At 42.9% G+C, this 72,089-nt stretch overlaps 1 protein-coding gene across 1 annotated transcript; it reads right to left on the bottom strand.

The window, feature by feature from the left end:
• Window positions 1-59,082: 59,082 nt before the first annotated feature.
• On the bottom strand, window positions 59,083-71,391 carry LOC110529066 (tripartite motif-containing protein 54). Its single transcript, XM_021611208.3, has 4 exons — window positions 70,420-71,391; window positions 70,016-70,174; window positions 68,491-68,661; window positions 59,083-60,234 (listed from the first exon to the last, which is right to left on the bottom strand). Exons 1-4 carry the CDS (start codon window positions 70,594-70,596, stop codon window positions 59,884-59,886), a joined length of 858 nt encoding a protein of 285 aa, XP_021466883.2. The 5' UTR covers window positions 70,597-71,391; the 3' UTR covers window positions 59,083-59,883.
• Window positions 71,392-72,089: the final 698 nt, after the last annotated feature.

Genomic DNA, 72,089 nt, shown 5'->3' with positions numbered 1-72,089 from the left:
GCACCTTCCTACTGGATACACTGTCTAGTTAGCAACTTCCTTCCTATTGGATACACTGTCTAGTTAGCACCTTCCTTCCTACTGGATACACTGTCTAGTTAGCAACTTCCTTCCTACTGGATACACTGTCTAGTTTGCAACTTCCCTCCTGTTGGATACACTGTCTAGTTCCTTCCTATTGGATACACTGTCTAGTTAGCACCTTCCTTCCTACTGGATACACTGTCTAGTTAGCAACTTCCTTCCTACTGGATACACTGTCTAGTTCCTTCCTATTGGATACACTGTCTAGTTCCTTCCTATTGGATACACTGTCTAGTTAGCACCTTCCTTCCTACTGGATACACTGTCTTGTTAGCAACTTCCTTCCTACTGGATACACTGTCTAGTTAGCAACTTCCTTCCTATTGGATACACTGTCTAGTTAGCACCTTCCTTCCTACTGGATACACTGTCTAGTTAGCAACTTCCTTCCTACTGGATCCACTGTCTAGTTAGCACCTTCCTTCCTACTGGATACACTGTCTAGTTAGCAACTTCCTTCCTATTGGATACACTGTCTAGTTAGCAACTTCCTTCCTATTGGATACACTGTCTAGTTAGCAACTTCCTTCCTACTGGATACACTGTCTAGTTAGCAACTTCCTTCCTACTGGATACACTGTCTAGTTAGCAACTTCCTTCCTACTGGATCCACTGTCTAGTTAGCAACTTCCTTCCTACTGGATACACTGTCTAGTTAGCAACTTCCTTCCTACAGGATACACTGTCTAGTTCCTTCCTATTGGATACACTGTCTAGTTCCTTCCTATTGGATACACTGTCTAGTTAGCACCTTCCTTCCTATTGGATACACTGTCTAGTTAGCACCTTCCTTCCTACTGGATACACTGTCTAGTTAGCAACTTCCTTCCTACAGGATACACTGTCTAGTTCCTTCCTATTGGATACACTGTCTAGTTCCTTCCTATTGGATACACTGTCTAGTTAGCACCTTCCTTCCTACTGGATACACTGTCTAGTTAGCACCTTCCTTCCTACTGGATACACTGTCTAGTTAGCAACTTCCTTCCTACTGGATACACTGTCTAGTTAGCAACTTCCCTCCTGTTGGATACACTGTCTAGTTCCTTCCTATTGGATACACTGTCTAGTTAGCACCTTCCTTCCTACTGGATACACTGTCTAGTTAGCAACTTCCTTCCTACTGGATACACTGTCTAGTTCCTTCCTATTGGATACACTGTCTAGTTCCTTCCTATTGGATACACTGTCTAGTTAGCACCTTCCTTCCTACTGGATACACTGTCTAGTTAGCAACTTCCTTCCTACTGGATACACTGTCTAGTTAGCAACTTCCTTCCTATTGGATACACTGTCTAGTTAGCAACTTCCTTCCTATTGGATACACTGTCTAGTTAGCAACTTCCTTCCTACTGGATACACTGTCTAGTTAGCAACTTCCTTCCTACTGGATACACTGTCTAGTTAGCACCTTCCTTCCTACTGGATACACTGTCTAGTTCCTTCCTATTGGATACACTGTCTAGTTAGCACCTTCCTTCCTACTGGATACACTGTCTAGTTAGCACCTTCCTTCCTATTGGATACACTGTCTAGTTAGCAACTTCCTTCCTACTGGATACACTGTCTAGTTAGCAACTTCCTTCCTATTGGATACACTGTCTAGTTAGCAACTTCCTTCCTACTGGATCCACTGTCTAGTTAGCACCTTCCTTCCTACTGGATACACTGTCTAGTTAGCAACTTCCTTCCTACTGGATACACTGTCTAGTTAGCACCTTCCTACCTATTGTATACACTGTCTAGTTAGCAACTTCCTTCCTACTGGATACACTGTCTAGTTCCTTCCTATTGGATACACTGTCTAGTTAGCACCTTCCTTCCTACTGGATACACTGTCTAGTTAGCAACTTCCTTCCTACTGGATACACTGTCTAGTTAGCAACTTCCTTCCTATTGGATACACTGTCTAGTTAGCACCTTCCTTCCTACTGGATACACTGTCTAGTTAGCAACTTCCTTCCTACTGGATACACTGTCTAGTTAGCACCTTCCTTCCTACTGGATACACTGTCTAGTTAGCAACTTCCTTCCTATTGGATACACTGTCTAGTTAGCAACTTCCTTCCTATTGGATACACTGTCTAGTTAGCAACTTCCTTCCTACTGGAAACACTGTCTAGTTAGCAACTTCCTTCCTACTGGAAACACTGTCTAGTTAGCAACTTCCTTCTTACTTGAAACACTGTCTAGTTAGCAACTTCCTTCCTACAGGATGCACTGTCTAGTTCCTTCCTAATCGATACACTGTCTAGTTAGCAACTTCCTTCCTACTGGATAAACTGTCTAGGTAGCAACTTCCTTCCTACTGGATACAGTGTCTAGTTAGCAAATTCCTTCCTACTGGATAAACTGTCTAGTTAGCAACTTCCTTCCTGTTGGATACACTGTCTAGTTCCTTCCTATTGGATACACTGTCTAGTTCCTTACTATTGGATACACTGTCTAGTTCCTTCCTATTGGATACACTGTCTTGTTCCTTCCTATTGGATACACTGTCTAGTTCATTCCTATTGGATACACTGTCTAGTTCCTTCCTATTGGATACACTGTCTAGTTCCTTCCTATTGGATACACTGTCTTGTTCCTTCCTATTGGATACACTGTCTAGTTCCTTCCTATTGGATACACTGTCTAGTTAGCAAGTTCCTTCCTACTGGATACACTGTTTAGTTAGCACCTTCCTTCCTATTGTATACACTGTCTAGTTAGCAACTTCCTTCCTACTGGATACACTGTCTAGTTCCTTCCTATTGGATACACTGTCTAGTTAGCACCTTCCTTCCTACTGGATACACTGTCTAGTTAGCAACTTCCTTCCTACTGGATACACTGTCTAGTTAGCAACTTCCTTCCTATTGGATACACTGTCTAGTTAGCAACTTCCTTCCTATTGGATACACTGTCTAGTTAGCAACTTCCTTCCTACTGGATACACTGTCTAGTTAGCAACTTCCTTCCTACTTGACTCAGAGACATAACAATGGTGTCCACAAGTTCATCTGACTAGGGAAGTAGATAAAGGGCCTCAGTGCCAAAATCCCGAAGTATCCCTTTAAGTTCACTCCATAGTGGACAGCTGTGTCAAATTTAGGCTTTATATTCCAAAAGTACTGTATTTTTTTTACTGATAAAATTAGGAATAAGCAGAGGTACGCAGGAAATGTCCCTTCTCTCTCTCTCTGTGTGTGTGTGTGTGTGTGTGTGCGTGTGTGCGTGTGTGCGTGTGTGCGTGTGTGCGTGTGTGTGTGTGTGTGTATAAAGGAGAGCCCCACAAATAATAAAAGCCTGAAAAAAGGTCCCCAAGAGTTATGACCCAGCCAGGATGAGGACAAAGCTTCTTTATTGTGTTAATTTCAAGTGATATTTGTGCTTAAATTGCTTTTGATCAGATTCTTTTCAGGAACGACCTGCGGAAAGGCTGCTCCTCACAATTCATGTTCCACACTTTTGTCCCACAACGTCATAAAAACAAGGCTGTGTGTGTGCGTGTGTGTGTTTTCCAGCGACAGTCAACTGTAGAAGCAGGCCGTACTGTCATCTGATTGGCTGAAAGATCAGTTCATCGTGAGGGCAGAGGGTCGTGGCAATGTCCTTTCAGATAAACACAGCTGCCATGATGACGATGGTGAGCATGTCACAGTGGAACACTGATGAGGGTAATTAAATAACTAATCCTACCAGTGAAGAGAGAGAAGCCCCATGTATACCTGGTGCTAACATGGGTCCTTTGTCCTGACCTTGTCTACATTCTGATTGTCCCCACATTTCCAGAAATGTGTCTACACATGGTACTAAATTGTGTCTGTCCACTGTGTCTGCATTATGACCAGATTTCCTGGTCTCTTCCTTTATGCAGTGGTGTGTATCCATGGATGATAAGGGAAGCCAGGCTTCCCCCAAAAAATGTATGAATCATTTATTTTTCCTTCAGTTTGCAAGACGTTGAATGTATCTCACCAGAGAAAGCATTCGAACGAGCTAAACAGTGCCCCTCAGTATGTGTAGCCCATCTATCTGATGCTGTCTGGTCAAAAATAGTATTTTTTATTTGACCTTTATTTAACTAGGCAAGTCCGTTAAGAACAAATTCTTATTTTCAATGACGGCCTAGGAACAGTGGGTTAACTGCCTGTTCAGGGGCAGAATGACAGATTTGTACCTTGTCAGCTCGGGGATTTGAACTTCCAACCTTTCGGTTACTAGTCCAACGCTCTAACCACTAGGCTACTCTGCCGCCTGTAATATTGAATGAATGGGAAGCCAGTGAGCATTTGGCCTCCCTTGATTAAAAAAGTATAAAACAATAGCCAATAAGCGATGAGCTAAACTGATCAAGCTCAACTGTGAATGGTCCTGGTGTACCAAAAAATACGTTTCAAGGGAAGGCAGTTTGGATTGGCTTCCCACCAATCACATCAAAAGCTAGATCAATTGACAGAAAAAAAACTTTAATTGTTACATCTCATTGTGTTGTCTAAAATCGACCCTTTCCTAAATTAGCCATGGATGGAGATAGGGATTTGTGGTTTTGCCTAATTCTTTGTACTGGCAAGTGATTATAACAGCGATTCTGATCCAACCATAAATTCATACTTCATACATTCTGCCCCTGGCCTGAGAGTATGGCAGTTCAGTATGTTGCTAGATGTACTTGGCTGGAGTTAACTAGCTAATGTTGCCCATGAAAGAAAGTTAGGCTAGCAAGCAAGCATTTTAGTCAGGTAGCCTAGGACAACAAAAATTAAAAGTGTGTACTGTATGACGGAGTGATAGACTGTTTCCTCAACATGAACAAGAGGATTGGCGTTTTTCTACAAGAGTAACATGTTTATTCTACTTGCACGCACGCACACACACACACAACCAAAATCACTGATACGTCTCTAAGGCACTATACCAAACACTTATAAGACTAGGCAGTGAATACCAACCAAAGCACATCACAATTAGCATTAACCCATCATAATGCAAAAAAAAGACTACACGCCAACATGTCTAGAAACCAAATTCATAATCCCAATGAGCCAAATATTACAGGTAGAGGACATTTGGTTTATAGTTACAGCTAAGACAATATAACAACAAGAGGATATGTGCTTTATAGTTACAGCTAAGACAATATAACAACAAGAGGATATGTGCTTTATAGTTACAGCTAAGACAATATAACAACAAGAGGATATGTGCTTTATAGTTACAGCTAAGACAATATAACAACAAGAGGATATGTGCTTTATAGTTACAGCTAAGACAATATAGCAACAAGAGGATGTGCTTTATAGTTACAGCTAAGACAATATAGCAACAAGAGGATATGTGCTTTATAGTTACAGCTAAGACAATATAACAACAAGAGGATATGTGCTTTATAGTTAAGTGTCTTCGAAAGGTATTCAGACCACTTGACCCACATTTTGTTACGTTACAGCCTTATTCTAAAATGGATTAAATTGTTTCTTTCCCCCTCATAAATCTACACAAAATACCCAATAATGACAAAGCAAAAACAGATTAGAAATGTTTGGTAATTTATTAAAAATGTGAAACTAAAATATTACATTTACATAAGTATTCAGACACTTTACTTAATACTTTGTTGAAGCACCTTTGGCAGAGATTACAGCCTTGAGTCTTCTTGGGTATGACACTAAGTTTGGCACTCCTGTATTTGGGTAGATTCTCCCATTCTTCTCTGCAGATCCTCTCAAGCTCTGTCAGGTTGGATGGGGAGCATTGCTGCACAGCTATTTTCAGGTCTCTACAGAGATGTTCGATCAGGTTTAAATCCGGGCTCTGGCTGGGCCACTCAAGGACATTCGGAGACTTGTCCCGAAGCCACTCCTGCGTTGTCTTGGCTGTGTGCTTAGGGTCATTGTCCTGTTGGAAGGTGAACAGTTGCCCCAGTCTGATGTCCTGAGCGCTCTGGAGCAGGTCTTCATTAAGGATCTCTGTACTTTGCTCTATTCATCTTTGACTCGATCCTGACTAGTCTCCCAGTCCCTGCCGCTGAAAAACATCTCTACAGCATGATGCTGTCACCACTATGCTTCAACGTAGGGATGGTGCTAGGTTTCCTCCAGACGTGACGCTTGGCATTCAGGCCAGAGAGTTCAATCTTGGTTTCATCAGACCAGAGAATCTTGTTTCTCGTGGTCTGAGTGTCTTTAGGTGCCTTTTGGCAAACTCCAAGCGAGCTGTCATGTGCCTTTCACTTAGGAGTGGCTTCCATCTGGCCACTCTAACATAAAGGCCTGATTGAGATGGTTGTCCTTCTGGAAGGTTCTCCCATCTCCACAGAGGCACTCTAGAGCTCTGTCAGAGTGACCATCGGGTTCTTGGTCACCTCCCCGAGCAAGGCCCTTCTCCCCCAATTGCTCAGTTTGGCCAGGCGGCCAGACTTTCAAGTCTTGGTGGTTCCAAACTTCCATTTAAGAATGATGGAGGCCACTGTGTTCTTGTGGACCTTCAATGTTGCAGAAATGATTTGGTACCCTTCCCCAGATCTGTGCCTCGACACAATCCTGTCTCGGCGCTCTATAGAGAATTCCTTCGACCTCATGGTTTGGTCTGCCATGCACTGTCAACTGTGGGATCTTATATAGACAGGTGTGCCTTTCCAAATCATGTCCAATCAATTGAAATAACACAGGTGGACCAATCAAGTTGTAGAAACATCTCAAGGATGATGGAATGGAAACAGGATTCACCTGACCTCAATTTGGAGTTTCATAGTTAAGGGTATAATTAATTTTGTCATTATAGGGTATTGTGGGCTGATTTCTGATGATTAATTTTATTATTATTATTTTTTAAATATTTTTAAATGTAATCCATTTTAGAATAAGGCTGTAAAGTAACAAAATGTGGAAAATGTCAAGGGGTCTGAATACTTTCCAAAGGCATTGTATAGTGAAAACAATATTACTGCTAGAGGATATGTGGTTTATGGTTAGAACAAAGACAATATTACTGCTAGAGGATATGTGGTTTATGGTTAGAACAAAGAAAATATTACTGCTAGAAGATATGTGGTTTATGGTTAGAACAAAGACAATATTACTGCTAGAAGATATGTGGTTTATGGTTAGAACAAAGAAAATATTACTGCTAGAAGATATGTGGTTTATGGTTAGAACAAAGAAAATATTACTGCTAGAGGATAACAGACAACACAATGTGATTGAAATTAATCAGCTCTAGTGACTGGTAAGTCTGTGGATATTGTTGTGTCTATTATTAGACTAATTAAACTGAGTTGATTGTTCTATAAATACTTATCATAGATGAGCTGTATCTGTTATCAGAGATCTCGTAACCGGAATCAAGGCAAGCAATCTCAGAATATTCTGTTGTCTATATGTTTTACTAAATGTTGAGAATATGTTTCATTTTTAAAATACTTGCAAGTGGGAAGCTTCAAGTTCCTTGGTGTCCACATCACCTACAAATTATCATGGTCCAAACTCACCAAGACAGTCGTGAAGAGGGCACGACACAACCTTTTCCCCATCAGGAGACTGAAAAGATTTGGCATGGGTTCCCAGATCCTCAAAAAGATCTACAGCTGCACCATCAAGAGCATCCTGACCGGTTGCATCACCACCTGGTATGGCAACTGCTCGGCATCTGACCTTATGTTCCTCTGGTGATGTAGAGGGTAACCCAGGCGCTGCTGCCCTGAGCATCACTCCCATTCCCCAGGCGCTCTCATTTGTTGACGTCTGTAACTGAAAGCATTGGTTTCATGAAGGTTAACATTAGTAGCTCCATAAGTTTGTTTTATTCACTGCTTTTGCACACTCTGCCAACCCGGATGTCCTAGCCGTGTCTGAAAATCCTGAAATTTCCATCCCTAGCTATAACATTTTCCGACAAGATAGAACTGCCAAAGCTGGTGGTTGCAATCTACTGCAGAGATAGCCTGCAGAGTTCTGACATGCTATCCAGGTCTGTGCCCAAACAATTCAAGCTTCTACTTTTAAAAATCCACCTTTCCAGAAACAAGTCTCTCACCGTTGCCGCTTGTTATAGACCCCCATCAGCCCCCAGCTGTGCCCTGGACACAATATGTGAATTGATCGCCCCCCATCTATCTTCAGAGTTCGTACTGTTAGGTGACCTAAACTGGGACATGCTTAATAACACCTCGGCTGCCCTATAATCTAAGCTACTGTAGATGCCCTCAATCTCACACAAATTATCAAGGAACCTACCAGGTACAACCCTAAATCCGTAACCATAGGCACCCTCTTAGATATCATCCTGACCAACTTTCCCTCTAAATACACCTATGCTGTCTTCAACCAGGATCTCAGCGATCACTGCCTCATTGCCTGCGTGCGTACTGGGTCCGCGGTCAAACAACCACCCCTCAGCACTGTCAAACGCTCCCTAAAACACTTCAGCGTGCAGGCCTTACTAATCGACCTGGCAGTTGACCCGTCAGTAGAGGATGGTTGGTTGCTCTTCAAAAGTGTTTTCCTCTCCATCTTAAATATGCCCCTTTAAAAAAATGTACATCTAAGAACAGATATAGCCCTTGGTTCAACCCCAACTTGACTGCACTTGACCAGCAAAAACAACCTATGGCGTTCTGCAATAGCATCGAATAGCCCCCACGATATGCAACTTTTCAGGGAAGTCAGGAACCAATTTACTCAGTCAGTTAGGAAAGCTAAGGCTAGCTTTTTCAAACAGAAATTTGTTTCCTGTAGCACTAATTCCGAAAAGTTTTGTGACACTGTAAAGTCCATGGAGAATACGTGTAACAGTAAACCGTCCCCTCGCCCATACCCGGGCGCGAACCAGGGACCTTCTGCACACATCAACAACTGACGCCTACGAAGCGTCGTTACCCATCGCTCCACAAAAGCCGCGGCCCTTGCAGAGCAAGGGGAACTACTACTTCAAGGTCTCAGAGCAAGTGACGTCACTGATTGAAACGCTATTTAGCGCCCACGCTAACTAAGCTAGCCGTTTCACATCCGTTACACTCACCCCCCTTTTGACCTTCCTCCTTTTTTCCGCAGCAACCAGTAATCCGGGTCAACAGCATCAATGTAACAGTAAACCGTCCCCTCGCCCATACCCGGGCGCGAACCAGGGACCTTCTGCACACATCAACAACTGACGCCTACGAAGCGTCGTTACCCATCGCTCCACAAAAGCCGCGGCTTGCAGAGCAAGGGGAACTACTACTTCAAGGTCTCAGAGCAAGTGACGTCACTGATTGAAACGCTATTTAGCGCCCACGCTAACTAAGCCAGCCGTTTCACATCCGTTACATACGGGCACCTCCTCCCAGCTGCCCACTGCACTGAGGATAGGAAACACTCACCACCGAAAAATCTACGATAATCTATCATTTAAATAAGCGTTTTTCCACTGCTGGCCATGCTCTCCACCTGGCTACCCCTACCCCAGCCAAAATCTCAGCAACCCCTTCAGCTACTCGCCCAAGCCCCCGCTTCTACTTCACCCAAATCCAGACAGCAGATGTTCTGAAAGAGCTGCAAAATCTGGATCCCTACAAATCAGCTGGGCTAAACAATCTGGACCCTCTCTTTCTAAAATTATCAGCCGAAATTGTTGCAACCCCTATTACTAGCCTGTTCAAGCTCTCTTTCGTGTCGTCTGAGATCCTCAAAGATTGGAAAGCAGCCGCGGTCATCCCCCTCTTCAAAGGGGGAGACACTCTAGACCCAAACTGTTATAGACCTATATCCATCCTGACTTGCCTTTCTAAATGATTCGAAAGCCAAGTTAACAAACAGATCACCGACCATTTCGAATCCCACGATACCTACTCCACTGTGCAATCTGGTTTCCGAGCTGGTCATGGGTGCACATCAACATTGCTCAAGGTCGTAAACGATATCATAACCGCTATCGACCTTCATCGACCTTGAAAAAGCTTTTGACTCTGTCAATCACCGCATTGTTATCAGCAAACTCAACAGCCTTGTGTTCTCAGATGACTGCCTCGCTGGTTCACTAACTTCTTCTCAGATAGAGGTCAGACAGACAGACAGACAGACAGACAGACAGACAGACAGACAGACAGACAGACAGACAGACAGACAGACAGACAGACAGACAGACAGACAGACAGACAGACAGACAGACAGACACACGTAAGAATTTCATGGTAAGGTCTACCTGTTGGTTAAGGGCTTGTCAGTCAGCATTTCACGGTAAGGTTAAGGGCTTGTCAGTCAGCATTTCACGGTAAGGTTAAGGGCTTGTCAGTCAGTATTTCACGGTAAGGTTAAGGGCTCGTCAGTCAGCATTTCACGGTAAGGTTAAGGGCTTGTCAGTCAGCATTTCAAGGTAAGGTTAAGGGCTTGTTTTATTCAGCGCATGTGACAAATAATGGTTGATTTAATTTGATTTTGAAATGCATGTGGGTTGTCTTGTTTCAAACTATCTAGAAGTGAATTTCATAATTAATTTTCCCATTTGATTGTTCTTCCAAAAGGATTATGGCTGAGTATTGTTTCCATAGTGACAGACATGGTCTTCAGGACTCAATACTGAACCTCACTCACATCTGGACTAATTAACTGTTAATTAACCAACCACATAATGACATCATAACTCAACAGGTCTTTGGCAGACCAACACATAATATGTGTCCCAAATGGGAGCCTTTTCCCTATGTAGTGTTTGACCGGGCCCATAGGGCTCTCTGTAGGGAATAGGGTACCATTTGGTCCAGAGCCACATACTTCTCCAGCCAGTCATTCCCTCAATAGCAAGCTGATGCTTTCCTTTCTAATGGTGAAACTATTGATGTCAGTGGAACAATCCAGCATACTGACCAGTACACTGACCAGCACACTGACCTCACATGAGAAGAGAGCTAGCTATCTCTCCACTGTAGATGGCAGAGGAGTTGTCCACGGTATATCAGTCCACAGTAACTACCCCCTCAGTCTGTCCACAGTATATCTCACTCCCCAGTATAACTCTCCTCTCAGTCTGTCCACAGTATATATGGCCACGGCAACATGGACAGTGGCAACATGGAACTGTCAACTCCATGTCACTAGAGAATCAAAGTTGTTTCTCATGTTTCCCTGACAACAAGATGGCGCCGACAGACACGTTGATGTTGTTGTGTTATTTCAGACATTATTTGCTCACAACCTTTCTTGTATTATTACCTATTAGCCGGAAATAACTTTTGGACATGAGATCGATCACCAGATATTTGAGCAGAAATCCGACTTCTTAACCTGGATCTTTTTTTTATTTTTTTATAATCCAGAGGCAAATATTTAATATATATATATATATATATATATATATATATATATATATATATATATATATTCAATTTTATTTAACCAGTTCTCATGTACAATTGTGACCTGGCCAAGATATAGCAAAGCAGTGGGACAAAAACAACAACACAGAGTTACACATAAACAAATATTCAGTCAATAACACAATAGAAAAATCTATTTACAGTGTGTGCAAATGTAGTTAGATTAGGGAGGTAAGGCAATAAATAGGCCATAGAGGTGAAATAATTACAATTTAGCATTAACACTAGAGTGATACAGTGCCTTGCGAAAGTATTCGGCCCCCTTGAACTTTGCGACCTTTTGCCACATTTCAGGCTTCAAACATAAAGATATAAAACTGTATTTTTTTGTGAAGAATCAACAACAAGTGGGACACAATCATGAAGTGGAACGACATTTATTGGATATTTCAAACTTTTTTAACAAATCAAAAACTGAAAAATTGGGCGTGCAAAATTATTCAGCCCCCTTAACTTAATACTTTGTAGCGCCACCTTTTGCTGCGATTACAGCTGTAAGTCGCTTGGGGTATGTCTCTATCAGTTTTGCACATCGAGAGACTGACATTTTTTCCCATTCCTCCTTGCAAAACAGCTCGAGCTCAGTGAGGTTGGATGGAGAGCATTTGTGAACAGCAGTTTTCAGTTCTTTCCACAGATTCTCGATTGGATTCAGGTCTGGACTTTGACTTGGCCATTCTAACACAAGGATATGTTTATTTTTGAACCATTCCATTGTAGATTTTGCTTTATGTTTTGGATCATTGTCTTGTTGGAAGACAAATCTCCGTCCCAGTCTCAGGTCTTTTGCAGACTCCATCAGGTTTTCTTCCAGAATGGTCCTGTATTTGGCTCCATCCATCTTCCCATCAATTTTAACCATCTTCCCTGTCCCTGCTGAAGAAAAGCAGGCCCAAACCATGATGCTGCCACCACCATGTTTGACAGTGGGGATGGTGTGTTCAGCTGTGTTGCTTTTACGCCAAACATAACGTTTTGCATTGTTGCCAAAAAGTTCAATTTTGGTTTCATCTTCTTCCACATGTTTGGTGTGTCTCCCAGGTGGCTTGTGGCAAACTTTAAACGACACTTTTTATGGATATCTTTAAGAAATGGCTTTCTTCTTGCCACTTTTCCATAAAGGCCAGATTTGTGCAATATACGACTGATTGTTGTCCTATGGACAGAGTCTCCCACCTCAGCTGTAGATCTCTGCAGTTCATCCAGAGTGATCATGGGCCTCTTGGCTGCATCTCTGATCAGTCTTCTCCTTGTATGAGCTGAAAGTTTAGAGGGACGGCCAGGTCTTGGTAGATTTGCAGTGGTCTGATACTCCTTCCATTTCAATATTATCAGTGCTCCTTGGGATGTTTAAAGCTTGGGAAATCTTTTTGTATCCAAATCCAGCTTTAAACTTATTCACAACAGTATCTCGGACCTGCCGGGTGTGTTCCTTGTTCTTCATGATGCTCTCTGCGCTTTTAACGGACCTCTGAGACTATCACAGTGCAGGTGCATTTATACGGAGACTTGATTACACACAGGTGGATTGTATTTATCATCATTAGTCATTTAGGTCAACATTGGATCATTCAGAGATCCTCACGCCCAATTTTTCAGTTTTTGATTTGTTAAAAAAGTTTGAAATATCCAATAAATGTCGTTCCACTCGCAAAGTTCAAGGGGGCCGAATACTTTCGCAAGGCACTGTAGATGTGCAGATGATGATGTGCAAGTAGAGATACTGGGGTGCAAAAGAGCGAGGGTAAATAACAATATGGGGATGAGGTAGTTTGGTGTGCTATTTACAGATTGGCTGTGTACAGGTGCATTGATCGGTAAGCTGCTCTGACAGCTGATGCTTAAAGTTACTGAGGGAGACATAAGACTCCAGCTTCAGAGATTTTTGCAATACGTTCCAGTCAATGGCAGCAGAGAACTGGAAGGAAAGGCGGCCAAAGTAAGTGTTGGCTTAGGGGATGACCAGTGAGATATACCTGCTGGAACGCGTGCTACGGGTGGGTGTTGATATGGTGACCAGTGAGCTGAGATAAGGCGGGGCTTTAACTGGCAAAGACTTATAGATGACCTGGAGCCAGTGGGTTTGTCAACGAATATATAGTGAGGGCCAGCCAACGAGAGCATACAGGTCGCAGTGGTAGGTGGTATATGGGGCTTTGGTGACAAAGCGGATGGCACTGTGATAGACTACATCCAGTTTGCTGAGTAGAGTGTTGGAGGCTGTCTTGTAAATGACATCGCTGAAGTCAAGGATCAGTAGGATAGACAGTTTTACGAGGGTATGTTTGGCAGAATGAGTGAAGGAGGCTGTTGCAAAATAGGAAGCTGATTCTAGATTTAATTTTGGATTGGAGATGCTTAATGTGAGTCTGGAAGGAGAGTTTACAGTCTAACTAGACACCTAGGTATTTGTAGTTGTCCACATATTCTAAGTCAGAACTGTCCAGAGTAGTGATGTTGGATGGGCGGGCAGGTGCGGGCATCAATCGGTTGAAGAGCATGCATTTAGTTTTACTTGCATTTAAGAGCAGTTGGAGGCCACGGAAGGAGTGTTGTTTGGCATTGAAGCTTGTTTGGAGGTTTGTTAACACAGTGTCCAATGGGGCCAGATGCATACAGAATTGTGTCATCTGCATAGAGGTGGATCAGAGAATCACCAATAGCAAGAGCAACATCATTGATATATACAGAGAAGAGAGTCAGCCCGAGAATTGAACACTTTGGCACCTCCATAGAGACTGCCAGAGGGTAGGACAAAAGGCCCGGTCGATGAAGACGGCTGCACAGTACTGTCTTTCATCGATGGCGGTTATGATATATAGATAATAGATAGATAATAGATCATGAGGTCGGCATTTGATTGTAAGGAATTGTAGGTCAGGTGAACAGAGGGACTTTAAGTTCCTGTGTGATTTTGTGATGACATACATGAAGGGAACATTATGGCATTTGCTGTATGATCGATGAAAAACTCCATATTGCAAATGTACGGCCCCTTACTAGACGTCTGCGAATGTTTGTAAAATTTGCGGACGGCGGCGCACCGGGACCGGATCTTGAGGGAAGTCATCGAACGAAGTCTCTCAGACATTCGGTTTCCGTTTTATTACATAAAACATCCTTTTTTTCAGGACCCTGTCTTTCAAAGATAATTCTTAAAATTCCAAATAACTTCACAGATCTTCATTGTAAAGGGTTTAAACACTGTTTCCCATGCTTGTTCAACAAACCATAAACATTTAATAAACATGCACCTGTGGAACGGTCGTTAAGACACTAACAGCTTACAGATGGTAATCAATTAAGGTCACAGTTATGAAACGTTAGTACCCAAAAGAAAGATTCCCAGGGTCCCTGCTCATCTGCAGATGTGGCCAGGGCAAAAAATTGCAATGTCTGTACTGTAAGACGCCTAAGACAGCGCTACAGGGAGACAGGACGGACAGCTGATCGTCCTCGCAGTGGCAGACCACGTGTAACAACACCTGCACAGGATCAGTACATCCGAACATCACACCTGCGGGACAGGTACAGGATGGCAACAACTGCCCGAGTTACACCAGGAACCCACAATCCCTCCGTCAGTGCTCAAACTATCCGCAATAGGCTGAGAGAGGCTGGACTGAGGGATTGTAGGCCTGTTGTAAAGGCAGGTCCTCACCAGACATCACTGCTTATGGGCACAAACCCACCGTCGCTGGACAAGACAGGACTGGCAAAAAGTGCTCTTCACTGATGAGTCACAGTTTTGTCTCACCAGTGGTGATGATCGGATTCACGTTTATTGTCAAAGGAATGAGCGTTACACCGAGGCCTGTACTCTGCAACGAGATCGATTTGGAGGTGGAGGGTCCGTCATGGTCTGGGGCAGAGTGTCACAGCATCATCGGACTGAGCTTGTTGTCATTGCAGGCAATCTCAATGCTGTATGTTACAGGGAAGACATCCTCCTTCCTCATGTGGTACCCTTCCTGCAGGCTCATCCTGACATGACCCTCCAGCATGACAATGCCACCAGCCATACTGCTCGTTCTGTACGTGATTTCCTACAAGACAGAAATGTCAGTGTTCTGCCATGGCCAGCGAAGAGCCCGGATCTCAATCCCATTGAGCATGTCTGGAATCTGTTGGATCGGCGGGTGAGGGCTAGGGCCATTCCCCCCTGAAATGTCTGGGAACCTGCAGGTGCCTTGGTGGAAGAGTGGGGTAACATCTCACAGCAAGAACTGGCAGATCTGGTGCAGTCCATGAGGAGGAGATGCAGTACTGCCCAAATGTGCCTAATTGGTTTATTACTACATTTTCAAGTTCATAACTGTGTACTCTCCTCAAACAATGGCATGGTATTATTTCACTGTAATAGCTACTGTAAATTGGACAGTGCCGTTAGATTAACAAGAATGTAAACTGCCAATATCAGATATGTCTATGTCCTGGTCATTTTCTTTGTTGCTTATAACCTCATGCTAATCACATTAGCCTACTTTAACCCTAACCCTAACCCTTTTAATAAACCATAAACCATTTAACCTAGACTTCTTAATAAACCATAGTCTCCAGTGCCTGATGAGAATAGAACCTTATGTTCAATAGAATATATATGAATAGATTCTGTCTGTCTACCTCCCTGTCTCTCATTGGACAGTCCGACTTAATCCTCTTGTTCTATATAAGCGTTTAACCACAATGAAGACCAGAGTGATAATACCAGGCTCCCTGTTTATTCCTGGTGCCAACATGGGTCCTGATATTGTCTGCATTCTGATTGTCCCCACATTTCCAGAATTGTTTTTACACGTGGTATTACAATGTTTCTCTCATCCGTCCACTGTCTCTGCATTGTGACCAGATTGTGACCTTTATGCAAATTAGTACACAGCTATTCATTCAAAATAACATTTGTTTATTTATTGTAAGTCCCACACCAATGTAAATGATTTTAGAGGGCGAAATAATGATGATTTAAAGGGTTTCTCTGGACAGATCTGTCTACACTAGTAAAATATCCAGAGACAATGCGTGTCTGACTATGTCCAGAGGTGGTCACAATGTCTCAATTGATAGTCCACACCTGTCTGAAACTGGGCACAATCAGAAAGTAGACAAGATCAAGACAAAGTACCCATGTTGGAACAAGGTATAAACGTGTGCATGTTGGGTTAGTCCCCCACATTCAGACCAGATCTGAAAGAGACATCATTTTCAGATTGTGGACTTGCAAGAAGAGATGAATCTGCCTCGTGACACAGTCTCCCATTCAACAGGCCTGTCAGCCTGGACTGCAACACGCTGGCCCTGGTCCTCCTCTACCCTCTGTTCTGCTGTTCACCCTAACTCAAACCTCTCTATCTAAAGCAGCCCCTTCAGGATCCTTTAGGAGCATTCCTCCACTCTGTTCTGCTGTTCACCCTAACTCAAACCTCTCTATCTAAAGCAGCCCCTTCAGGATCCTTTAGGAGCATTCCTCCCCTCTGTTCTACTGTTCACCCTAACGCTAACCTCTCTCTGAGACTGAGTTTTAAAGAAGGGTCATCTCTGTGTTGACGTTGGCTTTAAAGACAGGATGCTCCTATTAGAACACAAACGCAGACAGACAGTCCCAATGACACACTACAACATGTTGTGACACACTACAACATGTTGTGACACACTACAACATGTTGTTACACACTACAACATGTTGTTACACACTACAACATGTAGTTCCACACTACAACATGCTGTTACACACTAAACCATGTTGTTACACACTACAACATGTTGTTACACACTACAACATGTAGTTCCACACTACAACATGTTGTGACACACTACAACATGTAGTTCCACACTACAACATGTTGTGACACACTACAACATGTTGTGACACACTACAACATGTTGTGACACACTACAACATGTTGTGACACACTACAACATGTAGTTCCACACTTCAACATGTTGTTACACACTACAACATGCTGTTACACACTAAACCATGTTGTTACACACTACAACATGTTGTTACACACTACAACATTTAGTTCCACACTACAACATGTTGTTTGTTACACACTACAACATGTTGTGACACACTACAACATGTTGTTACACACTACAACATGTTGTGACACACTACAACATGTTGTGACACACTACAACATGTAGTTCCACACTACAACATGTTGTTACACACTACAACATGTTGTTACACACTACAACATGTTGTTACACACTACAACATGTTGTGACACACTACAACATGTAGTTCCACACTACAACATGTTGTTACACACTACACCATGTAGTTCCACACTACAACATGTTGTTACACACTACAACATGTTGTTACACACTACACCATGTTGTTACACACTACAACATGTAGTTCCACACTACAACATGTTGTTACACACTACAACATGTTGTTACACACTACACCATGTAGTTCCACACTACAACATGTAGTTCCACACTACAACATGTTGTTACACACTACAACATGTTGTTACACACTACAACATGTTGTTACACACTACAACATGTTGTGACACACTACAACATGTAGTTCCACACTACAACATGTTGTTACACACTACACCATGTAGTTCCACACTACAACATGTTGTTACACACTACAACATGTTGTTACACACTACACCATGTTGTTACACACTACAACATGTAGTTCCACACTACAACATGTTGTTACACACTACAACATGTTGTTACACACTACACCATGTAGTTCCACACTACAACATGTAGTTCCACACTACAACATGTTGTTACACACTACACCATGTTGTTACACACTACAACATGTAGTTCCACACTACAACATGTTGTTACACACTACACCATGTTGTTACACACTACAACATGTTGTTACACACTACAACATGTTGTTACACACTACACCATGTAGTTCCACACTACAACATGTTGTTACACACTACAACATGTAGTTCCACACTACAACATGTTGTTACACACTACAACATGTTGTTACACACTTCAACATGCTGTTACACACTACAACATGTTGTGACACACTACAACATGTTGTGACACACTACAACATGTAGTTGCACACTACAACATGTTGTTACACACTACAACATGTTGTTACACACTACAACATGTTGTTACACACTACAACATGTTGTGACACACTACAACATGTAGTTCCACACTACAACATGTTGTTACACACTACAACATGTTGTTACACACTACACCATGTAGTTCCACACTACAACATGTTGTTACACACTACAACATGTTGTTACACACTACAACATGTTGTTACACACTACAACATGTAGTTCCACACTACACCATGTTGTTACACACTACAACATGTAGTTCCACACTACAACATGTTGTTACACACTACAACATGTTGTTACACACTACACCATGTAGTTCCACACTACAACATGTAGTTCCACACTACAACATGTTGTTACACACTACACCATGTTGTTACACACTACAACATGTAGTTCCACACTACAACATGTTGTTACACACTACACCATGTTGTTACACACTACAACATGTTGTTATACACTACAACATGTTGTTACACACTACACCATGTAGTTCCACACTACAACATGTTGTTACACACTACAACATGTAGTTCCACACTACAACATGTTGTTACACACTACAACATGTTGTTACACACTACAACATGCTGTTACACACTACAACATGTTGTGACACACTACAACATGTTGTTACACACTACAACATGTAGTTCCACATTACAACATGTTGTTACACACTAAACCATGTTGTTACACACTACAACATGTTGTTACACACTACAACATTTAGTTCCACACTACAACATGTTGTTCCACACTACAACATGTTGTGACACACTAAAACATGTTGTGACACACTACAACATGTTCTTACACACTACAACATGTAGTTCCACACTACAACATGTTGTTACACACTAAACCATGTTGTTACACACTACAACATGTTGTTACACACTACAACATTTAGTTCCACACTACAACATGTTGTTCCACACTACAACATGTTGTGACACACTAAAACATGTTGTGACACACTACAACATGTTGTTACACACTACAACATGTAGTTCCACACTACAACATGTTGTTACACACTAAACCATGTTGTTACACACTACAACATGTTGTTACACACTACAACATTTAGTTCCACACTACAACATGTTGTTCCACACTACAACATGTTGTGACACACTACAACATGTTGTGACACACTACAACATGTTGTTACACACTACACCATGTTGTTACACACTACAACATGTTGTGACACACTACAACATGTAGTTCCACACTACAACATGTTGTGACACACTACAACATGTAGTTCCACACTACAACATGTTGTTACACACTACAACATGTTGTTACACACTACACCATGTTGTTACACACTACAACATGTTGTTACACACTACAACATGTTGTTACACACTACAACATGTTGTGCACACTACAACATGCTGTTACACACTACAACATGTTGTGACACACTACAACATGTTGTGACACACTACAACATGTTGTGACACACTACACCATGTAGTTCCACACTACAACATGTTGTTACACACTACAACATGTTGTGACACACTACAACATGTTGTTACACACTACAACATGTTGTGACACACTACAACATGTAGTTCCACACTACAACATGTTGTGACACACTACAACATGTTGTTACACACTACAACATGTAGTTCCACACTACACCATGTTGTTACACACTACAACATGTTGTTACACACTACAACATGTAGTTCCACACTAAACCATGTTGTTACACACTACAACATGTTGTGACACACTACAACATTTTGTGACACACTACAACATGTAGTTCCACACTACAACATGTTGTTACACACTAAACCATGTTGTTACACACTACAACATGTTGTTACACACTACAACATTTAGTTCCACACTACAACATGTTGTTCCACACTACAACATGTTGTGACACACTAAAACATGTTGTGACACACTACAACATGTTGTTACACACTACAACATGTAGTTCCACACTACAACATGTTGTTACACACTAAACCATGTTGTTACACACTACAACATGTTGTTACACACTACAACATTTAGTTCCACACTACAACATGTTGTTCCACACTACAACATGTTGTGACACACTACAACATGTTGTGACACACTACAACATGTTGTTACACACTACACCATGTTGTTACACACTACAACATGTTGTGACACACTACAACATGTAGTTCCACACTACAACATGTTGTGACACACTACAACATGTAGTTCCACACTACAACATGTTGTTACACACTACAACATGTTGTTACACACTACACCATGTTGTTACACACTACAACATGTTGTTACACACTACAACATGTTGTTACACACTACAACATGTTGTGACACACTACAACATGTTGTGACACACTACAACATGTTGTGACACACTACACCATGTAGTTCCACACTACAACATGTTGTTACACACTACAACATGTTGTGACACACTACAACATGTTGTTACACACTACAACATGTTGTGACACACTACAACATGTAGTTCCACACTACAACATGTTGTGACACACTACAACATGTTGTTACACACTACAACATGTAGTTCCACACTACACCATGTTGTTACACACTACAACATGTTGTTACACACTACAACATGTAGTTCCACACTAAACCATGTTGTTACACACTACAACATGTTGTGACACACTACAACATGTTGTGACACACTACAACATGTAGTTCCACACTACAACATGTTGTGACACACTAAAACATGTTGTGACACACTACAACATGTTGTTACACACTACAACATGTAGTTCCACACTACAACATGTTGTTACACACTAAACCATGTTGTTACACACTACAACATGTTGTTACACACTACAACATTTAGTTCCACACTACAACATGTTGTTCCACACTACAACATGTTGTGACACACTAAAACATGTTGTGACACACTACAACATGTTGTTACACACTACAACATGTAGTTCCACACTACAACATGTTGTTACACACTAAACCATGTTGTTACACACTACAACATGTTGTTACACACTACAACATTTAGTTCCACACTACAACATGTTGTTCCACACTACAACATGTTGTGACACACTACAACATGTTGTGACACACTACAACATGTTGTGACACACTACAACATGTTGTGACACACTACACCATGTAGTTCCACACTACAACATGTTGTTACACACTACAACATGTTGTGACACACTACAACATGTTGTTACACACTACAACATGTTGTGACACACTACAACATGTAGTTCCACACTACAACATGTTGTGACACACTACAACATGTTGTTACACACTACAACATGTAGTTCCACACTACACCATGTTGTTACACACTACAACATGTTGTTACACACTACAACATGTAGTTCCACACTAAACCATGTTGTTACACACTACAACATGTTGTGACACACTACAACATGTTGTGACACACTACAACATGTAGTTCCACACTACAACATGTTGTGACACACTAAAACATGTTGTGACACACTACAACATGTTGTTACACACTACAACATGTAGTTCCACACTACAACATGTTGTTACACACTAAACCATGTTGTTACACACTACAACATGTTGTTACACACTACAACATTTAGTTCCACACTACAACATGTTGTTCCACACTACAACATGTTGTGACACACTAAAACATGTTGTGACACACTACAACATGTTGTTACACACTACAACATGTAGTTCCACACTACAACATGTTGTTACACACTAAACCATGTTGTTACACACTACAACATGTTGTTACACACTACAACATTTAGTTCCACACTACAACATGTTGTTCCACACTACAACATGTTGTGACACACTACAACATGTTGTGACACACTACAACATGTTGTTACACACTACACCATGTTGTTACACACTACAACATGTTGTGACACCCTACAACATGTAGTTCCACACTACAACATGTTGTGACACACTACAACATGTAGTTCCACACTACAACATGTTGTTACACACTACAACATGTTGTTACACACTACACCATGTTGTTACACACTACAACATGTTGTTACACACTACAACATGTTGTTACACACTACAACATGTTGTGACACACTACAACATGCTGTTACACACTACAACATGTTGTGACACACTACAACATGTTGTGACACACTACAACATGTTGTGACACACTACACCATGTAGTTCCACACTACAACATGTTGTTACACACTACAACATGTTGTGACACACTACAACATGTTGTTACACACTACAACATGTTGTGACACACTACAACATGTAGTTCCACACTACAACATGTTGTGACACACTACAACATGTTGTTACACACTACAACATGTAGTTCCACACTACACCATGTTGTTACACACTACAACATATTGTTACACACTACAACATGTAGTTCCACACTACACCATGTTGTTACACACTACAACATGTTGTTACACACTACAACATGTTGTGACACACTACAACATGTTGTTACACACTACAACATGTAGTTCCACACTACACCATGTTGTTACACACTACAACATGTTGTTACACACTACAACATGTAGTTCCACACTAAACCATGTTGTTACACACTACAACATGTTGTGACACACTACAACATGCTGTGACACACTACAACACGTTCTTACACACTCGCGGGTGTCAACTTAATGTTAAGAGTTAGAAAAATAGAATAGACAGTCACTTGATTTGCCCATGTCAGCAAAAACATATATCTCTAGCTGAAACAGACAGGCCGCAGAAACATATATCTCTAGCTGAAACAGACAGGCCGCAGAAACATATATCTCTAGCTGAAACAGACAGGCCGCAGAAACATATATCTCTAGCTGAAACAGACAGGCCGCGGAAACTGACTCAAGAGAGGGTGAAGTCAAACATCACAAAAGTCCTTTTGTCCACATGGCTACGCTTTGTTACCCCCAAATATATTGTGAAGAGTGCCCATTACTTTGTTTTTGTAAGGACCCAAAAAACTAAGGGAAAGGGAGAACCCATTCAAATAAATTGAAGTTAATAGATTTTGGAAATGTACAAAAAACATATGTATTATTAGCTAGCTAACTGGCTACAGTAGGCCACTTTGATGGCTAACTGAGCAGTTAGATAGCTAATTTTACACATCGTTTAGCTAAGTGATTTAATCAAATCAAATATATTTATAAAACCCTTCTTACATCAGCTGAATAAAATAAAATAAAAAAGTGTTGTACAGAAACCCAGCCTAACACCCCAAACAGCAAGAAATGCAGGTGTAGAAGCACGGTGGCTCGGAAAAACTCCCTAGAAAGGCCAGAACCTAGGAAGAAACCTAGAGAGGAACCAGGCTATGAGTGGTGGCCAGTCCTCTTCTGGCTGTGCTGGGTGGAGTTTTTAACTTCTCTGGGATATGTGAGACGCTAGCGTCCCACCTGGCCAACATCCAGTGAAAATGCAGAGCGCCAAATTCAAATAAATTAATATAAAAATTAAACTTTCATGAAATCACATATGCAACACACCAAATTCAAGCTACACTTGTTGTGAATTCATGATGTTCAAATCTTCGTGATGACCAGCAGGGTCAAATAATAATAATCACAGTGGATGCATCAGGTCAGCACCTCAGGAGTAAATGTCAGTTGGCTTTTCATAGCCGATCTGCTGTCTCTAGGGAGTTGGAAACAGCAGGTCTGGGACAGGTAGCACGTCCGGTGAACAGGTCAGGATTCCATAGCCGCAGTTGAAACTGGAGCAGCAGCACGGCCAGTTGGACTGGGGACAACAAGGAGTCATCAGGCCAGGAGGTCCTGAGGCATGGTCCTAGGGCTCAGGTCCTCAGAGAGAGAAAGAAGGAAGGATTAGGGAGAGCCAACAAAAGAAGCTCGTCAACGGTAATGCATATTTATATTTTATTTCAGCGTTTTGTGTATCGCCTGCTATGCTAGCTCCTTTGCTTCTGCTTCTAGTTCAGACAGTGCAGCAGTATCTAAGAAGTAATCTAACAATTCCCTAACAACTACCGTATACACACAAATCTAAGTAAAGGAATGGAATAAGAATATATACTGTTGAAGTTGGAAATTAACATACACATAGATTAGAGTCATTAAAACTCATTTTTCAACCACTCCACAAATGTCTTGAGAACAAACTATAGTTTTGGCAAGTCGGTTAGGACATCTATTTTGTGCATGACACAAGTCATTTTTCCAACAATTGTTTACAGACAGATTATTTCACTTATAATTCACTGTATCACAATTCCAGTGGGTCAGAAGTTTACAAACATTAAGTTGCCTGTGCCTTTAAACAGCTTGGAAAATTCCAGAAAATGATGTCATGACTTTAGAAGCTTCTGATAAGCTTCTGCTAATGGACAACATTTGAGTCAATTGGATGTGTGCCTGTGGATGTATTTCAAGACCTACCTCCAAACTCAGTGCCTCTTTGCTTGACATCATGGGAAAATCAAAAGAAATCAGCCAAGATTTTAGAAAAATATTGTAGACCTTCACGAGTCTGGTTCATCCTTGGAAGCAATTTACAAACGCCTGAAGGTACCATGTTCATCTGTACAAACAATAGTACGCAAGTTTAAACACCATGGGACCACGCAGCCGTCATTCCACTCAGGAAGGATAAGCGTTCTGTCTCCTAGAGATGAACGTACTTTGGTGTGAGAAGTCTAAATCAATCCCAGAACAACAGCAAAGGTTCTTGTGAAGATGCTGGAGGAAACAGGTACAAAAGTATCTATATCCACAGTAAAACAAGTTCCATATCGACATAACCTGAAAGGCCGCTCAGCAAGGAAGAAGCCACTGCTCCAAAACCGCCATAAAAAATGCCAGACTACGGTTTGCAACTGCACATGGGGACAAAGATCGTACTTTTTGGAGAAATGTCCTCTGGTTTGACGAAACAAAAATAAAACTGTTTGGCCATAATGACCATCGTTATATTTGGATGAAAAAAACAAAGAACAATATTCCAACCGTGAAGCACGGGGGTGGCAGCATCATGTTGTAGGGGTGCATTGCTGCAGGAGGGACTGGTGCACTTCACAAAATAGATGGCATCATGAGGTAGGAAAATGATGTGTATATATTGAAGTAACTTCTCAAGACATCATTTAAAGCTTGGTTGCAGATGGGTCTTACAAATGGACCATGACCCCAAGTAATCTTCCAAAGTTGTGGCAAAATGGCTTAAGGACAACAAAGTCAAGGTATTGGAGTGGCCATCACAAAGCCATGACCTCAATCCTATAGACAATTTGAGGGCAGAACTGACAAAGCGTGTGCGAGCAAGGAGGCCTACTAACCTGACTCAGTTACACCAGCTCTGTCAGGAGGAATGGGCCAAAATTCAACTTATTGTGGGAAGCTTGTGGAAGGCTACACGAAACGTTTGACTGAAGTTTAACAATTTAAAGGCAATGCTACCAAATACTAATTGAGTGTATGTAAACTTCTGACCCACTGGGAATATGATGAAAGAAATAAAAGCTGAAATAAATCATTCTCTCTACTATTATTTTGACATTTCACATTCTTAAAATAAGGAGGTGATTCTAACTAACCTAAGGCAGGGCATTTTTACTAGGATTACATTTCCGGAATTATGAAAAACTGAGTTTAAATATATTTGGCTAAGGTGTATGTGAACTTTCGACCTCAACTGTAAATATAAATATATGGATGAACAATGGCAGATCGGCATAGGCAAGATGCAATATATTAAATACAGTATATAAACGAAATGTCCTATAACTATCAACTGCGTTTATTTTCAGCACACTTAACATGTGTAAATATTTGTATGAAAATAACAAGATTCAACAACTGAGACATAAACTGAACAAGTTCTACAGACATGTGACTAACATAAATTGAATAATGTGTCCCTGATCAAAGGGGGAGTCAAATCAAAAGTAACAGTCAAAATCTGGTGTGGCCACCAGCTGCATTAAGTAGTGCATATCCTCCTCATGGACTGCACCAGGTTTGCCAGTTCTTGCTGTGAGATGTTACCCCACTCTTCCATCAAGGCACCTGCAACTTTCCAGACATTTCTGGGGGAATGGCCCTAGCCCTCACCCTCCGATCCAACAGGTCTCTTCGCTGGCCATGGCAGAACACTGACATTCCTGTCTTGCAGGAACTCACCAGGTGTAGTTCTAGAACTGTCTGTCTGGCTGGCTGAGTTAAGGGTGAAGAGCTGTCTCCAGGTGTAGTTCTAGAACTGTCTGTCTGGCTGAGTTAAGGGTGAAGATATGTTTCCAGGGGTAGTTCTAGAACTGTCTGTCTGGCTGAGTTAAGCGTGAAGAGCTGTCTCCAGGTGTAGTTCTAGAACTGCCTGTCTGTCTGGCTGAGTTAAGTGTGAAGAGCTGTCTCCAGGTGTAGTTCTAGAACTGTCTGTCTGTCTGGCTGAGTTAAGGGTGAAGAGCTGTCTCCAGGTGTAGTTCTTGAACTGTCTGGCTGGCTGAGTTAAGGGTGAAATGCTGTCTCCAGGTGTAGTTCTTGAAGTGTCTGTCTGGCTGAGTTAAGGGTGAAGAGCTGTCTCCAGGTGTAGTTCTATAACTCCCTGTCTGTCTGGCTGAGTTAAGGGTGAAGAGCTGTCTCCAGGTGTAGTTCTAGAACTGTCAGTCTGACTGATTGAAGGGTGAAGAGCTGTCAGACAGGTGTAGTTCTAGAACTGTCTGTCTGGCTGAGTTAAGGGTGAAGAGATGTTTCCAGAGGTAGTTCTAGAACTGTCTGTCTGGCTGAGTTAAGCGTGAAGAGCTGTCTCCAGGTGTAGTTCTAGAACTGTCTGTCTGGCTGAGTTAAGCGTGAAGAGCTGTCTCCAGGTGTAGTTCTAGAACTGTCTGTCTGGCTGATTTAAGGGTGAAGAGCTGTCAGACAGGTGTAGTTCTAGAACTGTCTGTCTGGCTGAGTTAAGGGTGAAGAACTGTCTCCAGGTGTAGTTCTAGAACTCCCTGTCTGTCTGGCTGATTTAAGGGTGAAGAGCTGTCAGACAGGTGTAGTTCTAGAACTGTCTGGCTGGCTGAGTTAAGGGTGAAGAACTGTCCCCAGGGGTCGTTCTAGAACTGTCTGTCTGGCTGAGTTAAGGGTGAAGAGCTGTCTCCAGGGGTCGTTGTACAGCTGTCTGTCTCTCTCTGGCTAATTTAAGAGTGAAGAGCTACCCTCTCTGGCTAAGTTAACCCCTAAGGTCGATGTCTGTGCCCCTGCGGAAATCTAATTAGCAAAAAAAACATTTCCCATCAAAATCCGTCAGTTTAAACAAGAGACCTTTTTTTAGCACTGGGTTCGTCTCGATCCACCACATCCGTCCACGTCCCACTTCCACATCTACGGTGAAAGGTGACAGAGCTAGAGCTGTGTTTTTCAGACCATGAGACATCCTGAAAATCGTTCTTCTCACAAAGTCGCCTGTCCGAACTGTGTTGCCTACAAACTATTATGCCCCCTCTGTGGAAAGAAGAAACGAAAACGATGGTGTTCTCCGTTTTGCTTGACAACCCCCACAAAACATCCTCGTCAGACTCGTCTGAAGTCGGTTCAGCCGATCTTCCATCTTCTGTCTGCAGCGTCCGAACTGCTTGAGCTACAAACTACTATGACACTACTATGTTTTGCTCCAGGACGCCCACAGGCCTCACCAGACTGGTCTGAAGGTATCCCTGTACCAGTTGAATGGAAGTATATATGAAGACTGTTTAATGCCAAAAAATATGTGGTTAAATACATATAAAATGTCAAAATGTTTGCTGATCTCTCAGATATAGATAGGACAGACACTTCAGAACAAATTCCCTTATTATTTTGGGTCTATCTGTTGTTCCATGTAGTGAATCTGTTATTCAATGTGTTTCTATGGGCTAATAGCAGTAAGGACTATCTGTTATTCAATGTGTTTCTATGGGCTAATAGCAGTAAGGACTATCTGTTATTCAATGTGTTTCTATGGGCTAATAGCAGTAAGGACTATCTGTTATTCAATGTGTTTCTATTGGCTAATAGCAGTAAGGACTATCTGTTATTCAATGTGTTTCTATTGGCTAATAGCAGTAAGGACTATCTGTTATTCAATGTGTTTCTATGGGCTAATAGCAGTAAGGACTATCTGTTATTCAATGTGTCTGACTCCTCCCTCTGCTCTCTCCATCCTCTCCCTTTGTCTTCCTTCCACCCCCCATCTCTCCTCCCCCATCTCATTAATAGCCGTAATTAGTAGTTGATAACAGATTCATTCATCAGCACTAATAACAGGGGAGTCTTTGAAAACATCTCTCAATCGTCTTGAGATGGCTCAGGACTGAGATTAGATCAGCAGACAGGTCAGGTTGATCATATACGCATGTCAACAGACTTCAGGTCCTACGGGGGAGAGGCCATACAGCCTTCAGGTCCTACAGGGGAGAGGGCATTCAGCCTTCAGGTCCTACGGGGGAGAGGCCATACAGCCTTCAGGCCATTAATTTATAGTCTCAAAAACCTAAATACTCTCCTGTATCCTCACCGGTCTACTCTCCTGTCTATTCTTATCGGGTATCAAGGTAAGTGCAGACGGTGTGAAGTAACAATGTTTATTATAACAACAGGGGCAGGCAAACGACAGGTCAAGGCAGGCAGGGGTCGATAATCCAGAGTAGGAGCAAAGGTACAGGATGGCAGGCAGGGTCAGGGACAGTGACAGGCAGAATGGTCAGGCAGGCGGATACAGGGTCAGGACAGGCAAGGGTCAAAAACCAGGAGGATGAGAAAAAGAGAGGCTGGGAAAAGACAGGATCTGACAGGACAAACGCTGGTAAACTTGACAAACAAGACGAACTGGCACCGACAGACAGAAAACACAGGTATAAATACCCAGAGGATAAGTGAGGAAGATGGACGATACCTGGAGGGGGTGGAGACAAGCACAAGGACAGGTGAAACAGATCAGGGCGTGACAACTCTCCTGTCTCTCCAGCAAGAGACCCTGGTCTCAATTCAATCAAACCCACATTGCAATATTTTCACAGTAGCTCTTTTTCCAAAGTAACTCATAGACTGGTCTTGGGTACTGTATAAAAACCTACAACTACTACCAGGTATGTTTTCACTTTTCAGAATTGCAAGTGTGTGGGCACAGGATGAATAATGTAAATACACTGCGTAGACATTAGTATGGAGGTTTAGAATTAATCGGAAATTACCTTTAATTCAAATCGCAGAATATTTAACTCTTCAGCTTCAGACTGCAAGGCAGTCACAGTTTGAATAGAGCCCTAACACCCACAGTTTGAATAGAGCCCTAACACCCACCAAGGAAAAGGCAGTCACAGTTTGAATAGAGCCCTAACACCCACCCAGGAAAAGGCAGTCACAGTTTGAATAGACCCCTAACACCCACCCAGGAAAAGGCAGTCACAGTTTGAATAGAGTCCTAACACCCACAGTTTGAATAGAGCCCTTACACCCACCCAGGAAAAGGCAGTCACAGTTTGAATAGAGCCCTAACACCCACCCAGGAAAAGGCAGTCACAGTTTGAATAGAGTCCTAACACCCACAGTTTGAATAGAGCCCTAACACCCACCCAGGAAAAGGCAGTCACAGTTTGAATAGAGCCCTAACAACACCCAGGGCAAGGCAGTCACAGTTTGAATAGACCCCTTACACCCACCCAGGAAAAGGCAGTCACAGTTTGAATAGAGCCCTAACACCCACCCAGGAAAAGGCAGTCACAGTTTGAATAGAGCCCTTACACCCACCCAGGAAAAGGCAGTCACAGTGTGAATAGAGCCCTAACACCCACAGTTTGAATAGAGCCCTAACACCCACCCAGGAAAAGGCAGTCACAGTTTGAATAGAGCCCTTACACCCACCCAGGAAAAGGCAGTCACAGTGTGAATAGAGTCCTAACACCCACAGTTTGAATAGAGCCCTAACACCCACCCAGGAAAAGGCAGTCACAGTTTGAATAGAGCCCTAACACCCACCCAGGAAAAGGCAGTCACAGTTTGAATAGAGCCCTTACACCCACCCAGGAAAAGGCAGTCACAGTGTGAATAGAGTCCTAACACCCACAGTTTGAATAGAGCCCTAACACCCACCCAGGAAAAGGCAGTCACAGTTTGAATAGAGACCTAACACCCACCCAGGAAAAGGCAGTCACAGTTTGAATAGACCCCTAACACCCACCCAGGAAAAGGCAGTCACAGTTTGAATAGACCCCTTACACCCACCCAGGAAAAGGCAGTCACAGTGTGAATAGAGCCCTAATACCCACCCAGGAAAAGGCAGTCACAGTTTGAATAGAGCCCTAACACCCACCCAGGAAAAGGAAGTCACAGTTTGAATAGACCCCTTACACCAACCCAGGAAAAGGCAGTCACAGTGTGAATAGAGCCCTAATACCCACCCAGGAAAAGGCAGTCACAGTTTGAATAGAGCCCTAATACCCACCCAGGGCAAGGCAGACACAGTTTGAATAGAGCCCTAACACCCACCCAGGAAAAGGCAGTCCCAGTTTGAATAGAGCCCTAACATCACCCAGAGCAAGGCAGTCACAGTTTGAATAGAGCCCTAACACCACCCAGGGCAAGGCAGTCACAGTTTGAATAGAGCCCTAACACCACCCAGGGCAAGGCAGTCACAGTTTGAATAGAGCCCTAACACCCACCCAGGGCAAGGCAGTCCCAGTTTGAATAGAGCCCTAACACCACCCAGGGCAAGGCAGTCACCATTTGAATAGAGCCCTAACACCACCCAGGGCAAGGCAGTCACAGTTTGAATAGTGCCCTAACACCACCCAGGGCAAGGCAGTCACAGTTTGAATAGACCCCTTACACCCACCCAGGAAAAGGCAGTCACAGTTTGAATAGAGCCCTAACACCCACCCAGGAAAAGGCAGTCACAGTTTGAATAGAGCCCTTACACCCACCCAGGAAAAGGCAGTCACAGTGTGAATAGAGCCCTAATACCCACCCAGGAAAAGGCAGTCACAGTTTGAATAGAGCCCTAACACCCACCCAGGAAAAGGCAGTCACAGTTTGAATAGACCCCTTACACCCACCCAGGAAAAGGCAGTCACAGTGTGAATAGAGCCCTAATACCCACCCAGGAAAAGGCAGTCACAGTTTGAATAGAGCCCTAATACCCACCCAGGGCAAGGCAGTCACAGTTTGAATAGAGCCCTAACACCCACCCAGGAAAAGGCAGTCCCAGTTTGAATAGAGCCCTAACATCACCCAGAGCAAGGCAGTCACAGTTTGAATAGAGCCCTAACACCACCCAGGGCAAGGCAGTCACAGTTTGAATAGAGCCCTAACACCACCCAGGGCAAGGCAGTCACAGTTTGAATAGAGCCCTAACACCCACCCAGGGCAAGGCAGTCCCAGTTTGAATAGAGCCCTAACACCACCCAGGGCAAGGCAGTCACCATTTGAATAGAGCCCTAACACCACCCAGGGCAAGGCAGTCACAGTTTGAATAGAGCCCTAACACCACCCAGGGCAAGGCAGTCACAGTTTGAATAGACCCCTTACACCCACCCAGGAAAAGGCAGTCACAGTTTGAATAGAGCCCTAACACCCACCCAGGAAAAGGCAGTCACAGTTTGAATAGAGCCCTTACACCCACCCAGGAAAAGGCAGTCACAGTGTGAATAGAGCCCTAACACCCACAGTTTGAATAGAGCCCTAACACCCACACAGGAAAAGGCAGTCACAGTTTGAATAGAGCCCTTACACCCACCCAGGAAAAGGCAGTCACAGTGTGAATAGAGTCCTAACACCCACAGTTTGAATAGAGCCCTAACACCCACCCAGGAAAAGGCAGTCACAGTTTGAATAGAGCCCTAACACCCACCCAGGAAAAGGCAGTCACAGTGTGAATAGAGTCCTAACACCCACAGTTTGAATAGAGCCCTAACACCCACCCAGGAAAAGGCAGTCACAGTTTGAATAGAGCCCTAACACCCACCCAGGAAAAGGCAGTCACAGTTTGAATAGACCCCTAACACCCACCCAGGAAAAGGCAGTCACAGTTTGAATAGACCCCTTACACCCACCCAGGAAAAGGCAGTCACAGTGTGAATAGAGCCCTAATACCCACCCAGGAAAAGGCAGTCACAGTTTGAATAGAGCCCTAACACCCACCCAGGAAAAGGCAGTCACAGTTTGAATAGACCCCTTACACCCACCCAGGAAAAGGCAGTCACAGTGTGAATAGAGCCCTAATACCCACCCAGGAAAAGGCAGTCACAGTTTGAATAGAGCCCTAATACCCACCCAGGGCAAGGCAGTCACAGTTTGAATAGAGCCCTAACACCCACCCAGGAAAAGGCAGTCCCAGTTTGAATAGAGCCCTAACATCACCCAGAGCAAGGCAGTCACAGTTTGAATAGAGCCCTAACACCACCCAGGGCAAGGCAGTCACAGTTTGAATAGAGCCCTAACACCACCCAGGGCAAGGCAGTCACAGTTTGAATAGAGCCCTAACACCCACCCAGGGCAAGGCAGTCCCAGTTTGAATAGAGCCCTAACACCACCCAGGGCAAGGCAGTCACAGTTTGAATAGAGCCCTAACACCCACCCAGGGCAAGGCAGTCCCAGTTTGAATAGAGCCCTAACACCCACCCAGGAAAAGGCAGTCACAGTTTGAATAGACCCCTTACACCCACCCAGGAAAAGGCAGTCACAGTGTGAATAGAGCCCTAATACCCACCCAGGAAAAGGCAGTCACAGTTTGAATAGAGCCCTAATACCCACCCAGGGCAAGGCAGTCACAGTTTGAATAGAGCCCTAACACCCACCCAGGAAAAGGCAGTCCCAGTTTGAATAGAGCCCTAACATCACCCAGAGCAAGGCAGTCACAGTTTGAATAGAGCCCTAACACCACCCAGGGCAAGGCAGTCACAGTTTGAATAGAGCCCTAACACCACCCAGGGCAAGGCAGTCACAGTTTGAATAGAGCCCTAACACCCACCCAGGGCAAGGCAGTCACAGTTTGAATAGACCCCTAACACCCACCCAGGAAAAGGCAGTCACAGTTTGAATAGACCCCTTACACCCACCCAGGAAAAGGCAGTCACAGTGTGAATAGAGCCCTAATACCCACCCAGGAAAAGGCAGTCACAGTTTGAATAGAGCCCTAACACCCACCCAGGAAAAGGCAGTCACAGTTTGAATAGACCCCTTACACCCACCCAGGAAAAGGCAGTCACAGTGTGAATAGAGCCCTAATACCCACCCAGGAAAAGGCAGTCACAGTTTGAATAGAGCCCTAATACCCACCCAGGGCAAGGCAGTCACAGTTTGAATAGAGCCCTAACACCCACCCAGGAAAAGGCAGTCCCAGTTTGAATAGAGCCCTAACATCACCCAGAGCAAGGCAGTCACAGTTTGAATAGAGCCCTAACACCACCCAGGGCAAGGCAGTCACAGTTTGAATAGAGCCCTAACACCACCCAGGGCAAGGCAGTCACAGTTTGAATAGAGCCCTAACACCCACCCAGGGCAAGGCAGTCCCAGTTTGAATAGAGCCCTAACACCACCCAGGGCAAGGCAGTCACAGTTTGAATAGAGCCCTAACACCCACCCAGGGCAAGGCAGTCCCAGTTTGAATAGAGCCCTAACACCCACCCAGGAAAAGGCAGTCACAGTTTGAATAGACCCCTTACACCCACCCAGGAAAAGGCAGTCACAGTGTGAATAGAGCCCTAATACCCACCCAGGAAAAGGCAGTCACAGTTTGAATAGAGCCCTAATACCCACCCAGGGCAAGGCAGTCACAGTTTGAATAGAGCCCTAACACCCACCCAGGAAAAGGCAGTCCCAGTTTGAATAGAGCCCTAACATCACCCAGAGCAAGGCAGTCACAGTTTGAATAGAGCCCTAACACCACCCAGGGCAAGGCAGTCACAGTTTGAATAGAGCCCTAACACCACCCAGGGCAAGGCAGTCACAGTTTGAATAGAGCCCTAACACCCACCCAGGGCAAGGCAGTCCCAGTTTGAATAGAGCCCTAACACCACCCAGGGCAAGGCAGTCACAGTTTGAATAGAGCCCTAACACCACCCAGGGCAAGGCAGTCACAGTTTGAATAGAGCCCTAACACCACCCAGGGCAAGGCAGTCACAGTTTGAATAGAGCCTTAACACCACCCAGGGCAAGGCAGTCACAGTTTGAATAGAGCCCTAACACCACCCAGGGAAAGGCAGTCACAGTTTGAATAGAGCCCTAACACCACCCAGGGCAAGGCAGTCACAGCTTCATTCAAAGATCTAAATCAAATGTTATTGGTCACGTACACGTGTTTAGCAGATGTTATTGCGGGTTTAGCGACACGCTTGTGTTTCTATCTCCGAAAGTGTCGTAACATCTAACAAGTAATATCTAACAAATACCCAATACACACAAATCTAAGTAAAGGGATGGAATGAAGAATATATAAATATATGGACGAGTAAAGTCAGAACAGCATAGACTAAGATACAGTAGAATAGAATAGTGGCCAGTGATTTCAACTCTATTTATATAGGCAGCAGCCCATAATGTGCTAGTGATGGCTATTTATAACAGTCTGATGGCCTTGAGATAGAAGCTGTTTTTCAGTCTCTCGGTCCCAGCTTTGATGCACCTGTACTGACCTCGCCTTCTGGATGATAGCGGTGTGAACAGGCAATGGCTCCAGTGATTGTTGTTCTTTTTGGCCTTCCTGTGACATCGGGTGCTGTAGGTGTCCTGGAGGGCAAGTAGTTTGTCACTGTTGATGCGTTGGGCAGACTGCACCACCCTCTGGAGAGCCCTGCAGTTGCGGGCGGTGCAGTTGCTGTACCAGACGGTGATACAGCCCGACAGGATGCTCTCGATTGTGCATCTGTAAAAGTTTGTGAGGGTTTTAGGTGCCAAGCCAAATTTCTTCAGCCTCCTCAGGCTTTCCACCTTCTCCACTGCAGTCCCGTCGATGTGGATAGGGGGCTGCTCCCTAAGCTGTTTCCTGAAGTCCACAATCATCTCCTATGTTTTGTTGACGTTGAGTGAGAAGTTGTTTTCCAGGCACCACACTCCCAGGGGCCTCACCTCCTCCCTGTAGGCTGTCTCATCATTGTTGGTAATCAAGCCTACTTCTGTTGTGTCGTCTGCAAACGTGATGATTGAGTTGGAGAAATGCTTGGCCACACAGTCATAGGTGAACAGGGAGTACAGGAGGGGGCTGAGCACGCACCCTTGTGGGGCCCCAGTGTTGAGGATCAGAGAAGTGGAGGTGTTGTTTCCTAATTTCACCACCTGGTGGCGGCCAGTCAGGAAGTCCAGGACTCTGTTGCACAGGGCGGGGTTCAGACCCAGGGCCTCAAGCTTAATGATGAGATTGGATGGTACTGAAATGTAAGAAGAACAATCTATGAATTTTCTCCATCAGAGAGAGAGATCCTGGTTCGTGGTCTCAGGTGTTACCTGTGTGACAGGGAGAGAGGTAATTCAGCTGAACTCTACCTCCTGCTCTAGCCTCCAGCTACATCTCCCGACTCCCGTCTGTCTTCTGCAAATAACATGGCGCATTCCAGAACCATGCCCTGCGGTTGTAGTACTTCCACTGAACCCACACAAGCATGCGCCTGCGCACACGCAGGAACCCTTTCATTGTCAATAATGGCATGGCAAGAGATTTGTGGCACAAGAAAGTATAAAACCAGAAGGTGAAGTCCCAGATGTTGTCTTCAGGCGACAACTTCTTTCACTAAGCTGTTCACCTGTTCTGTTGGCAGGCATCAGCTTGGCAGCATTTCATATTGAACTAATTTACCACCAGTAACATTAACAGTATCAGAACAGGGTCAATTCGTGCTGCACCACTGCACACAGAGCACTTGTGTCAGTCTGTGCCAACGTTCTGACGTGACCTTCAGTTTACCTGTAATTTACCTGAGTTCTGCCTTTGATGGAATCTCCCTAATCAACACACACACACACACACACACACACACACACACACACACACACACACACACACACACACACACACACACACACACACACACACACACTCACACACACACACACACACACACAAGCACACACAGAAGCACAAAACACACACACAAGCACACACACACACAAACACACACACACACAAGCATGGCAGCGCACACACAAGGACACACGCACACATGATCACTGCCAGGACAAAGCCGACCGAACCAGAGCTTGTGCATGCACTAGTTTGTGAATACAGTGAGTGTCTAAACTGATTGTATACTGTGTCCCGAATGCCATTCTATTCCCTATGGGCCCTGGTCAAAATAAGTGCACTACAGTACGTAGGAGTACAGTGCCATTTGGGATGCAGCCTCTGTAACTCTCAGTGAGGTAGCATGAGTGACATGAAGTGAATCATGGGTAATGGGATAATAGCCTCTGTAACTCTCAGTGAGGTAGCATGAGTGACATGAAGTGAATCATGGGTAATGGGATAATAGTGATGCAGCCTCTGTAACTCTCAGTGAGGTACCATGAGTGACATGAAGTGAATCATGGGTAATGGGATAATAGGGACACAGCCTCTGTAACTCTCAGTGAGGTACCATGAGTGACTGAGTGACATGAAGTGAATCATGGGATAATAGTGTTTAATTCCTGTGACCCGTCAGGTTCTTTAACCCAGTTGAAAAAATCCACCGTGTTAAAGCCGGTCAGACATTGGATAAAACATACAGAGCACCATGGAAGCACTATCAAATGTAAAATGTCAATGTAAATATGAATTTATGTGATAAAATGTTGTGTACCTTTAGTATTTATACTTACCTGATTTGATATATTCTGTTGTTATTAGTGTACCTTAGTTCATGGCTCTCCCTCTTGCACATTCATTGTACTGTGACGTGTGTTAGTGTTGGGATTAAAGCAGGATTAAGGCAGGAAGTTGGGCCTTTGGTGGGAGGAGTCCAAGCTAGACGCGATACAGTCTTTTGCATACACACAGACCATATGTCACAAGTGCAGTCTGTGTGAAGTAACCATGTTTATTGTAACCACAGGGGCAGGCAAACGACAGGACAAGGCAGGCAGGGGTCGATAATCCAGAGCAGAGGCAAAGGTACAGGACGGCAGGCAGGCTCAGGGTCAGGTAGTGGTCAGGCAGGCGGGTACAGGGTCAGGACAGGCAAAGGTCAAAAACCAGGAGGATGAGAAAAGAGAGACTAGGGAAAAACAGGATCTGAAACACAAAACGCTGGTTGACTTGAACTGGCAACAGACAAACAGAGAACACAGGTATAAATACACAGGGGATAATGGGGAAGATGGCTAACACCTGGAGGGGGATGCAGACAACCACAAAGACAGGTGAAACAGATCAACACGTAATATAGTTTCCACGGTAACATGACGTGATGAAACGTTGAAACTAAATTGCAAAGCTACTTTTGATTCAAAGTGTTGTAGAACGAGTGTCTAAAGAAGCACAGTCCAGACACTGGTTCTTGCTGACTCTTGCTATCTTGCCATAACTGATTTGACAGAGAAATATCAGCTAGATAGGACAGCCAGCTGCAGCTATGACCAAGCTATGCTACACTATATATGCAAACGTTTGACTTTGTAGAATTATACAAAACATATCCTTGACTCTGTCTAAACAAATAACTATTACTGTTATTTTTATTTATTTATATATTTCCACAAGTATGTATTAATGCAATTACTACTTTACAATGGTTTATTTATATTTATCAATCGTTGGTGCACCTTGATATCCATCTGATGCTGATACTAAAGAGGACGCCTGGCAACATTCTCCAGTGGTACTGATAGACTGAAAGGCCCTGACCTGAGTCAGTGTGGAAGAAAAGAGTCCGACCAACAAACTGATTGACTCGACATGGAACAGCTTGAAGATTGTTGACTGGATGATACAATACATTATGTTGGAGGCTCCTGAGTGGCGCAGCGGTCTAAGGCACTGCATCTCTGTGTTTGAGGCTTCACTACAGACACCCTGGATCGATTCCAGGCTGTATCACAACCGGCCGTGATTGGGAGTCCCATTTGGTGGTGCACAATTGGCCCAGGGTTGTCTGGGTTCGGCCGGTGTTGTGAATAACAATTTGTTCGTAACTGACTTGTTAAATGAAGGTTACATTTTGTATTTTTTATTACCAAAAATAACGTTGAAAATAAGTCTGAAATTGTACTATACAGTTTACATACACTTAGTTGGAGTCACTAAAACTCGTTTTTCAACCAACCCACACATTTCTTGTTAATTAACAAACTATAGTTTTGGCAAGTCAGTTAGCACATATACTTTGTGCATGACACAAGTCATTTTTCCAAAATTTGTTTACAGACAGATTATTTCACTTATAGTTCACTGTATCACAATTCCAGTGGGTCAGAAGTTTACATACACTCACTTGACTGTGCATTTAAACAGCTTGGAAAATTCCAGACAATGATGTCATGTCTTTAGAAGCTTCTTATAGACTAATTGACATCATTTCATTCAGTTGGAGATGTACCTGTGGATGTATTTCAAGGCCTACCTTCAAACTCAGTGCCTCTTTGCTTGATATCATGGGAAAATCAAAAGAAATCAGCCAAGACTTCAGAAAAGAACTGTAGACCTCCACAAGTCTGGTTCATCCTTGGGAGCAATTTCCAAATGCCTGAAGGTACCACGTTCATCTGTACAAACAGTAGTATGCAAGTATAAATACCATGGGACCACGCTGCCCTCATACCGCTCAGGAAGGAGACGCATTCTGTCTCCTAGAGATGAACGTACTTTGGTGCGCAAAGTGCAAATCAATCCCAAAACAACAGCAAAAGAACCTTGTGAAGATGCTGGAGGAAACAGGTACAAAACTATCTATATCCACAGTCAAATGAGTTCTATATCGACATAACCTGAAAGGCCACTCAGCAAGGAATTAGCCACTGCTCCAAAACCGTCATAAAAAAAGCCAGACTATGGTTTGCAACTGCACATGGGGACAAAGATCATACTTTTTGGAGAAATGTCCTCTGGTCTGATGAAACAAAAATAGAACTGTTTGGCCATAATGACCATCGTTATGTTTGGAGGAAAAAGGGGGATGCTTGCAAGCCGATGAACACCATCCCAACCGTGAAGCACGGGGGTGGCAGCATCATGTTGTGTGGGTGCTTTGCTGCAGGAGGGACTGGTGCACTTCACAAAATAGATGGCATCATGAGGTAGGAACATTATGTGGATATATTGAAGCAACATCTCAAGACATCAGTCAGGAAGTTAAGGATTGGTCGCAAATGGGTCTTCCAAATGGACAATGTCCCCAAGCATATTTCCAAAGTTGTGGTAAAATGGCTTAAGGACAACAACGTCAAGGTACTGGAGTGGCCATCACAAAGCCCTGACCTCAGTCCTATAGAACATTTTGTGGGCAGAACTGAAAAAGTGTGTGTGAGCAAAGAGCCCTACAAACCTGACTCCGTTTCTCCAGCTCTGTCAGGAGGAACGGGCCAAAATTCACCCAATTTGTTGTGGAAAGCTTGTGGAAGACTACCTGAAACATTGACCCAAGTTAAACAATTTAAAGGCAATGCTACCAAATACTAATTGAGTGTATGTTAACTTCTGACCCACTGGGAATGTGATGAAAGAAATTGAAATAAAGTTTAAATAAATAATTTGCTCTAGTATTATTCTGACATTTCACATTCTTAAAATAAAGTGGTGATCCTCAGTGACGTATGACAGGGAATTTTTACTAGGATTAAATATCAGGAATTTTGAAAAACTGAGTTAAAATGTATTTGGCTAAGGTGATTGTAAACTTCCAACCTCAACTGTACATGTTGGCCTGGGATAAAACCTGTCTGGTCAGGATGTCAGAAATATATTATTTAAATCGGTTTGCAAACATCTTTGTCAAAAAACTTATTTTCTATGGGGAGCAACGACTCGGGACGATAAGACAAACATCTCCATGGAATCTCTTTTGACATCAGTGCTTTGGTGGCCTCATACGGTGTTTGTGGGAGTTATTCTTTGGCTGTTTAAACATTCGCAACAGAAGATAGGCGCAGTACTTCTTATAGAATTCTAATACATATCCATCGGGCCCAGGGGCCTTGCTGTGCTATCGCTGCGTTAATCTCCTCAAAAGTTATTCCGGCATCGAGTGCAGCATGGGATTTATTTCCATTGTTAAATCATGGAAAATAACACACAATAAAGTTAATAAAGTTAATCTTTTCACAAATATTTCATATAGCCAGCTTGTACGGTCCAATCAAAAAATCATAATGTTCTCTGCCATCCAATGAGAAAATACTCCAGTACTATATGTTTCCTATATGGGGCGCTTGACGTTCTCTGCCATCCAATGAGAAAATACTGCAATACTGTATGTTCTCCGTAGGGGGCGCTTGAGAGTTCTCACACAAATAGCAGTTCAAACACACACAAAAATACCACCTTTTTAGGACCCTGAAAGGTTTACTTGATTTTCAAACCAGGCATATTAGCATGCTATTTCCAGGCTATTTCAGTGGTTTTCCTCACAAGGACCATGTTTTTGGACCCAACTTGTCCAAAGGTCCTAATATGGAATGTGTTTATACAAGTGTAAGTCCACACACAATCTCGCACACACACACACTCTCGCACACACACACTTTCACACACTTTCACACACACACACACTTTCACACACTTTCACACACACACACACACACACACACACACACACACACACACACACACACACACACACACACACACACACACACACACACACACACACACACACACACACACACACACACTTTCACACACACACACTCTATTCCTACCAGGTGGTGTAGTTTCCATGCTGTGTGCATGTGTGGACCAGCCCAGCTAGAGGGCCTGGGAATAACCGTACACATGGAAAATACCAGACCACATCTGCCCTGGGACAACCTATTGCTTCCCTAACGTTCCACAGAAAACAACAGAAAACATCTGCCCTGGGACAACCTATTGCTCCCCTAACGTTCCACAGAAAACAACAGAAAATATCTCCCCTGGGACAACCTATTGCTTCCCTAATGTTCCACAGAAAACAACAGAAAACATCTCCCCTGGGACAACCTGTTGCTTCCAGATTCTTTCCTAAACTTCCAGTGGGGTTTGCTATGAGCTACATGACTTGGAACGGCACAGCTCTACGAGATCATAACAAGTTGTGATTTGAGGCCTTCCAATGCTTTTGCAATAGCTCCATCTACAGACAAGGACATGTTACTTCGGGGTATATCAGGACTGATGACTCAAATCAAATCATACTTTATGTGCCGAATACAACAAGTGTAGACCGTGAAATGCTTACTTACAAGCCCTTAACCAACAGTGCAGTTCAAGAAAGAGATAAGAAAATAATTACCCAAAAAACTCAAGTAAAAAAATAACAAAAACGAACACAATAAAATAACAATAATGAGGCTATATACAGGGGGTACCGAGTCTATGTGGGTACAGGTTATTTGAGGTCATTTGTACATGTAGTGAAGTGACTATAATGTGACTATAATAAACAGCGTGGCAGCAGTGTAAAAAAACAATAGTGGGGGGGGGGGGGTTCAATGTAATAGTGATGTACTGGGCTGTGCCTTCTGTGGCGCCTTTCAGTCAGATGCCGAGCAGTTGCCATACCAGGAAGTGATGCAACCGGTCAGGATGATCTTGATGGTGCAGCTGTAGAACTTTTTGAGGATCTGGGGACCCATGACAAATCTTTTCAGTCTCCTGAGCTCCTGAGGGGGATTAGGTGCTGTTGTGCCCTCTTCATGACTGTCTTGGTGTGTTTGGACCATAATAGTTTGTTGGTGATGTGGACACCAAGGAACTTGAAACTCTCGACGTGCTCCATTACAGCTCCTGTCAATGTTAATGGGGGTGTGTTAGGCCCGCCTCTTCCTGTAGTCCTTTGTCTTGATCACAAAGAGGGAGAGGTTGTTGTTCTGGCACCACACTGCCAGGTCTCTGACCTCCTCCCTATAGGCTGTCTCATCGTTGTCGGTGATCAGGCCGACCACCTTTGTGTCATCAGAAAACTTACTGATGGTGTTGGAGTTGTGCTTGGCAACGCAGTCGGGGGTGAACAGGGAGTACAGGAGGGGACTAAGCACACATCCCTGAAGGGCCTCAGTGTTGAGGATCAGCATGGCAGACGTATTGTTGCCTCCGCTTACCACATGGGGGCGGACCGTCAGGAAGTCCAGGATCCAGTTGCAGAGGGAGATGTTTAGTCCCAGGGTCCATAGCTTAGTGATGAGCTTTGAGGGTACTATGGTGTTGAACGCTGAGCTGTAGTCAATGAATAGCATTCTCACATAAGTGTTCCTTTTGTCCAAGTCGGAAAGGGCAATGTGGAGTGCGATTGAGATAGCATTATCTGTGGATCGTTTTTTATTATACATATATTTTTTTACCTTTATTTAATTAGGCAAGTCAGTTTAGAAGAAGTTATAGAACGCACACTTAGATTCACACAGGACACCGAATAGGACAGGAGAAGTACTCCAGATATAACAAACTGACCCTAGCCCCCCGACACATAAACTACTGCAGCATAAATACTGGAGGCTGAGAGAGGAGGGGTCAGGAGACACTGTGGCCCCATCCAAGGACACCCCCGGACAGGGCCAAACAGGAAGGATATAACCCCACCCACTTTGCCAAAGCACAGCCCCCACACAGTCCGGGTCGTGCTGCTGCTCCAGTTTCAACTGTTCTGCCTTATTATTATTGGACCATGCTGGTCATTTATGAACATTTGAACATCTTGGCCATGTTCTGTTATAATCTCCACCCGGCACAGCCAGAAGAGGACTGGCCACCCCACATAGCCTGGTTCCTCTCTAGGTTTCTTCCTAGGTTTTGGCCTTTCTAGGGAGTTTTTCCTAGCCACCGTGCTTCTACACCTGCATTGCTTGCTGTTTGGGGGTTTAGGCTGGGTTTCTGTACAGCACTTTGAGATATCAGCTGATGTACGAAGGGCTATATAAATACATTTGATTTGATTTGACCAAAAAGTGTAATGACATTTGGCGATTGTCATCAGGCCAGAATTAATGCCTCCACTGGTCTCCACGAGCATCTCGGAGTCTGCCACATCTCTGCCTTGGCAAAATGGCAGTATTCTTGTGGAATCACATTGCATTTGGAACGAAAGCTAAACCACCCGTTTAATTCCATTCGCTAATGTTTCATGCCTCTGTCATACAGTAATCAGGGCCAGTCCTTGCAATTCTTCTGCACTAGGCGAGACCAAAACATGCAGCCCCGGCAAAACTAGAATAGTCCCAGTTAGCAAAATGATGTTGAAGAGGCCTAACAGACGTATTATCTAGACGTTGAAATTAAGTTAAATTTAGGTTCAGAATGAAAAGTGAAAATAAGTATTTTCTGTAAATTTAAAATACGTCTTTTCCAGGATGTGGAAAGGGCATCTTTTCCAGACGTTCTGAAATGTCTATTTTTCAGACAATGAAATTACGTATTTTCCGGACGTTGAAATCAGACTCATTTTTGATTCTGAATGAAAGTTGTATATGTATCTTTCCCAGATAATGAAATTATGTATTTTCCAGTTGTTGAAATGAGGCAAATTTTGGGTTCTGAATAAAAGTTGAAAAGTTGTTTGGGCCAAAACAAGATTGGTCCAGACCGGACAAAATCTGAACCAAACATAGACGTCTAATGTCCGTGGAAATTGGGACTGCACCTAAAAAAGACTTGTAAAAGGCGTCATCCAGTGCTTACTGAGGTGTAGCCTACAGTGTTGCCTGACATGTATGAATGCCTACCATTTGTAAAACACCAGGAAATATGTCAGGTCTGGACGGGACCAAAAAAAAGACATCGGCCCATCCTCACTGGGTGTAGCTTACCATGTCTGCCACAATGTATTTTTATGAATGCCCATCCATGTGGTAGGCCCACCATTCGTAAAGGAGGCCGTTGCATTGGCTTTATTAGCCCTGATTCCGGTGACTAATCAATGTAGCTATTTAAGCTCTGAATATCAGCTACCCAACTTTGTCAGGAGTAATCACAAGCCTATTAGCAATGTTTTTACACCCGTGGCGACCCGTCATTCAGGGCAGGTGAAAAAATTAAATACTTAAATATACATAAATATTCTTTGGGGTGTAGCTTGACTGTTTTGCATGTTATTTTGTCATTAATTCGTCTCACATATCAGTTTGCAAACAATGAACAGAAATTATATATCATTCCATTTTATAGAGCTGCATACACACATGGTCTCTTTTTTTGTTTTCTTGAGTAAGGCAGCTCCAAAATGCAGGTGTTCCAGCCTAGCTCAGTGCTTTCAACAGCAGAGTCCCAACACCTTACCACTGCTACACCTGGCTTTCAGCGGAGCCTTGTCTGGCAGCGAAACAGTTCATTCAGCCTCATTTATTGCCTTTAAAAAAACGTAGCTGATATGGCTGACTGGCTGTAATGAATGGGTCAGCTGTGATGAGTGGGCCAGCTGTGATGAGTGGGCCGGCTGTGATGAGTGGGTCAGCTGTGATGAGTGGGCCGGCTGTGGTGAGTGGGCCGGCTGTGGTGAGTGGGCCGGCTGTGATGAGTGGGTCAGCTGTAATGAATGGGCCGGCTGTGATGAGTGGACCGGCTGTAATGAGTGGGCCGGCTGTAATGAGTGGACCAGCTGTAATGAGTGGACAAGCTGTAATGAGTGGGCCAGCTGTAATGAATGGACCAGCTGTAATGAATGGGCCGGCTGTAATGAGTGGGCCAGCTGTAATGAATGGACCAGCTGTAATGAGTGGGCCAGCTGTAATGAATGGACCAGCTGTAATGAATGGGCCAGCTGTAATGAGTGGACCGGCTGTAATGAGTGGACCAGCTGTAATGAATGGGCCGGCTGTAATGAATGGACCGGCTGTAATGAGTGGGCCAGCTGTAATGAATGGGCCGGCTGTGATGAGTGGGCCGGCTGTAATGAATGGGTCGGCTGTAATGAGTGGGCCAGCTGTAATGAATGGACCGGCTGTAATGAGTGGGCCAGCTGTAATGAATGGACCGGCTGTAATGAGTGGGCCAGCTGTAATGAATGGACCGGCTGTAATGAATGGGTCAGCTGTAATGAATGGACCGGCTGTAATGAGTGGGCCAGCTGTAATGAATGGGCCGGCTGTGATGAGTGGGCCAGCTGTAATGAATGGACCGGCTGTAATGAGTGGGCCAGCTGTAGTGAATGGACCGGCTGTAATGAGTGGGCCAGCTGTAATGAATGGACCGGCTGTGACGGTAATAATAAATCATGGTGTAATTGCCTACAGTTTTCTTGACATTTTGTTTTCATTATTGTGATAGGCTGAGATGGAAAGTACATTTATACCGTTTCTGGAGAAAATAAACAAATGTGGTGTCTACTGACAATTGAGATTTACAAACAATGGTGTAAATTTACACAGCAAGAAATGCAGAAGTATTACATTTTTCGCTATGATCAGCTTGTCAAAAATTGACAGATATATACTTGAAGTATGTGAGGTTTTTTGTGTTGTTGGTGGGTCATATTCAGTTTAGCAAATCTGCCGCCACAGGCAGCCGCCTAATCCTGCCTAATGAGTGGGTCAGCTGTGATGAGTGGGCCAGCAGTGATGAGTGGGCCAGCTGTAATGAGTGGGCCAGCTGTGATGAGTGGGTCGGCTGTAATAAGTGGGCCAGCTGTGATGAGTGGGCCGGCTGTGATGAGTGGGCCAGCTGTAATGAGTGGACCGGCTGTAATGAGTGGGCCAGCTGTAATGAGTGGGCCAGCTGTGATGAGTGGGCCAGCAGTGATGAGTGGGCCAGCTGTAATGAGTGGGCCAGCTGTGATGAGTGGGTCGGCTGTAATAAGTGGGCCAGCTGTGATGAGTGGGCCGGCTGTGATGAGTGGGTCGGCTGTAATAAGTGGGCCAGCTGTGATGAGTGGGCCGGCTGTGATGAGTGAAACATTCCTTTTTCAGGACCCTGTCTTTCAAAAAAAAAAAAAAAAAAAATGACTTCACACATCTTCATTGTAAAGGGTTTAAACACTGTTTCCCATGCTCGTTCAATGAACAAAATAAAGGTCAAAATAAAAAAATATATATAGACAATTAATGAACATGCACCTGTGGAACGGTCGTCAAGACACTAAGAGCTTACAGACGGTAGGCAATTAAGGTCACAGTTATGAAAAGTTAGGACACTAAAGAGGCCTTTCTACTGACTCTGAAAAACACCAAAAGAAAGATGCCCAGGGTCCCTGCTCATCTGCGTGAACGTGTCTTAGACATGCTGCAAGGAGGCATGAGGACTGCAGATGTGGCCAGGGCAATAAATTGCAATGTCCGTACTGTGAGATGCCTAAGACCGTGCTACAGGGAGACAGGACGGAAAGCTGATCGTCCTCGCAGTGGCAGACCATGTGTAACAACACCTGCACAGGATCGGTACATCCGAACATCACACCTGCGGGACAGGTACAGGATGGCAACAACAACTGCCTGAGTTACAACAGGAATCCACAATCCCTCCATTAGCTCTCAGACTGTCCGCAATAGGCTGAGAGAGGCTGGCTGAGGGCTTGTAGGCCTGTTGTAAGGCCGGTCCTCATCAGACATCACCGGCAACAACGTCGCCTATGGGCACAAACCCACCGTCGCTGGACCAGACAGGACTGGCAAAAAGTGCTCTTCACTAACGAGTCGCGGTTTTGTCTCACCAGGGGTGATGGGCGGGTCCGCGTTTATCGTCGAAGGAATGAGTGTTACACGGTGTCCTGTACTCTGGAGCAGGATCGATTTGGAGGTGGAGGGTCCGTCATGGTCTGGGGCGGTGTGTGGACTGAGCTTGTCGTCATTACAGGTCATCTCAACGCTGTGCGTTTCAGGGAAGACATCCTCCTCCCTCATGTGGTACCCTTCCTGTAGGCTCATCCTGACATGACACTCCAGCATGACAATGTCACCAGCCATACTGTTCGTTCTGTGCGTGATTTCCTGCAAGACAGGAATGTCAGTGTGCTGCCATGGCCAGCGAAGAGCCCGGATCTCAATCCCATTGAGCACACCATTGCCCTGTTGGATCGGAGGGTGAGGGCTAGGGCATTCCCCCCAGAAATGTCCGGGAATTTGCAGGTGCCTTGGTGGAAGACTGGGGTAACATCTCACAGCAAGAACTGGCAAATCTGGTGCAGTCCATGAGGAGATGCACTGCAGTACTTAATGCAGCTGGTGGCCACACCAGATACTGACTGTTACTTTTGACCCTCCCTTTGTTCAGGGACACATTATTCCATTTCTGTTTCTGTCACATGTCTTTTGGATCTTGTTCTTTTTATGTCTCGGTTGTTGAATCTTATGTTCATACAAATATTTACACGTTTAGTTTGCTGAAAATAAACACAGTTGACAGTGAGAGGACGTTTCTTTTTTTGCTGAGTTTATATATTTTTTATTTGTTTTGTGATGTTGGTGGGACTTGATTCAGCAGCCCTGGTACCATGAAGGCAAAGTGTTCCCATTTTGAACCATTTCATGTTTCTGAAGGTAGTACTCCATCTACCCGGCAGGCCCAGAGAGCAAATCAAACTCACCTATAGGTCTACCGCTGGCCAATCAGATAGCTACGATCACCATGTCTGCCATAGACGGTAAAAAGAAGGAACACACAGCAAAGTTGATACTTCAGAGATTTCAAAAGGTTTAAAACCTGAGACTCAACAAACACAATGAGTTTATGTTTAAGTTGTTATTCAGCTTCTGTTGTTCAACACTTTTATAAGCCATAAGCTTCCTTCTCTGTACTTCCGCTAACTGCAACCAGCACTGCAGCTGTAGTGAATGAGTCTAACAAAGTGTTTCCGATAAGCTTGCATTTGTTATTATTAGCAGCTTGGGACTTTTTTAATATCAAGGAATATTTCACTTTCTCTGATCATAGGAGTAACAACATGAATTGGTGCATGAGACAGAAATAATGCAGTGTGATTTGAGTTTCGCCATCAGCTGGAAGACTGTGTCCCCTTTTCTCAGCAGAGGGGCGGTGAGTCGGGTGAGAGGCAGCCTCACCGCTGTCCCCTCCCTCCCTCAGACTGACCATCAGCTGGAAGACTGTGTCCCCTTTTCTCAACGGAGGGAGGGAGAGCAGAGGGACGGTGAGTCAGGTGAGGCAGCCTTACTGCTGCCCCCTCCCTCCCTCCCTCAGACTGACCATCAGCTGGAAGACTGTGTCCCCTTTTCTCAGCAGAGGGAAGGAGGGCAGAGGGACGGTGAGTCAGGTGAGAGGCAGCCTCACTGCTGCCCCCTCCCTCCCTCCCTCAGACTAAACATCAGCTGGAAGACTGTGTCCCCTTTTCTCAGCAGAGGGAAGGAGGGCAGAGGGACGGTGAGTCAGGTGAGAGGCAGCCTCACTGCTGCCCCCTCCCTCCCTCAGACTGACCATCAGATGCAGACCATCAGGGAAAAAAGCTATTTATTTTGCTCACTCAGCTGTCTCACAAGCAAAACAACAAACTACATATTACCACTGTAATGTATTGGGTTTATAGCCTACTGAGCATAGCCAATATGCAGGGATAATGTATTGGGTTTATAGCCTACTGAGCATAGCCAATATGCAGGGATAATGTATTGGGTTTATAGCCTACTGAGCATAGCCAATATGCAGGGATAATGTATTGGGTTTATAGCCTACTGAGCATAGCCAATATGCAGGGATAATGTATTGGGTCTATAGCCTAATGAGTATAGCCAATATGCAATGATAATGTATTGGGTCTATAGTCTACTGAGCATAGCCAATATGCAGGGATAATGTATTGGGTCTATAGCCTACTGAGCATAGCCAATATGCAGGGATAATGTATTGGGTCTATAGCCTACTGAGAATAGCCAATATGCAGGGATAATGTATTGGGTCTATAGCCTACTGAGCATAGCCAATATGCAGGGATAATGTATTGGGTCTATAGCCTACTGAGAATAGCCAATATGCAGGGATAATGTATTGGGTCTATAGCCTAATGAGCATAGCCAATATGCAGGGATAATGTATTGGGTCTATAGCCTACTGAGCATAGCCAATATGCAGGGATAATGTATTGGGTCTATAGCCTACTGAGCATAGCCAATATGCAGTGATAATGTATTGGGTCTATAGCCTAATGAGCATAGCCAATATGCAGGGATAATGTATTGGGTCTATAGCCTACTGAGCATAGCCAATATGCAGGGATAATGTATTGGGTCTATTGCCTAATGAGCATAGCCAATATGCAGGGATAATGTATTGGGTCTATAGCCTACTGAGCATAGCCAATATGCAGGGATAATGTATTGGGTCTATAGCCTACTGAGTATAGCCAATATGCAGGGATAATGTATTGGGTCTATAGCCTACTGAGAATAGCCAATATGCAGGGATAATGTATTGGGTCTATAGCCTAATGAGCATAGCCAATATGCAGGGATAATGTATTGGGTCTATAGCCTACTGAGTATAGCCAATATGCAGGGATAATGTATTTGGTCTATAGCCTAATGAGCATAGCCAATATGCAGGGATAATGTATTGGGTCTATTGCCTACTGAGCATAGCCAATATGCAGGGATAATGTACTGGGTCTATAGCCTACTGAGTATAGCCAATATGCAGGGATAATGTATTGGGTCTATAGCCTACTGAGCATAGCCAATATGCAGGGATAATGTATTGGGTCTATAGCCTACTGAGCATAGCCAATATGCAGTAATAATGTATTGGGTCTATAGCCTAATGAGCATAGCCAATATGCAGGGATAATGTATTGGGTCTATAGCCTACTGAGCATAGCCAATATGCAGGGATAATGTATTGGGTCTATTGCCTAATGAGCATAGCCAATATGCCGGGATAATGTATTGGGTCTATAGCCTACTGAGCATAGCCAATATGCAGGGATAATGTATTGGGTCTATAGCCTACTGAGTATAGCCAATATGCAGGGATAATGTATTGGGTCTATAGCCTAATGAGCATAGCCAATATGCAGGGATAATGTATTGGATCTATTGCCTACTGAGCATAGCCAATATGCAGGGATAATGTACTGGGTCTATAGCCTACTGAGTATAGCCAATATGCAGGGATAATGTATTGGGTCTATAGCCTACTGAGTATAGCCAATATGCAGGGATAATGTACTGGGTCTATAGCCTACTGAGAATAGCCAATATGCAGGGATAATGTATTGGGTCTATAGCCTAATGAGCATAGCCAATATGCAGGGATAATGTACTGGGTCTATAGCCTAATGAGCATAGCCAATATGCAGGGATAATGTATTGGGTCTATTGCCTACTGAGCATAGCCAATATGCAGGGATAATGTATTGGGCCTATTGCCTACTGAGAATAGCCAATATGCAGGGATAATGTATTGGGTCTATATCCTACTGAGTATAGCCAATATGCAGGGATAATGTATTGGGTCTATAGCCTACTGAGTATAGCCAATATGCAGGGATAATGTATTGGGTCTATAGCCTACTGAGTATAGCCAATATGCAGGGATAATGTATTGGATCTATAGCCTACTACTGGACAAACATCATTGCTACAGAACTGTTTTTAATTGGTTAATGTTGCATAGGCTTATGTTTAAGTCATATTTAGCAGGAGATCTCAGCTTGCATTTTGACACAAAGGGATCAAAATATCAAAGAAGACATTGTGAAGACGGAAAAAAAGATTTCTGGATCTCCAGGACACAGCAGCCAGAATGTTACAGGGAGTAGTGAATGAAGAGGTTCCCCCCTCCCAGGTTCCTGAGCATGTGTAGGGATCTGAATAGAAACTTGAATCCGACTGGAGGAGCACAGTTTTATTTTATGTTAAAGTTGGTCAGTTTCCCCCCATCCAGTAGGTGGCGGCACGCAACTTTAGTTGTTTGCGGGCCGCTGTAATACCATAGAAGATGATAGTACCACAGAGAACAACGAGACAGATATTTCAGCGGATGTTTCAATGGGACGTTTCCACTCGCTACGAAATATGCCTAGTGGCCGGCAGTGGGAGAAGATGGTACTACCAAATATGGTAGTGAGAGGAAGCCCAGTGGCAGGTCGTGGGACAAGATGCCGCGAGATGGATTTTGGCTGACATTCTGCACATTTTCTCATCAATGAAACATTTAACCTCCATACAGTTTTCTGTTTCCAAAACTAGAATCTGTAACTAACAGAGTGGACTGCAAATATGCAAATACATGCTAGAACGCGCCAATAGGATCTCACTAGTTCGTGCTGGGTTCAGCTCACCTCTGTGCTTGTTCTGCCTGTCTTGGGTTAGTTATAAAAAGCTTTGAAAGTACTCATCATGAGTTTTGATTGGTTTACAGTTTAGTACTCGGCGGCGTTTGCCTGTCCAGCCACCGAACATAAAAGTAAGTATATTAAATTGCAAGAATTGACAACAAATCGAAATATGTTCAGAGTAACTAAATATACCCAATATGTGAAAACCAGCTCCTCCCATGACATACAGAAAAATGTTTGGACACACCTACTCATTCAAGGGTTTTTCTTCATTTATACTATTTTTTTATAAGTAGAATAATAATGAAGACATCAAAACAATGAAATAACACAAATGGAATCATGTAGTAACCAAAAAAAGTGTAAAACATATCTAAATATATTTTAGATTCTTCAAAGTAGCCACCCTTTGCCTTGATGACAGCTTTGCCCACTCTTGGCTTTCTCTCAACCAGCTTCATGAGGAATGCTTTTCCAACAGTCTTGAAGGAGTTCCCACAAATGCTGAGCACTTGTTGGCTGCTTTTCCTTCACTCTGTGGTCCAACTCATCCCAAACCATCTCAATTGGGTTGAGGTCAGGTCATCTGATGCAGCACTCCATCACTCTCCTTCTTGGTCAAATAGCCCTTACACAGCCTGGAGGTGTTTTGGGTCGTTTTCCTGTTGATAAACAAATGATAGTCCCACTAAGAGCAAACCAGATGGGATGGCGTATTGCTGCAAAATGCTCTGGTAGCCATGCTTGTTAAGTGTGAATTATAAATAAATTACAGACAGTGTCACCAGCGACGCACCCCCACAACATCACACCTCCACTTCCATGCTTCAAGGTGGGAACCACACATACAGAGATATGTTCACCCACTCCGCGGCTCACACTGACACAGCGGTTGGAAACAAAAATCGAACTTTTGGACTCATCAGACCAAATGACAGATTTACACCTGTCTAATGTCCATTGCTCGTGTTTCTTGGCCCAAGCAAGTCTCTTCTTATTATTGGTGTCCTTTAGTAGTTGTTTCTTTTACAGCAATTTGACCATGAAGGCCTGATTCAAGCAGTCTCCTCTAAACAGTTGATTTTCAGATGTATTGGTTACTTGAACTCTGGAGCATTTATTTGGGCTGCAATCTGAGGCTGGTAACTCTAATGAACGTATCCTCTACAGCAGAGGTAACTCTGAGTCTTCCTTTCCTGCGGCGGGCTTCATGAGAGTCAGTTTTATCATAGCACATGATGGGTTTTTGCGACTGCACTTAAAAAAACGTTCAACATTTTTGACATTTTCCAGGTTGACTGATCATGTCTTAAAGTAATGATGGACTGTCTTTTCTCTTTGCTTATTTGAACTGTTCTTGTCGTAATATGAACTTGGTATTTAACCAAATAGTGCTATTTTCTGTATACCACCCCTATCTTGTCACAACACAACTGATTGTCTCAAATGTATTATGAAGGAAAGGAATTCCACAAATGTACTTTCAACAAGGCACACCTGTTAATTGAAATGCATTCTAGGTGACTACCTCATTAAACTGGTTGAGAGAATGCCAAGAGTGTGCAAAGCTGTAATCAAGGCAGAGGGTGGCTACTTTGAAGAATCTCAAATATAAAATATATTTTGATTTGTTTAACACTTTTTTTGTTTACTATATGATTCCATATGTGTTATTACATAGTTTTATATCTGCACTATTGTTCTACAATGTAGAAAAGAAAAACCATTGAATGAATAGGTGTGTCCAAACTTTTGACTGGTACTGGAGATCGATCATTTGTGCTCCCGTGTGACGCAGCGGTCTAAGGCACTGCATGTCAGTGCAAGAGGCGTTACTACAGTCCCTGGTTTGAATCCAGGCTGTATCACATCCAGCCGTGATGGGAGTCCCATAGGGCGGCGCTCAATTGGCCCAGCATCGTCAGGTTTGGCCGGGGTAAGACGTCATCGTAAATAAGAATTTGTCTGACTTACCTAGTTAAGTAAAGGTAAATAAAAAATCTGGAAAACTAAAGCAGCCTAACACCTATGGGTGCCAATATAGCGAAGACGGTTTCTTTGACAATTTGCTTGTTGTATAGCGTTATTATTAGACATAAAGGCTCATACATGCTTACAACATGTTATGGAGTTTTACCAATTGTCACTGGTATGATGAATTGACAGTGATAACTAAACTGACACATGAGTTTTACTATGACCACCAGGGGGTGCTATGACACAAACCAATTTAATTTATGAGGTACTGAATTGCCATTTGATGAATACCAGGAAGAAAAGGGACAGAGACCGTTTGACAAAATAGAGATAGTGTATTTAATATCTCTTGTCTGACAACTGGACATAGTGGTATATTTGGCGTATACTGTATACTCAAGCTTTCTGTTTGGTGTCTCCGGTGGCCCCTTCCTCTTCAGAAGTGCTGTGTGTCTCCCAGCTGAGGCAGGTGTCAGAGTCTGAGTCATCTGAGTCGTCCTCGCCCTGCTCCACCAGGGAGGCTGTCTTGGTCAGCATCACGTCCAAACTCCTGTAGGCCATCGGGTCAAAGCTGGTCCTCCCAGACCTGATAGAGAGAGAGAGAGAGAGAGAGAAAAAAAAATGTGTATTTACTGCACAATTTAAAAGCATTACAGAGTATCACTGGCAGGGAGGTGGAATTATTTCAAAAATTCACACATTTTAATATACGAATGAAACAAACGACAATTATAAATTCAAACACATATTTTCTTCTTATTCTGTACCTCCAAGCCTTGAGGTCCTGAGAGATGTTCTTGACCAGGCTCTTCCCTCTCACGGTGCCCATCCTGCGGATGTCAATGCCGGACATCAGGTCCTCTACGTACTGACCCAGGGAGATGGACTCTCTATACTGGGCTGACCAGTCCACTGGCTCCAGGACCTGGTCCAGGTACAAAAATATGAAATACATTGTGGTCCTGTATAGTTGATAGACCATGGCACTTGCAATGGCTGGGTTGTGAGTTCCAGGGCCCCCCATACGTAAAATGTGTATATATATAAATGTATATACACATGACTGTAAATGCTTTGGATAGAAGTGTCTGCCAAAAGGCATATGGGCACTGGACAAAAAGTGGTTGAATCAACATTGTTTCCACGTCATTTCAAACCCAAAATTAAATTTGATGACTTTGAATCTATGTGGAAAACTGATTGGATTTGCAAAAAGTCATCTGTAAATAGCCCACCCAATCTACTTACCTCATCCCCATATTGGTTTTATTTACTTTTTTGCAGACCAGTATTTTTACTTGCACTTCATCATGTAGAAATACTGACTTGCCTAGTTAAATAAAGGTGATCTGGCCTACTTGGTTAAATAAAGGTGATCTGGTCTACCTGTTTAAATAAAGGTGATCTGGCCTACCTGGTTAAATAAAGGTGAAATAAATAAATACAAAATAAAGAAAAAATAAGCAATAAAACCTGCTTATTTAGACTAGTTGAGTATCTGGAGCATCAGCATTTCCGGGTTTGATTACAGGCTCAAAATAGCCAGAAACAAATAACTTTCTTCTGAAACTTGTCAGATTATTCTTGTTCTGAGAAATGAAGGCTATTCCATGCGAGAAATTGCCAAGAAACTGAAGATCTCGTACAACTCTGTGTACTACTCCCTTCACAGAACAGCGCACACTGGCTCTAACCAGAATAGAAAGAGGAGTGGGAGGCCCCGGTGCACAACTGAGCAAGAGGACAAGTACATTAGAGTGTCTAGTTGGAGAAACAAACGCCTCACAGGTCCTCAACTGGACGTTGAACTTACATCTGTGGGTTATTTCCAAAGGGGTCTTCTGGTCAAACAGAATAACATCTATTGATTAAAGAACAACAGACTGTTCGACTGAGGCTAAATGAGGATGATGAAAAGAGCAGAACATGCATTACCTTCTCAGCCTCTCTGTGCAGACGCCTCTCCCCCTTCAGGAAGTCAACTGGGCTTTTACTGCCATCTACATGTTTCTTCATCTCAGTGTGGACCTTGAATGAATCAATGCATTTCATTAGAGTAGCAGGATATATATTTATACTTTAGCCAACATATTTTAGTGTTCTGTTGTTATGTGTCTTGTATGTAAAACTTCATCAACACACATGAAGTGAATTGAATTTCCAAGAAGGATGAGGTAACAGTGGATGCAATATCTTAATACAGGTTTGATACAATACCAGTTGCAACAAGATAATAATAAACAGTTGGGTTAATGTTATTTCAGCTGAATACTTTTTATAACTAACCCAAGATAGACCACAGCCTGTCGTTTCCAATGGGAGCAAATTAATCATAGTGGGCAGAACAAACAAGGAAATGGGGAGAGCCAAGCACGCGCTAGCGAGATCGCATTACATTTTGAATGCTTAGCAGGACAGGAAAATGGTCCAATTCACACACTTATCAAGAGGACATCCTTGGTCATCCCTACTGCCTCTGATCTGGCGGACTCACATGCTTCTTTGTAAATAATGTCTGGGTGTTGGAGTGTGCCCCTGGCTATCTGTAAATACATTTTAAAAAACACATTGTGCTGTCTGGTTTGCTTAATATAAGGAATTTTAAATTATTTTGATACTTAAGTATATTTTAGCAATTTATATACTTTTGATACTTAAGTATATTTAAAACAAAATACTTTTAGACTTTTACTTAAGTAGTATTTTACTTGTCATTTTCTATTAAGGGGTATTTACTTTTACTCAAGTATAACGATTGGGTACTTCTTCCATCACATCCCCTACTGTACCATCTGCATCCATTATGTACAGCTTGGTTCCAGTTTTCCCTAAGTGCTCTTAAATCATTGCTAGTGGTTGTACTACATAATTATCCTTTAACATGTTGCTATTGTTTACATTGTGAACATAGTCAATGTAGCTAGCTAGAGTTTTCTGGTAGATAGTAGCTTCTTGACTTCATATCTCTTAGTAAAATAACCAGTGGTGCCTATTGGAGGCCACAGCCAGTGGTGTCGAGGTCATATGCAACCAAAATCAACTTTATTTCTCATTCATTTTAATTCCCCACAGCAATGTTCCAACATCTAGTGGAAAGCCTTCCCAGAAGAGTGGAGGCTGTTATAGCAGCAATGTTCCAACATCTAGTGCAAAGCCTTCCCAGAAGAGTGGAGGCTGTTATAGCAGCAATGTTCCAACATCTAGTGCAAAGCCTTCCCAGAAGAGTGGAGGCTGTTATAGCAGCAATGTTCCAACATCTAGTGCAAAGCCTTCCCAGAAGAGTGGAGGCTGTTATAGCAGCAATGTTCCAACATCTAGTGCAAAGCCTTCCCAGAAGAGTGGAGGCTGTTATAGCAGCAATGTTCCAACATCTAGTGGAAAGCCTTCCCAGAAGAGTGGAGGCTGTTATAGCAGCAATGTTCCAACATCTAGTGGAAAGCCTTCCCAGAAGAATGGAGGCTGTTATAGTAGCAATGTTCCAACATCTAGTGGAAAGCCTTCCCAGAAGAGTGGAGGCTGTTATAGCAGCAATGTTCCAACATCTAGTGGAAAGCCTTCCCAGAAGAGTGGAGGCTGTTATAGCAGCAATGTTCCAACATCTAGTGCAAAGCCTTCCCAGAAGAGTGGAGGCTGTTATAGCAGCAATGTTCCTACATCTAGTGGAAAGCCTTCCCAGAAGAGTGGAGGCTGTTATAGCAGCAATGTTCCTACATCTAGTGGAAAGCCTTCCCAGAAGAGTGGAGGCTGTTATAGCAGGAATGTTCCAACATCTAGTGGAAAGCCTTCCCAGAAGAGTGGAGACTGTTATAGCAGCAATGTTCCAACATCTAGTGGAAAGCCTTCCCAGAAGAGTGGAGGCTGTTATAGCAGCAATGTTCCAACATCTAGTGGAAAGCCTTCCCAGAAGAGTGGAGGCTGTTATAGCAGCAATGTTCCAACATCTAGTGGAAAGCCTTCCCAGAAGAGTGGAGGCTGTTATAGCAGGAATGTTCCAACATCTAGTGGAAAGCCTTCCCAGAAGAGTGGAGGCTGTTATAGCAGCAATGTTCCAACATCTAGTGGAAAGCCTTCCCAGAAGAGTGGAGGCTGTTATAGCAACAATGTTCCAACATCTAGTGGAAAGCCTTCCCAGAAGAGTGGAGGCTGTTATAGCAGCAATGTTCCAACATCTAGTGCAAAGCCTTCCCAGAAGAGTGGAGGCTGTTATAGCAGCAATGTTCCAACATCTAGTGGAAAGCCTTCCCAGAAGAGTGGAGGCTGTTATAGCAGCAATGTTCCAACATCTAGTGGAAAGCCTTCCCAGAAGAGTGGAGGCTGTTATAGCAGCAATGTTCCAACATCTAGTGGAAAGCCTTCCCAGAAGAGTGGAGGCTGTTATAGCAGCAATGTTCCAACATCTAGTGCAAAGCCTTCCCAGAAGAATGGAGGCTGTTATAGCAGCAATGTTCCAACATCTAGTGGAAAGCCTTCCCAGAAGAGTGGAGGCTGTTATAGTAGCAATGTTCCAACATCTAGTGGAAAGCCTTCCCAGAAGAGTGGAGGCTGTTATAGCAGGAATGTTCCAACATCTAGAGGAAAGCCTTCCTGTTATAGCAGTAGGGGCGACATATCCATATTAATGCCCATGATTTTGGAATGAGATATTCGATGAGGAGGTGTCCACATACTTTTGGTCATGTCTGGTAGATAGATAGATAGTATTCATGTGGAAACATTTTTAAAAACATTGCACATTATGAGGTATTGTGTATAGGCCAGTGAACAAAATGTTTAATTTAATACATGTTAAATTCAGACTAACACAACAAAATGTTTAATTTAATACATGTTAAATTCAGACTAACACAACAAAATGTTTAATTTAATACATGTTAAATTCAGACTAACACAACAAAATGTTTAATTTAATACATGTTAAATTCAGACTAACACAACAAAATGTTTAATTTAATACATGTTAAATTCAGACTAACACAACAAAATGTTTAATTTAATACATGTTAAATTCAGACTAACACAACAAAATGTTTAATTTAATACATGTTAAATTCAGACTAACACAACAAAATGTTTAATTTAATACATGTTAAATTCAGACTAACACAACAAAATGTTTAATTTAATACATGTTAAATTCAGACTAACACAACAAAATGTTTAATTTAATACATGTTAAATTCAGACTAACACAACAAAATGTTTAATTTAATACATGTTAAATTCAGACTAACACAACAAAATGTTTAATTTAATACATGTTAAATTCAGACTAACACAACAAAATGTTTAATTTAATACATTTTAAATTCAGACTAACACAACAAAATGTGGAAAAGGTAAATGGGTGTGAATACTAAAATTGATTAAATTAAAAATGTTGTGTCACTGACTTACACACAATACCCCATAATGTCAACGTGGAATTATGTTTTCAGACATTTTTACAAATTAATTAAAAATTAAAGGCAATAAGTATTCAACTCCTTTGTTGTTGCAAGGCTAAATAAGTTCAGGAGTAAAACGTGCTTAACAAGTCACATGGACTCACTCTGTGTGCAATAATTGTGTTTAACTTGATTTTTTAATGACTACCTCATCCCTGTACTCCACAAATACAATTATCTGTACGGTCCCTCAGTCGAGCAGTGAATTTCAAATAGATTCAACCACAAAGACCAGGGAGGTTTTCCAATGCCTCACAAAGAAGGGCACCTATTGGTAGATGGGTAACAATAAAAAAAGCAGACATTGAATATGCCTTTGAGCATGGTGAAGTTATTAATTACACTTTGGATGGTGTATCAATTCACCCAGGCACTACAAAGATACAGGCGTCCTTCCTAACTCAGTTGCCGGAGAGGAAGGAAACCACTCAGGGACTTCACCATGAGGCCAATGGTGACTTTAAAACAGAGTTTAATGGCTGTTATAGGAGAAAAGTGAGGACGGATCAACAACATTGTAGTTACTCCATGATACTAAACCAATGAGTAATGAGACTATATACAGTAAACACAAATATATATTGGTTACTACATGATTCCATATGTGTTATTTCATAATTTTGATGTCTTAAATATTATTTTACAATGTAGAAAATAGTAAAAATAAAGAAAAACCCTTGAATGAGTAAATGTTTCCAAACTTTTGACTGGTACTGTAGGATCCGAATAACTCAAATATCCCTGTAATGAACTTGTTTTCATCCTCACCTTCTGGGGAGCGCTGAGCTCGTCCATGCCATCCTGGAGGCAACGGCACCTCATGGAGCACTCCGTGTGGACCTTCGTGACCATGTGGCTCACCTTCCTCTGGATCTCCCAGATCAGACTGTCCCCCAGCTTCTTCAGGAAAGCCTCAATGTCCTTAGAGGACGAGAGGAGGTCCTGCTTCTGGCCAACCAAACCCTACAGAGTAACACAGAGAGGACTGTCTGCTAATCTCTGATTTACACTGGGTCGTATTCATTAGTGCACACCGTAGCAAAACGTTTCGGAACGGAAAATGATTTAATTTTCTTCCACCTGATTTCTACGACCCTGATACGATCCATTTCTGTTTGAAGTAATCTATTAAATCCAATCCAATTTTGTCACATGCGTCAAATACAACAGGTGTAGACTTTACCGTGAAATGCTTACTAACGAGCCCTTAACCAACAATGCAGAGTTGAAAAGTAAGAACAATTTGCACAAAAAAAGGAAATAGTAAAACAATAAAATAAACAACTATATACAGGAAGTACCAGGTATTAATGAGACTATATACAGGAAGTACCAGGTAGTAATGAGGATTACAAATGCAGACAGGAAAATGACTAAATAAAATAAACACTTGAGTAAATGATACAAAGTACATTGAAAGTAGGAAGTACCAGGTAGTAATGAGGCTATATACAGGATGTACCAGGTAGTAATGAGGCTATATACAGGAAGTACCAGGTAGTAATGAGGCTATATACAGGAAGTACCAGGTAGTAATGAGACTATATACAGGAAGTACCAGGTAGTAATGAGACTATATACAGGTAGTAATGAGGCTATATACAGGACGTACCAGGTAGTAATGAGGCTATATATAGGAAGTACCAGGTAGTAATGAGACTATATACAGGAAGTACAAGGTAGTAATGAGACTATATACAGGAAGAACCAGGTAGTAATGAGGCTATATACAGGAAGTACCAGGTAGTAATGAGACTATATACAGGACGTACCAGGTAGTAATGAGACTATATACAGGAAGTACCAGGTAGTAATGAGACTATATACAGGACGTACCAGGTAGTAATGAGACTATATACAGGAAGTACCAGGTAGTAATGAGACTATATACAGGACGTACCAGGTAGTAATGAGACTATATACAGGACGTACCAGGTAGTAATGAGGCTATAATGAGGCTATATACAGGACGTACCAGGTAGTAATGAGACTATATACAGGACGTACCAGGTAGTAATGAGACAATATACAGGAAGTACCAGGTAGTAATGAGGCTATATACAGGACGTACCAGGTAGTAATGAGACTATATACAGGACGTACTGGGTAGTAATGAGACTATATACAGGAAGTACCAGGTAGTAATGAGGATTACAAATGCAGACAGGAAAATGACTAAATAAAATAAACACTTGAGTAAATGATACAAAGTACATTGAAAGTAGGAAGTACCAGGTAGTAATGAGGCTATATACAGGATGTACCAGGTAGTAATGAGGCTATATACAGGAAGTACCAGGTAGTAATGAGGCTATATACAGGAAGTACCAGGTAGTAATGAGACTATATACAGGAAGTACCAGGTAGTAATGAGACTATATACAGGTAGTAATGAGGCTATATACAGGACGTACCAGGTAGTAATGAGGCTATATATAGGAAGTACCAGGTAGTAATGAGACTATATACAGGAAGTACAAGGTAGTAATGAGACTATATACAGGAAGAACCAGGTAGTAATGAGGCTATATACAGGAAGTACCAGGTAGTAATGAGACTATATACAGGACGTACCAGGTAGTAATGAGACTATATACAGGAAGTACCAGGTAGTAATGAGACTATATACAGGACGTACCAGGTAGTAATGAGACTATATACAGGAAGTACCAGGTAGTAATGAGACTATATACAGGACGTACCAGGTAGTAATGAGACTATATACAGGACGTACCAGGTAGTAATGAGGCTATAATGAGGCTATATACAGGACGTACCAGGTAGTAATGAGACTATATACAGGACGTACCAGGTAGTAATGAGACAATATACAGGAAGTACCAGGTAGTAATGAGGCTATATACAGGACGTACCAGGTAGTAATGAGACTATATACAGGACGTACTGGGTAGTAATGAGGCTATATACAGGAAGTACCAGGTAGTAATGAGATTATATACAGGAAGTACCGGGTAGTAATGAGACTATATACAGGAAGTACCAGGTAGTAATGAGACTATATACAGGCCATGCCAGGTGGTAATGAGGCTATATACAGGACGTACCAGGTAGTAATGAGATTATATACAGGAAGTACCAGGTAGTAATGAGACTATATACAGGAAGTACCAGGTAGTAATGAGACTATATACAGGCCGTGCCAGGTGGTAATGAGGCTATATACAGGACGTACCAGGTAGTAATGAGGCTATAATGAGGCTATACACAGGACGTACCAGGTAGTAATGAGACTATATACAGGAAGTACCAGGTAGTAATGAGACAATATACAGGAAGTACCAGGTAGTAATGAGGCTATATACAGGACGTACCAGGTAGTAATGAGACTATATACAGGACGTACCAGGTAGTAATGAGGCTATATACAGGACGTACCAGGTAGTAATGAGGCTATATACAGGACGTACCAGGTAGTAATGAGACTATATACAGGACGTACCAGGTAGTAATGAGACCATATACAGGACGTACCAGGTAGTAATGAGGCTATATACAGGAAGTAGCAGGTAGTAATGAGGCTAGATACAGGAAGTACCAGGTAGTAATGAGCCTATATACAGGAAGTACCAGGTAGTAATGAGGCTATATACAGGAAGTACCAGGTAGTAATGAGGCTATATACAGGACGTACCAGGTAGTAATGAGGCTATATACAGGAAGTAGCAGGTAGTAATGAGGCTATATACAGGAAGTAGCAGGTAGTAATGAGGCTATATACAGGAAGTAGCAGGTAGTAATGAGGCTATATACAGGAAGTACCAGGTAGTAATGAGGCTATATACAGGACGTACCAGGTAGTAATGAGGCTATATACAGGAAGTACCAAGGCTAATCTGAAAACAAGACTCCCTAAATTGTATCAGCATATCGATTGCGCAACCAGGGCTGGTAAAACCTTGGATCATTGCTATTCTAACTTCCGCAACGCATATAAGGCTCTCCCCTGCCCTCCTTTCGGAAAAACTGACCACGACTACATTTTGTTGCTCCCTGCCTACAGACAGAAGCTAAAACAAGAAGCTCCCGGTCTGTTCAACGCTGGTCCGACCAATTTGATTCCACGCTCCAAGACTGCTTCCATCACGTGGACTGGGATATGTTTCGTATTACGTCAGACAACAACATTGACGAATACGCTGATTTGGTGAGCGAGTTCATTAGAACGTGCGTTGAAGATGTCGTTCCCATAGCAACGATTAAAACATTCACAAACCAGAAACCGTGGATTGATGGCAGCATTTACAATGAAACTGAAAGCACGAACCACTGCTTTTAATCAGGGCAAGGTGACCGGAAACATGTAGCTATTCCCTCCGCAAGGCAATCAAACAAGCTAAGCGTCAGTATAGAGACAAAGTAGAGTCGCAATTCAGCGGCTCAGACACAAGAGGTACAGTGCCTTGCGAAAGTATTCGGCCCCCTTGAACTTTGCGACCTTTTGCCACATTTCAGGCTTCAAACATAAAGATATAAAACTGTATTTTTTTGTGAAGAATCAACAACAAGTGGGACACAATCATGAAGTGGAACGAAATTTTTTGGATATTTCAAACCTTTTTAACAAATCAAAAACTGAAAAATTGGGCGTGCAAAATTATTCAGCCCCTTCAGTTCAGTGAGGATCTCTGAATTATCCAATGTTGACCTAAATGACTAATGATGATAAATACAATCCACCTGTGTCTAATCAAGTCTCCGTATAAATGCACCTGCACTGTGATAGTCTCAGAGGTCCGTTAAAAGCGCAGAGAGCATCATGAAGAACAAGGAACACAGCAGGCAGGTCCGAGATACTGTTGTGAAGAAGTTTAAAGCCGGATTTGGATACAAAAATATTTCCCAAGCTTTAAACATCCTAAGGAGCACTGTGCAAGCGATAATATTGAAATGGAAGGTGTATCAGACCACTGCAAATCTACCAAGACCTGGCCGTCCCTCTAAACTTTCAGCTCATACAAGGAGAAGACTGATCAGAGATGCAGCCAAGAGGCCCATGATCACTCTAGATGAACTGCAGAGATCTACAGCTGAGGTGGGAGACTCTGTCCATAGGACAACAATCAGTCGTATATTGTACAAATCTGGCCTTTATGGAAGAGTGGCAAGAAGAAAGCCATTTCTTAAAGATATCCATAAAAAGTGTCGTTTAAAGTTTGCCACAATCCACCTGGGAGACACACTAAACATGTGGAAGAAGGTGCTCTGGTCAGATGAAACCAAAATTGAACTTTTTGGCAACAATGCAAAACGTTATGTTTGGCGTAAAAGCAACACAGCTCATCACTCTGAACACACCATCCCCACTGTCAAACATGGTGGTGGCAGCATCATGGTTTGGGCCTGCTTTTCTTCAGCAGGGACAGGGAAGATGGTTAAAATTGATGGGAAGATGGATGGAGCCAAATATAGGACCATTCTGGAAGAACCTGATGGAGTCTGCAAAAGACCTGAGACTGGGACGGAGATTTGTCTTCCAACAAGACAATGATCCAAAACATAAAGCAAAATCTACAATGGAATGGTTCAAAAATAAACATATCCAGGTGTTAGAATGGCCAAGTCAAAGTCCAGACCTGAATCCAATCGAGAATCTGTGGAAAGAACTGAAAACTGCTGTTCACAAATGCTCTCCATCCAACCTCACTGAGCTCGAGCTGTTTTGCAAGGAGGAATGGGAAAACATTTCAGTCTCTCGATGTGCAAAACTGATAGAGACATACCCCAAGCGACTTACAGCTGTAATCGCAGCAAAAGGTGGCGCTACAAAGTATTAACTTAAGGGGGCTGAATAATTTTGCACGCCCAATTTTTCAGTTTTTGATTTGTTAAAAAAGTTTGAAATATCCAATAAATGTCGTTCCACTTCATGATTGTGTCCCACTTGTTGTTGATTCTTCACAAAAAAATACAGTTTTATATCTTTATGTTTGAAGCCTGAAATGTGGCAATAGGTCGCAAAGTTCAAGGGGGCCGAATACTTTCGCAAGGCACTGTATGTGGCAGGGACTACAGTCAATCCCGGATTACAAAAAGAAAACCTGCCCAGTCACGGACCAGGATGTCCTGCTCCCAGGCAGACTAAATAACTTTTTTGCCCGCTTTGAGGACAATACAGTGCCACTGACACGGCCCGCAACCAAAACATGCGGTCTCTCCTTCACTGCAGCCGAGGTGAGTAAAACATTTAAATGTGTTAACCTTTGCAAGGCTACAGGCCCAGACGGCATCCTCAGCCACATCCTCAGAGCATGGGCAGACCAGCTGGCCGGTGTGTTTACGGACATATTCAATCAATCCCTATCCCAGTCTGTTGTTCCCACATGCTTCAAGAGGGCCACCATTGTTCCTGTTCCCAAGAAAGCTAAGGTAACTGAGCTAAACGACTACCGTAGCACTCACTTCCGTCATCATGAAGTGCTTTGAGAGACTAGTCAAGGACCATATCACCTCCACCCTACCTGACACCCTAGACCCACTCCAATTTGCTTACCGCCCAAATAGGTCCACAGACGATGCAATTTCAACCACACTGCACACTGCCCTAACCCATCTGGACAAGAGGAACACCTATGTGAGAATGCTGTTCATCGACTACAGCTCAGCATTTAACACCATAATACCCTCCAAACTCGTCATCAAGCTTGAGACCCTGGGTCTCGACCCCGCCCTGTGCAACTGGGTACTGGACTTCCTGACGGGTCACCCCCGGGTGGTGAGGGTAGGTAACAACATCTCCACCCAGCTGATCATCAACACTGGGGCCCCACAAGCGTGCGTTCTGAGCCCTCTCCTGTACTCCCTGTTCACCCACGACTGCGTGGCCACGCACGCCTCCAACTCAATCATCAAGTTTGCGGACGACACTACAGTGGCTTGATTACCAACAACGACGAGGCGGCCTACAGGGAGGAGGTGAGGGCCCTCGGAGTGTGGTGTCAGGAAAATAACCTCACACTCAACGTCAACAAAACTAAGGAGATGATTGTGGACTTCAGGAAACAGCAGAGGGAACACCCCCCTATCCACATCGATGTGACAGTAGTGGAGAGGGTAGTAAGTTTTAAGTTCCTCGGTGTACATCACATCACATCACATTATTTTGAAGCTATTTAAGTATCTACATGTTTTATTTAATTAATTAAAAAACATTCAAATGAAAACAATACTACTGAAATAGTAATTCATTCTCTTCATTCTCTCTGGTAGATTTTATATACACAAAAACAAATCTGTCCCCAAATGCAATATATTTTTACTTGAAATCCAATATTTAATAAAATCTCTAGAATTAATCAATAAAAAAACCCACTGTATTCTTACAACTATCACAGGTTTCCACAGATGATGCCATCTCTATTACACTCCACACTGCCCTTTCCCACCTGGACAAAAATAACACCTATGTGAGAATGCTATTCATTGACTACAGCTCAGCATTCTACACCATAGGGCCCTCAAAGCTCATCACTAAGCTAAGGATCCTGGGACTAAACATCTCCCTCTGCAACTGGATCCTGGACTTCCTGATGGGCTGCCACCAGGTGTAAAAGGTAGGTAACAATACATCCGCCACGCTGATCCTCAACACGGTGTTCCCCAGGGGTGTGTGCTCAGTCCCCTCCTGTACTCCCTGTTCACCCATGACTGCACGGCCAGGCACGACTCCAACACCATCATTAAGTTTGCCGATGGCACAACAGTGGTAGGCCTGATCACCGACAATGATGAGACAGCCTATAGGGAGGAGGTCAGAGACCTGGCCGTGTGGTGCCAGGACAACAACCTCTCCCTCAACGTGATCAAGACAAAGGAGATAATGATTGTGGACTACAGGAAAAGGAGGACTGAGAACCCCCCTATTCTCATCAACGGGGCTGTAGTGGAGCAGGTTGAGAGCTTAAAGTTTGTTGGTGTCCACATCACCAACAAACTATCATGGTCCAAACACACCAATACAGGCACGATAAAGCCTATTCCCCCTCAGGAGACTGAAAAGGTTTAGCATGGGTCCTCAGATCCTCAAAACGTTCTACAGCTGCACCATCAAGAGCATATTGGTTGTATCACTGCCTGGTATGGCAACTGCTCGACCTCCGACCGCAAGGCACTTCAGAGGGTAGTGCGTACGGCCCAGTACATCACTGGGGCCAAGCTTCCTGCCATCCAGGACCTCAATACCAGGCGGTGTCAGAGGAAGGTCCTAAAAATGGTCAAAGACTCCAGCCACCCTAGTCAAAGACTGTTCTCTCTGCTACAGTACAGCAAGCAGTACTGTAGCACCAAGTCTAGGTCCAAGAGGCTTCTTAACAGCTTCTACCCCCAAGATGTAAGACTCCTGAACAGCCAATCAAATGGCTACCCAGATTATTTGCATTACTTATCTATTTTTTACTTTAACACTTATTTTTTCTTAAAACTGCATTGTTGGTTAAGGGCCTGTAAGTAAGCATTTCACTGTTGTATACGGCTCATGTGACAAACATTTTTAACCCCTGATTTTATTTAATTTTAGGTACTTAATCTTTTGTAATTCAATTCATGTGAAGTGTTTTTAAAAATGTTACTTCAATGTTATTTTATGTTTCTTCAGAGAAAAATGTGTATTGATGTCCTATGTTTTATTGTTGTTGTAATTTCAAATGTAATAACAAAATACATCATATGAAATGGGATGCAACTGAACGAAACGAAGCATCGTCTATATCCTAATATTTTCAGTAGCATAGGATTTTTCTCTCGTTACTGCGTCCTCCTTAGCCACATTAAAAACCATATTACCACAGAGAATAACTGCAGTAGAGTTGCTGACTTTATGCAAATAGTTCGGAAAAGTGGAGGGAAAAAACCCATCGGACTTGGTGTGAATGGTTTACTCTGTCAAAATCGGAATCTGTATTTATTTTCTGAATTCCTCTCCAATCTGACATTTCTTCATTTGTATACTAGACTAATATTTAGAGATAATAACGAATAATAATGAAATGCTACTGATAATAATGAAGTATAATAGTATAATATAAAAGTATAAAGTTGCAGGGAAAAGCCAAGTGTTTCCCCCCGGTTAATTACCATAATCTCATATACCAAGATCGTCACAGGTAAACGTGACGACAATCAGGATTCTCATATAAAAAAATCTATGCATATACGTTTCTCCCAACTACAGTCTTGTTATTTACCCCATCCAGGTAGACCTACCTCAATGCATTTTTTGTTTGCTTCATGTTTGTCCAGCAGACTCTTCATCTGTTTGGCGAAGCCCTCCTTCCTCTGCTCGTACACATCAAATAGCTTGGACACTGCATGGGTGCTGTGGTGGCCAAACAGTTTACATCCTGCGCAGATCAACGTGTTATCCTGCAGACACACCTGGAAACAACCAGACAACAAAAGTTTACACTTACATTTGAGTCATTTATCAGCGGCTCTCATCCGGAGTGACTTACAGTTAGTAGTGTTTTATATATAAATAGGTAGTGTTTATATATAGGTATTGTTATATATAGGTAGTGTTATATATATAGGTTATGTTATTATATATATATATATATAGAGGTAGTGTTTTATATAGAGGTAGTGTTTTATATAGAGGTAGTGTTTTATAGAGGTAGTGTTTTATATAGAGGTAGTGTTTTATAGAGGTAGTGTTTTATATAGAGGAGTTATATATATAGGTTATGTTATTTATATATATATATATATAGAGGTAGTGTTTTATATAGAGGTATATAGAGGTAGTATATATATAGAACGCTACCTGCCCGAATGCATAGTGACAACTGTAAAGTTTGGTGGAGGAGGAATAATGATCTGGGGCTGTTTTTCATGGTTCGGGCCCCTTAGTTCCAGGGAAGGGAAATCTTACCGCTACAGCATACAATGACATTGTAGACGATTCTGTGCTTCCAACTTTGTGGCAAAGGTTTGGGGAAGGCCCTTTCCTGTTTCAGCATGACAATGCCTCCATGCACAAAGCAAGGTCCATACAGAAATGGTTTTTCGAGATCGGTGTGGAAGTACTTGACTGGCCTGCACAGAGCCCTGACCTTAACCATATCGAACACCTTTGGGATGAATTGGAATGCCGACTGTGAGTCAGGCCTAATCGCCCAACATCAGTGCCCAACCGTACTAATGCTCTTGTGGCTGAATGGAAGCAAGTCCCTGCAGCAATGTTCCAACATCTAGTGGAAAGCCTTCCCAGAAGAGTGGAGGCTGTTATAGCAGCAATGTTCCAACATCTAGTGGAAAGCCTTCCCAGAAGAGTGGAGGCTGTTATTGCAGCAAAGTGGGGGATCAACTCCATATTAAGGCCATGATTTTGTAATGAGATGTTCAATGAGCAAACTTTTGGCCATGTAGTGTACTGTATATATAGAGGCAGCCTATATGGTCTTGATCAGAGCATTGTGTTCTCATACAATAGAAAATATGGTATAGTCCCAAATGACACTATTCCCTATATGGAGCCCTATGAGCCCTGGTCAGATGTAGTGCATTATATAGGGAATTAGTGTTGACTGAGAACACATTCTCATTTACAGCAATAACCTGGGGAATAGTTACAGGAGAGAAGAGGGGAAATGAATGAGTCAATTATAAGCTCGGGATGATTAGATGGCCATGATGGTATGAGGGCCAGATTGGGAATTTAGCCAGGCCACCGGGGTTAACACCCCTACTCTTTACGAGACATTTGGATGAATGTGAACACTAAACCTACCAGATTCATGATTTCATTATGATCAGGGCACATGAATTCCTTCAGAGCTTGCTGCTTGGCCTCGTTACTCTCTGTCCTTTCCTTCAATATCGCCACGACGTTCTCAACAAACATGTTCCTCTTCAACCCGTTGAGTCCCTTGTCAGGTAAGATGTTCACCTACAATAGACAGGTTGTGTGGTTAGAATCATATCTTACAACACGGTGATTTGATTTGGCCAAATGTATAAGTTGTCAGATACCGTATGGCCAAGGAAAGGGGATGTGTTTACAGAGGACACTGGAGTAGGCAACAACAGGCATTATGGCAACACACATTATGGCATTACTTTTTTACCAATATTAGTGCACGATACTGGAACTATGGTACCATTTGGAAGAATAGAGACAGCAGCTTCTTGTACCTTTCTACACATGGGGCAGATGAACTTGTCCTGGGGCTTGTTGCAGTTCTGGGCGATGAGGGTCTGGTGAATACACTTCTTGCAGTAGTTATGACTACAACACAACTCTATAACAGGTGGACTGAAGACGTCTAAACACACAGGACAGCTCAGCTCTTTACCTAGTTGGACTTCCATTCTCAACACTGCTAATAGATACCTGCCCAGGCTGAAGCTTCAGGGTGATCTGAGGAGAGGACAGGTGCATTCCTAGTAGTATGGTCCCTGAAGGTTCCGGAACACACCTGTCACTTATTGTGAACACTTAGCCACATTATGATTATAGAATCCATAGAATTATAGAATTCAATTATTTAGTCATTCTAATTCTATTGAAAGATGAAGATAATAGTTTCCTAGCAACACACCATTATCTAGATATTTTGCCAGGGGTTAGACATTAGACAGCTTCTATCTCAAGGCCATCAGACCGTTAAACATCCATCACTAACATCGAGTGACTGCTGCCAACATACTGACTCAAATCTCTAACCACTTTAATAATACAAAAAATTATGTAATAAATGTATCACTAGTCACTTTAAACAATGCCACTTTATATAACATTTACATACCCTACATTACTCATCTCATATGTACAGTATATACTGTACTGGATACCATCTACTGCATCTTGCCTATGCCGTTCGGCCATCACTCATCCATATATTTATATGTACATATTCTTATTCATTACTTTACACTTGTGTGTATAAGGTAGTTGTTGTGAAATTGTTAGATTATTTGTTAGATATTACTGCACGGTTGGAACTAGAAGCACAAGCATTTCGCTACACTCACATTAACATCTGCTAACCATGTGTATGTGACCAATAACATCTGCTAACCATGTGTATGTGACCAATAACATCTGCTAACCATGTGTATGTGACCAATAACATCTGCTAACCATGTGTATGTGACCAATAACATCTGCTAACCATGTGTATGTGACCAATAACATCTGCTAACCATGTGTATGTGACCAATAACATCTGCTAACCATGTGTATGTGAACAATAACATCGGCTAACCATGTGTATGTGAACAATAACATCTGCTAACCATGTGTATGTGACCAATAACATCTGCTAACCATGTGTATGTGACCAATAACATCTGCTAACCATGTGTATGTGACCAATAACATTTGATTTGGTTTTTGACTGTACTTATGTGTCCACCCAATGGAACCCTATTCCCTAAGTAGTGCACTACAATTGGGCCACAACAAAGCCTATTTTTAATACAATCAGTGTGAAATAATTTGAGTCCACACGCAGCATCACATGTTAAGCACATTTAATTTATTCATAACGAATGTAACAATGAAAAAATTGTGCTTCTTGAACAGTTAAACAGTACAACATTGCTACAACGTACATCTGAAATCACCATCCGTTTAATGGAGCTGCAGCTCCCGTCCCTTTAATGGAGCTGCAGCTCCCGTCCCTTTAATGGAGCTGCAGCTCCCGTCCCTTTAATGGAGCTGCAGCTCCCCTCCCTTTAATGGAGCTGCAGCTCCCCTCCCTTTAATGGAGCTGCAGCTCCCCTCCCTTTAATGGAGCTGCAGCTCCCGTCCCTTTAATGGAGCTGCAGCTCCCGTCCCTTTAATGGAGCTGCAGCTCCCG

This window comes from Oncorhynchus mykiss, chromosome 7, assembly GCF_057628025.1.
Source record: "Oncorhynchus mykiss isolate SJ-2025 chromosome 7, ASM5762802v1, whole genome shotgun sequence".
Classification (NCBI taxonomy): domain Eukaryota; kingdom Metazoa; phylum Chordata; class Actinopteri; order Salmoniformes; family Salmonidae; genus Oncorhynchus; species Oncorhynchus mykiss.
The sequence above is the reverse complement of the archived record's forward strand: the minus strand, read 5'-3'. Positions and strand labels throughout refer to the sequence as shown.

Bases quoted from the DNA above. Each gene is read 5' to 3' on its own strand.
- LOC110529066 (XM_021611208.3), bottom strand. From the start codon at position 70,596: ATGGAAGTCCAACTAGGTAAAGAGCTGAGCTGTCCTGTGTGTTTAGAC. The intron at 68,662-70,015 runs GTAGGTTTAGTG...GGTTGTTTCCAG, and splicing joins ATAATGAAATCATGAATCTG to GTGTGTCTGCAGGATAACAC. The intron at 60,235-68,490 runs GTAGGTCTACCT...GTTACTCTGTAG, and splicing joins CAAACAAAAAATGCATTGAG to GGTTTGGTTGGCCAGAAGCA.